The 62,548-nt window shown below is 25.2% G+C and overlaps 2 protein-coding genes and 1 pseudogene across 2 annotated transcripts; all 3 read left to right on the forward strand.

Annotated features, from left to right (window-relative positions):
• The first annotated feature begins 16,021 nt into the window (after positions 1–16,021).
• Positions 16,022–34,715, forward strand: LOC112599489. The gene is given in 18 exon segments (XM_025346409.1): positions 16,022–16,349; positions 16,524–16,601; positions 18,283–18,489; positions 22,789–23,193; positions 23,259–23,397; positions 24,712–24,891; positions 26,063–26,178; positions 27,207–27,249; positions 27,477–27,667; positions 27,739–27,835; positions 28,440–28,569; positions 29,527–29,662; positions 31,859–32,024; positions 33,656–33,768; positions 33,831–34,022; positions 34,316–34,503; positions 34,577–34,598; positions 34,600–34,715. Coding segments are annotated over 16 exon segments (2,334 nt in total). The 5' UTR covers positions 16,022–16,349; positions 16,524–16,601; positions 18,283–18,300; the 3' UTR covers positions 34,627–34,715.
• Positions 34,716–41,389: 6,674 nt separating this feature from the next.
• Positions 41,390–43,543, forward strand: LOC112599502 (annotated as a pseudogene).
• Positions 43,544–60,207: 16,664 nt separating this feature from the next.
• LOC112599460 lies at positions 60,208–60,740 on the forward strand (the record flags this gene model as incomplete). The annotated part of the gene is made up of 2 exons (XM_025346376.1): positions 60,208–60,513; positions 60,600–60,740. Coding segments are annotated over exons 1-2 (326 nt in total), but the record flags the coding sequence as incomplete, so codon positions are not given.
• Between the last annotated feature and the right edge of the window lie 1,808 nt (positions 60,741–62,548).

Below are 62,548 nucleotides of genomic sequence, written 5' to 3' on the forward strand. Positions count from 1 at the left end.
CAACACATATCAATTAGATCGGTTAGATCAGTATCTTATTCACTTTGTGGACGTGTGATTTGTTCCGCCCAGTGCATAAATCAATACACCAGGGTCACAGATGTATAGATGTTTCTGCCTCAGCATCTTAAATAATGTATTATGTGATCAACACGCATTAAAATTAACACATGAGTTAGTTTAGAATTCCAACAGGGCAATCGATAATTTTATACATGTTTTGAGAATGTATATATTTATGTAAAAACTTAGTATACCTACATATTTTGTTAGCATTAAGTAAGTTTTCTATTATTTTATTTTTATTTTTATAAAATTACTTTTTGAAATGAATTAAAAACAACTAAATTATAATTGATAATAGTTTTAAAAATACGAACAAACTGTACTGCTATACCGTATGGTATATAACAAATAAACGTATGTCATCTATAGGTGTACTAGGTACGTTAGTATGTACATAATTTTTTATACAATCATTCTACATGAATGAACTCAAATGCTATTAGAATAATATAATACGAAAAGCAAATAAATTAAAGAGTCTTCATAATAGCAGAAAATTTGTATTAAATTTAATAAGCAAAAAAAAAAAATATTTTTATAAGTTTAAAGATAATATATAATTTTTATTACTCATAATAAAATGTATTTTTATCATGATTTGCGATACAGCAACATTTTATTGTAATTTAGTAAAATAGGAGATTTTTATATTTAATAAGAATCAATGACAGTAGGTTGAATTTATATTTTATATACCTACTTTTATATTAATCTCGTAAATAACAATAGATTACCATTTACTAAGGTTTAAATCTTTAAATTAATTCTGAATTAAACAGAATACTTTGAAGTTTAAACAATTAATATTAACTATATTAATATTTTATCTGTACCTAATATTTCGTTCACATTTACAACAGATTTTAATAATATTAAGGTATTAGGTAAATACAATTCCTTACATATGAATTTTAATTTGAACAATAAAGTAGTATAACTTAATAATTAACCTATTGCAACTATTTAAAAATAAGACTAGAAGATGCGATACTTATCATTTAGAGGATTTAAACGGTTATTAGAAAGCTCCTGACATAGTAATGTTTAATAAAATTTATAAATTAATAAAAAATAATTTAAAGACTTACATTCTACTATCAATATGGATACATTTTTGATTAAAATTTTGTACAAAATATCTACTCACAAATCCGTAGTAATTATATGTATAATATAATATTTTTTATGTTATAAGTATATATAATTTAGAAGTACAATTTTTTTTTTTAATGATATTTCAGTATTTACCTTTGATTATAAAATTATAAGTTGTGGCTCGTTACTTAACTATTTGTTACAAGTAAATCAAAATTCTTGGGATCTATAATTTATGATTAGTTTAAAAATAAAATACTATATCATTAAATACCGGAACACGTATCTTTTGTTGATAAATATGGTTTAATATAAAGATATAATACTTAAATAAAAATTTCTATCAAAATCATAGAGATAAATTCCATGAAAAAAGTATAACTAATAACAATTATTGGATGTTAGACATTCATCTTGTTTCATTTTTATTTTCAAATGTCAGTTACTGTTATTTTGCTTTATTATACTAAACACTAAAGGAATAATAAATCATCGAATTCATACGGTAATTTTCAATGTAGATAAAAAATAAAAACAATTTTTTCAAAATATTTACAACGAAACGTTGAAGACAATTGTGCCATAAATGTGTTTTGATGTTTTAATCGCTGTCTTTGAAGTACTAATGTTTTTTATAGAAATGATTTAACCGTATTGTATTTTAATTATTATATGTGCATGTGCATGTGAAAATGATCTCTGATACAATAAAAAAGGCATGTATTAATATATTAGGTAACTTAAAAATCCTACAATAGTTCTACTTCTACTACTTCTACTAGATGCCGAGAATAAAAAATAAATAGTGTCAATTCTACCATTTAACAGGCTTAGGCATTATTATAATATACACAATTTAAGATTATTAATTAACTACCTATAGTTAATTATGAATGTCGAAAACATTGAGAAGGTACTTATATAATAGTTAAGTTATTAATTATTATTATACCTAAGTATTTAAGCTATTTTTATAATATAATATATAATATAGTAATTATTAGGTACCTAAATAGTAAAATATAAAAAAAAATTCTTGGAGCTGTTGTGTTATATTTTATAATAAGAAATTACTTAATTTTATTTTCATTCTCTATTAGGTACTTACCCAATACCCATATGGGTGAATAAAAATATTTCAAAAAGCATAAATATTATACCTACTGCAGTAATAAGCACTTATATTTTAATGTATCTGCCTAAATAATGAGTGGGTTACTCTTAAGTCATAATTGATAATATAAGTAGTTAGTAATTACCTACACTAAAAATAATTGAATTAAAAAAAAAAAATTAGATAATAGTTAATTAAACATTTATCTGTATTATTAAAAAGTATTTAATTATAATATATAATAATAATAAAAGTAGAAGTATTAGTAAAAGTATAAACGTAGATATAATAATTATTTCGGAAATGTTTAAGTATAAAAAGAGGTATGGGCGTATCGGTGGTTATAAATTTTGAAGTGCCCATTGGCTACAGAACATACTAAATAATATAATACGATTTTGTTCGATTGTAATTAACGAAATATCATTAAATTTTATATGTTGAATTGTAATAAATTTTAATTATTATTGTAATAATTACTGTTGCGCCTTGTGTAACATGTTTGTGAAGTAATAGTTTATATTTTGTTAAAGTAAACACAAAACACTATGGTAATAAATCAGATTACACATATAATTGTAGCCTCCATACAAGACATTTAGGTATTAACATACGCTATAGTTTAACCGAAATGAATAATCAAGTTTCCAATTTTATATAAAAAAAAAAAAAAACAATTTTATACTAATAAGATTATCGTGGGTCAAGAAGATCAGAGGTCAAAAATATAAGATTGTAGGTAAAATTACTAGGTTTCTATATATATATATATATTATTGATACTAATTTTGATTATATGTAAGTGTATCGTTAGTATGCATTTTTTAAAGTTGAAAGTTATATTAAGTCAACCAATATTTGGGTGACATCTAACACACTTAAATTTTTATATTAAAATGTATGTTAAATTGATGTTAAGTTCATTTGGATAACATATTAGTTTTTGTTTTAACCAATATTAATATTTTTATCTTGATGGAAAAATTGATTTATGAAAAAAATTTTTTTATGAATAATAATAGTATTTATCATTTAATGGCTTATAGTAGCAGAGGCCTAAGAACTTATATTATTTAATGGTCTATACAATTAAAACACGTTTAACATTATATGTATTATTGTTATACAATTAAAAAATTAAACCTAAACATAATTAAGTAGTCTTTCTATAATATTTGGTTGGAAATAGTTTGCAATTATATCAATACATTTAATAATTTAAATATATACTAAATATAAACAAAAACAGGTATATAATCTTTTTCATATCACATTTTATTAGATTAATAATTATTATAAATTTGATTATATTCATCAAAGAAAGAAACATTTTTAAATAAATAATCATATTTCATGTTAATGGCATCTAAATGAAAAATATATCCATCACTTTTTTGTCACCGGTTTGACTGATAACAATAATTATTTTGTCCTGCAGTTAATGAAAAAACACACATGGAAGATTTAGACTCCAAAGGTCCAAAGTATAATGTATTTTTTCCCTAAGTAAATGTAAAGTTATGATTAAATATTGTATATACTTTAAAAACATATTTAATATAATAGCATACATTTTTATTTGCTCCAAATTTGAGTTATTTTCCCAAAATTAAGTTCTATACATCCAGTTTCATTTTATGGCTGTACAAATTAATTTGAAACACTAGTTTATGGTTTTTTGGAACCCATACAATTAATTATGATTCAGATTCATCAATTATTTATTTTTATTTTCTTCTATGTTCAATTCTAATTTTTTTCTTTCAGACTTTTATTTCAATATTATCACATATTAACTTTTTTGTTTTGATTATAAACATTTTTATATGATCAATTTATTTATATACTTGTTCTTGATAAAAAAAAATGGGTGACGAGTTTTCCAGTGACTCGACTTTCGGCGTAAACAAACCTGCGTATCTTTTATATGGGCATAATATTTCCGAGTTAAGGTGTACAGTATACTTTTTTTTATTTCTAATCATAACATGTCAAATTTAATGAAATAATATTTTTATGTTTTATTAAGTTGTAAGGTATTATTTATCCATTAACTTTTAACTTAAAGACGTTGAAAAAAAGGGTAACTTTAAACTTAATTTTTTTTATATATGACTTAATTTTCTAAGTTAAAAAAGTTGTTCATTTGTTCAGCCTTGACGGCGTACTGAACATGTGCATGCATAAAAATTTTGTTTTTAAATCGTATATATTATACCAAACGATTATACGGCCCAGATGGGCAGATTTTCCCTCCCGCCATTCGGTACAGTCCGCCCCTGCAGCGCATAACTTGATTTGAATAATTACACATCCTCGATAATATGCAATATCGAATATTTCTCCAACATAGAGAATGTTTAATTTATTTGTCTCTGTGGCTTTGTAAACGTGATTGTATGCATATGGTATGCGTGGCATGACGCGTGTCTTTAAATGTACCTATATAAAGGGGATAGGATGGGATATTTTGTGTACACAATTTTAAATGTAGGCGGATCTTATATATTATATACTATATACATTATAAATATTATTCCTCGTGGTGATATATGAGCACCTAGTATAAAATGTATATATATAATTTATAATACGCTATTACTATTTATTTATATCTCATACTTACCCACAGATGCCAGCAATAATAATAATTAGTTGTATTACTGAATTGATATTAATTATTATAATTTTAAAATAAAAAATCCATGATGTTTTGGGTGTGTTATATAATATAGTCAATATACAGAATAGTTTACCTAGCATAATCATCTTCATATTTTCCTTTAATAATGAATTTATTTGAATTCTGATTAGGTAATGAAAGATTTTAGTATGCTCATAAAGACTATATTTTCAAATATATTGTTTAAGAAATATCTTAATTAAATTTCTTGTGTTCTAACGAAAATCCCCATTTTTTACTATTTATTTATAAATATATGGCCTTTTTTAAATGTTTATGTGCCTATTAATCGAAACGACTTATGTGTCTTTGCGTGTTAATAATAATAGGCTATAATATTTTTGTGTAATATGAATGCTATAAATACTAGTAATTAATCTTATAATATTTTATAATTTTATAAAAAAATTTTGAAGGACTATTATTCTTAGTATATTATAATCTTAATTATACTCAGAAACTACTCGTTCAAATTTTGATTTAAATAAATAGTAAATATCTCATTAAAAGAAAAAAAAAATATTTCTCCAAAAAATACTACTTAGATTGTTTGACAGTATAAAAATTTAAATAATTAAAATTATGGTCTTAAAGTATACTTTAAAATTCTAAAAATATGAATTTGAATACATTTTTGATTAAATGAAAAAATAGGAATGAACATTTTGATAAATCACTTAGAATAAAATTAAATTTGTAGTCATTGTTGTCTGGTACATCATAATATGCATATTATATTATTTTTTAAAATCCATTACATTTGCTTGCTCTTAGTAAGTATGACAATAAAGTTAAATATTCATAAATAAAATAAGTACCTATTATGTTTGTTAATTATTTTAGTATACTAGTTTACTACACAATATAACTAAAAATACATTTATACATAAAAAGTATCTATAATTGAGATCATTGTATTTCTAAGTTATAGGTAATAATATTCTTCTATGTACACATATTTATGATCGAATATTAACATATTATTATGTAGTTTTGTCATAAACCATAATTCGTGTAATTTTATCTTATATAAATACCAAGGGATAACTATAATTATATGAAACCAGTAAATGATGAATCAGAACAAAAAATATTAAGTAATTTTGGTATGGAAAGGCTATAGGTTATATTATGTAAGTTTTCTATTAGCATATTAAATTCCCGTGTTTGGTTTTTGTTTAAATCTCTGCTGACTCATATTGAAAAAGTTTGATTTAGTTTATATTCAAAATGTATATTGGTCACATTTGACCGTCAAAATTAATTCTATGAAACCGCTAAACAAAATATAAGTGATCAACAGAATGGAATGACTATGCAGTTGGAATTATTAGGTTCTGGTCACTGCGTTGTCCGGTGTAATTTCCGGACTAACGATGATGGGCCTTAATTTCAAAATCACCGATGCTGACAAGTTGATAAATGTATTTTGTACGATGTTAGTTTTTACATAATATTATTGTTGTTACTTTATTCTTTTCGCGTTTGAATAATGTTAATAACATAATATATGTATTATGTGCCACGCCACGCCACAATACTATATTATTATAATATAAGTGTAAAAAAAAACGTATACAATAAAATATAAATTATAATAATATAATATATTATATCATTGTTATAACTAATATTATAACGTGCCTACCTACATTTCTGCTAACAATAATGTGTTAATGTGTTCAACAGTTGACATGATAAAGTATCTACGATGTTAAAGATAGATATAGGAATTCATTTTATTTCTGGTACAATGGATATAAAATAATCCTAATGATGACGATAAAGATGTATTATTTGAAAATTGATTTATTATTTATACAGTTTACACTATATGCCTACGTAAATACCTTCAAACGTACAGCCAATAAAAATATTACATCGACGGCCGTATCCGTTGATCACTTATTTGTCTCATACAATGAAGCACGTATATTATAATGTAGAATGTATATATTTAATCATCACTATAGGTCGGTATCGTATATTGTTTTAAATATGGTTTACCGTCATTTTTAACCGGATAAACGGCATTCGCTGCATGTGTTCCGTTGTGTAATAACGAGCAAATCGACAAGTTTTTATTGAATAAAAGACTGTAATGCTAGATAATTATTATTGTAGCGGTATCGGTTCAATAATTAGCCATTTAGCCTTTATATTTATTATCTGTATGACTGTGTGTATATATACATTACATTCATATCTTATAATACATATGTGTATATTTTATTATAAAGTAGTTGTTTATGGTCTTCTTTATTGCCAATGAAATTCACATTAATCTCAGTCTCGATGATCATTTGAAGACTTATGATGTATTAAAATATTTTATTGAAGCGGTACAAGTAACATGTTATATTGTAGCTACTAGTGTGACGGTTTCTCAAAATAGTTTATGTATTGGCATCTAGCTTTAAAACTGACTCCTGCATAATACGTGCGTCGTTTGGTGGATTAAAAATTAATTACAATGACCATTTATGATAGTGATTTTATTTGCTCAAAATAAATGCTTCTAGTCGATAGACGATACAATAAATTGCTGGTTTAATAATTGTTCAAATACAGCGCACAATTAATAAACAATTTTATTAAACTTATGATGAGGTATCTATGTTTGGCTTTATAACGCCCAACCATGCCAGGCATATTCTATTATAATAGTTATACATTGTTATACTATCCCGGATTTGTTCAAACAATTTTTTTTTTTTTTATCTTAGTTGGTACATTAACAGAAAAATTAATATCATGGTTAATGGTTATATTAAAATTATTTATTTACACAACTATAAATTGTTATGTAACAGTGAGAGTTGTGATTTTGTCACAGTTAAACAAACATTACCTATAGGTATACGTATAATATTCATGACGATATTTTTGAAATACATTTATTTTCACAAATCATAAAACTCGCGTTAATCATATACCTATATAATATATGTATAACTTATACTCAGGTACCGTGATGATGTTTTAAAATATATTTTATTAGATTTCGTTACTGTACGAGACACGACTATGTGAATAGGTATACGACAAGCTGCATAATATAGGCTTTTACATGTTATTTTATTAGTTTTATTTTATTGTTTATTAGCTATAGTAGCTGCGGTATCTAGTATACAGTATGTCAGGATACCCATACATGTTCTATTATATTTTATAACGCAGTATTCATAAAAATATTTTAAATATTATATTAGCCGTCGGTGTGAAGGTTATCTTCTGCGAATTCAAATTGCATAACAATTCGTTATATTAATTACGGTGATTATATGCATGATTACACATAGTCGTAAAAAAAAGTAAAAAACACAGAAGTTTTAATTCCATAAATTATAAATGTAAGGTGATTTCGTGTGTGACTAAAAGGATGAATTTACATATTTATAACTCAATTATACCTGTCATAACTATTTAGTGCAAGATACATCTCGTACAGATACGAGATAATTTTCACATCAAATCATCAATACTGCATGGTTATTAATTGTTATGACTAATCATATGTTATTGTCGGATAAAAAAAAAAAACACGAAATCTGATGTTAAACATATTATGAATACATTAAGTATAATTTTGTGATACTTTATACATAAATACAATATAGATACAAGCACATGATATGGAAGATGTCTGCAGACTGCAGTTAATAGCACGTGCTTTGTAGTCTATATAAAATAAGTAAGTCATATAAATGCTATTGCGGTTTAGTGCTTAATAAGCATTTGTTATCAAAACAATCTAAAAAGTCATGATTAAATGAATCCTGCAACGGAAACGACTAAGAATTGCTTTTTGAATATTGTTCAAGCAATTATTCAGTGAATTTAGGCCAGGGGAAAGTAAGTATTGTTGTTAAAATTTTTTTTAAAACAATTTTTTGTAACGATTTAAAAAAATCATAATAGAGTACCTATAATTTTATATTTTTATAAGTTATCTGTAAGTTATCATAGTTGTGAAAATTGATGTTTTTTAAAAACATGATTTAACGTATAATATCTAAATTAGTTATAAATTTAATACAAAAATATAAAAATAAGTATACACAGACAAATAAACAGTTTATGATATGCTTAAATTATAACTTTCTGTTAATACTCAGCAAAACTAAACAATAGGCTATAAATCTTAATTTTGTACAAAAAAAAAAAAAAATAATGAAATAAATATCCATCTAAATTATTTCCAATAATAAACTGATTTATCTAATATATTTATAAATCTATGTTTATTTATAACATAATTATATGTAGTATGTATTTTATGTCAATACTTATTAACTTGAGTTACTACTGGAAATATACTTTTCATCCTATAGATCATAATCTATACTATACACTATGTGTGTACAAAAGTTGAATTCTTAATTTATTATTCATAAAGTATATAGACATTATAGACGTTGCAATTTCAACTTTTTCAAGTAATTAGTACACATAATTATGCTGTTGTATCACTTGTATCAGTAAAGATAATAGATTAAACGAAAATAGTTTGTTTCATAATAATATGCGGTATATGATTTTGTATGATGTAGTTGCAAGTTTTTAATTCACCTGCAATAAATAATTATTATTCATTTACTAACAAATATTTTGTGGTTTTTTTTTCTGTTAGTTATTAGTTATTACTTCATTTTGAGATGTCTAATATAGTAATATATATATTATATGAAAATAACATATTTTATATTTATGTATAGTTCTACACATAATAACTTTAATGTATTTTCAATACTTTTAACAACCAGTGAAAATAATATTTTAATAACAGTAATACTAAATTACTAATTTTTATTTAAACCCAATACTTAAAAACTTTAATCGTTGTCATCGATTATTATCATTTTATACTAATAATAATATCTAAGCGTGTGATTATAATTTAATGATATATTACGATTTGTAAATTTGTAATATTATTTATTTATAATAGGTGCACAAGTATATTTTGAATCGTGTTGTTCGGTTCGAAACTTCCGTGTATGATTTAACATTATTATAATTTTATATATTATTATATACTCATCTATTATTATGGTTGCACATCCAATGTCTTCATATATCATACAAGTAGGTAATAGGTACAAAATATCTACAAAACATGAATTTACCTCATCTAGGGAATACGACGTGTCTTGCAAATCTTTGACACAATAAAACTCCTTGTTTGCTTCATTAGCAGCTGTATAACGTAAGTTTATAGATACTTACAGCACTATACATAATATATCAGTTATATAATACAATAATGACTACATTTATGTGTAGGACGTATAGATACTAAGTAAGTAATACATGTCAATCAGAGCTACTGATATTCTATTTTTTTTTTCAGAATATTTTTCGTTCTATACAGTAATACACGATGTGTTATGTCGTCATGTTTATAATATATACCAATATTTAAATATACCAGTATATGATACCTATATCATTGTGAAATAATATACTATAATAAAATAGGATATGTAATAAACGTTATTAAAATTACATTACATTTTATAGGTAGGTACATCATCCTACAACCTTGTGTAATAAAACAATATTATAATATAACATGTATTATATTATCTCGATTACATAAAATACATCACCTACTTATATTATTTTATATTTTAATTTATTGTGTTAAGATGGTTTTTATAAATTCTTTTATATTTTTAATAAAACTATGAAATGGAAAAATAGTGATTCTTAAGCATGGTTGTTTTTATCTAAATTAAAGGTACCTCTGTAAGTTATTCAGAAAATAAGATTATAAATTAATGAAAAATCATTAAATTTCGTATTTTAAATTTTAACTTAAGATAACTGATTTATTGATTTTTATTCATTAGATGATTTTAAAGTCATAGATTATATGGAATTTATATTATACACATTATGCATAATACTTATATTATTATTGTAGTGCAAAGATTTATTAGCAAAAAATATTTTATTGTTTTATTGTAAAATTTTGTAACTTGCACATGGTTTTTTTTTCTTTTCAATATTTTTTTTAGAAATTAGTTTTGACAAAAATACATAATAAATTAATCTATAATATCTTGGATTTAATAAATTTCAATATTAATTATTTATAAAACATTATATAGACTAATTTGATATGATAGACTACGGTTAGTATCTACTACCTATGTAGCAAACCAAACTTGATTCAGAATTATTATTTTGAATTCGATGATTGGTGAACAATACTCTAAAATTTAAAAATAACAAGTAAATATATATTATAACTGCTGAAAACAATATTAAACTATCTGATGCCGAAGTGGCCAAAGAATGAAGAATACAAAAACCTTGTTTTTACAAGTCGTCTGCTTTTAAAATTTAAACTTCATTTTCTTTTGGCAATCAATTTATAGTAAAAAAAACTATAATATTTATAGTATCATTATATTAACCTTAAATAATTTCATAGAGAATGTCATACACATAATTTATAATTGAGACTTATGAGCAATGAAAAACATAATCATTGGTTAAAAAAGTGTTAGGTTTATAAGACATAAATAATAGTCTTCTTAAAATTAAGTCAAATTGTGGTTCACAAAGAAACATTTTTCTCTAGAGAATGCTGTGATAAACGTAAAATGGGAGAAAGTACTCATTAAATTATGCCAAAACTTTGACGAAAAAATAATAGTTAAGACTTTATGAGTAGCTAACTCAAACTAATAAGAATTATTTAATTATGAAGTAATTCATTTTTAGATAACATTCATAACCTCATAATGGATTGATAATTATTTTTAAAATAATTTAACTTAATCTCTTCATTTAACATTAAAATAAATATTTAATTACAATTGTTGTGTATATGTAGATAATTCTGTATCTGAGTGACTAGGTTTAATGGTAGGTACCTACTTAACAATAGTAGTTAAATTAATAATTATTAAAAATTCAACTAATTTATAGAAGCTATTTACTGAGAAAATCGGATCGCATAACAAAAGAAATACCTATAAATATACAAATAAATAATACATAATATAATGTAAGATAATAAGTAATAATACTGCATGTAAAGAGATGATCTAAATATCTTTTAAATACTAATATACAAATTTAATGAAAATTTCAAGTATTAACAATAATTCATTTTTGAATTTTCATAAAATTGATTTAGTCGAAAACGAGTGTTGAAAAAATGTTTCTATTTCTCCGTATTTTGTTTTTCTAACTTTTCTCAATAATTTTAAAAATACTGATAATTTTCTAATCTACCTCCCCCCCCCAAAAAAAAAAAAAAAAATAAGTAAATAAATAAATAAGTACCAATTAAGTCCTTTTTCTTCCAGAAATCATCCTTTAAGTTAACTGCAGTAATGTTAATCAATATAGATTTAAAAGGTAATGACAGTGACGTATACCAGAAAAAAGTACCATTATTGAGCCAATAAATTAATCACTCCATTCAGGATCTAAAAGTATAAATTAAAAATGTACCTATAGGTAATATTGTATATATATACTGATATACATGGTATAAACCTTCAAGTACGTAATTTACGGTTTATTCTATAATATTATCTTACTTCAGTGTACAATACTCTATTATATGAATACGACCATGGAAAAACTTAATTTATTTCTGAGTTACGATAACTGTACGTATAAGTACCATGTAATAACACGGAGTCATTAAACGATTAAACCATTATAATTAGATTAGAGGATAAATAATCCAACAAAGCACAAAATATGCATGCACTCATAAAAACTTTAAAATACTAATACTCTAAAAAATATAAACTGAAAACTATTGTTCTAGTAACTTAATAAAATAAAAACGACGTTAATTAATAAGACACGGAAAATACCTAAGTAAATAATTTGGTATACTCAAATTCTGATTGAAAAAATACTCTTATAATAAACTCGAATAGATTTTTTGTAGGAATTTGAATTTAAACGCTGTTTTTAAGAAGACAAAATTTAAAATTATTAACACCTTTTAGAATTTTCGAAAAAACTAAAAAAATATATAAATTTATGTAAAAATTTTAATTGTTTGATAACTTTGATTACCAAAAAGACAGTTTTCGCTCAAATCGGTTTTTATCGTTTGCAATGATTTATTATTAAAATCAAATTTAACTCATATATTACTATTTATAGTACTTATTCGGTTACTTAATGACGAGTGTAACACTTTTATCCCTACTTTACCTTTTTATATACAAAATACACACCACAATTGCGTTATAACCTTTAATACAGACATTACCCAATACACTATTTTAAAATACAGTCAGACTTGCTTAACTCGAAGTCAAAGTTAAAAGTTAGAGTTCACCAAGTTCGACTGTATTAATACATGGAATTATAAACATTTGTCATTTTTTTTTTCGTGTACGTATTTTCCTAATAAATATAAAATAAATATTTTTACAATTTTCAAGATCAACATCCTATAAGGCATAAGTTAAATAATAATGGGTGCAATGGCGCCGAACCAATATAGATACATGAACTGAAGCGATCGCTTCATATTATATATGTTAAGATAATATAATATTAACATAGTATAATATGTTAAAATCCTTAATGGTGGGCGGGTGGGTGTGTAAATATTTTAATTTTGCTTCACTTAAATGTATACAACTCTACGCCACTGATTGGGTGTTTAACAGTGCAGGCGCAACTAGCTTAATTTTTTTGAGGGGACTGAAGTCCCACATCTTTTGTGACTGATACAGAATAAAATGATGGTTAGGTTTTTTGAGGGGACTTTACAAATTTTGGGGAACTAAGTCCCCATAGCCTCCCCTATTTGCGCCACTGGTGTTTAAGTATTTATTATTCAGCATTAAAGTAATAAAGTTAAATTATCTTATTTATAGATATCAGTAGCTAATAGGCATATATGTCAAGCCATACTGTCGTGGTCGGATTTTACATTTGAGTTGCATTTAACCGTTGATTGTTCTGACATGAGATGACATTTTAGTACAAAATATTAATTTAGTGTGCCATTGTGAAATTAACAAGTATTAAAAATTGGATTTATTTATTCAAAATAAGTTTAAGATTGAAAAAGGTAAGCTATTTATATTAGTAGATGAGCATAGATATAGGCATATAGGTACTTAAAAACGTAGGCAGTATTCGTTATCGATGTACTAACAAAAAATTGTAAATCAAGCATATAATATGTTGACAATAATATGTCGAAAGTTCTTAGCATACTTAATGAACACGATCATAATATCATTTCGGAAATTATCGTTAGTAAACGAATAGTAATGAATCATAAGAAAATGTGAAAATGACTTATTTACGAGACCGAATAAAATAATTTGACAAGAATTATGTAGCACTGAAAATCATTTACATATATATTTAATTTATTAATTTTTCATTAGACCTATTAATTGGTATACCTAAGTACCTACGTAATTATTGTAATCAAATGTGTTCAACCGACAACCATAGAACTGTGGAAGTGTATAACTGATACAGATACATACTACCGGAAACGATTAACAATGATGTGGGTGTTTATTATTGTGAAAATGGACTTTTTATGATAGAAAAAGTGCCTTATATTTATGTATCTTTAAATTTAAATTTAATATTTAACACATCTATTACCTACATTTATACCAACTCAATGATGAGGTATTGTCGAAACACTCGAAACTAATAATATTAAACATAACAGTATATCCTAACCTTTTTATGATATTTTTATAAATGACTGATGAATCTTAAAATTTATACCTGTTATATTCATAACATTTTTAAATTTTAATATTTAATTAATTTATATTGGTTGGAATTCGTTCCATCTTAAAATATTATTAAATTAAATTACACAATAAACAATAAAAAAGAATTGATGTTATTTAAACATAGATAAGCACATTTGATTTATTTTTAAATTGCGAATTTTTTTATTGATAATTTTTTATGAAAGTTTGCTTGAAACTACAAAAGTACCAAAATTACGACGCGCATGCTTTTATGACCCATCTTTACTCTTTACTAGTTAGTGGTTAGTCTCAAATAGTAACCTTAGAGTTAAGTTATAGAAAATTAATTTGTACTTTGTAGGTGTTTATATATATATAATTGTTATATTTAAAGGAAATAACCTTAACCAGGTTATACAGATCATATCCCGACTCCAAGAACTTTTCACACAGATGTATTATGTAAAATTAATACATATATTTAGGTATATGACTTTTCACCGATTTCCTTATTATCTATATCGCCCACATTGTCTTAAATCGTGATAGCATCTAAAGCTATTGATGAAAAATTCTTGGTTAACACGTTAACGAACACCGATTTCCCAAGCATCCGAGTTCCGTAAAATATAAATTCATGATTAATCTACTTCTACTTACCTATCGAAATTAATGAGACAATAAGTAGATAGGTAGCAAATTAACAAATGCTATCTCACGATTATCACGGGCTAGTTAAACTAAAAGATGTGGCATTGTATAAAAAACTGTCAACTAATATAATTGGTATCTTTCTTAACTATAATTGTATTGCATCTCTTTTCACTCTTATTTAAATGTTGGTTTTTTTATCGCTCAAAAGCGATAGGTTAAGTTAGTTTCACTTTTTTCTTTTTTTTTTCGGCCAAAAAACTCGTGTTTTGTGAAGGCAGGAATTCCGATTGTCGACGTCTCAACTTCCGACAATGCCGCATCCATAATCCATATTAAATATAATAATATGTCAATGGTTATCAATGGTTATTACGGATATTATATGACATACCTAAGATAACCGCAATCCACACGTAGTCACTAATCACGGTATTCACTGTTAAAACAATTTCATACCGATTATTATTGTATTTATTACTTTTTATGTCGTGATTTCAAATAATAATTAATAAGAATATTAATTATTATTATTTATTAATCAAATCTCTAGCCGTGATTAATGTCCATGTTTGTGTATTGATTACAGCCAGAACAGTTGTCGCAAACGCGTGATAATAGAACCGCGGGAAAATAAACACTGATAACAGCGATTTCCAGTGCAGTGTAATAACATCATATATAGTCACGTTCATATGATTGCATCTCATTCCAGTGACTCTGTGACCAGTCCATATTACATACATCTTCACATGGACACGCATAACGTGGTTTGACGTTCCAAGCCTTATTGCGTTTGATTATCATTTTATCGGTATTCATTCTAGTAATTTGTCAGTTTGTCACTATCATACGACACGTTGCTAAATAGTGAAATATTTGCCAATTGTTGAACCGATTTCAAACGTTTAACAGCTGTGAGAAATTTTAATATTTCAACACTCTTGTCAGTTATCCCCGCGAAGATCATATTACGTGCTTTGTGGCTAACAGCCTGTAAATATGAACTTGTAACTATGTAAGTATTGTCGTTCGTGTGTTGGCGAATCATGTAAATCTACGACGCTCTATGTGCGTCGCTGTATTTAACAGAATTTAGCACTTTGTCAAATGTTCTGGACTATAATAATTATTACAATAAAAATAAAATAGAATCACTAATATCACGTCTAATGGTTTTAATATTTTTTAGATACTGTGTTGGAATGTTCAAATAGATCCTACATTATTTGTTAGTTCATTGATTTATTCTACATTATTCAGTTTTGAGGTTTGTACAATTAAAAAAAATATCTTAAAATTTTATAATTATTCTTTTATTATTACGTCTATTATTTAAAATCAATTAATATAAATTAATACTTTGACTTTTTTTATATTTTTTATAATTAACTAAAGATTATTTATTTTTATTTACTATATTGGGTACATTGGGGTTAGTACGATTACCAATTTCTACATAATGCTTATTTTGATGATCCGAATAAGTTCAGTGCAACAATTAGTATCACACTAACATCATTGACATCTTTTAATAACTGATATTTTTAATATTTATTTATGATTACATTTAATCTATCAACATTATTTTTATTTAGATTTGTTACTATTAAACATTTTATATTTAGAGCGTGAATTTATATGCATTAAAAACCAACCAAATATGCGCTAAAAAATAAAAATATGCATAAAAAAATTATTTTTTTTAACAATAGTAATTTAATGTTTGTGTTCAATCACTGACATAATTAATATTTTCTTATTTTGATAAGATTAATCTAAATATTTTATTTCGCCGATTATTGATCTAAGGTCATATTTGGAAAAACTGTTTATACTTATTAAGTTATTTTGATATTAATCGAAACTATTCAAATAAAATATTTATTTTTTTATATTATAATAAACTGCAATAGTATATATTTGAAAAATGTCTTAAAAAACTTAAAAATATGCACAAAAGATGAAATATGCAATAAAAATCGTAAAATAAGTCTTTAAAATAGAAAAATGTCAAAATATGCACTAAAAGAGTTTCATTTTTTAAATCATGTCAGAAATAAATTTTGTGCTCACTTAACATATCATATGATCAATCAGAATAAATATGCAAATGCATACAAATCCGCACTTTACTTAGATACTTTTTGTTATCACTCTGCTACTATATTGTGCAACACATTGGTCTCTTCACTTATTTTTATCTGAAATTTGTCGTATTTTGTTTTCAAAATTTTTAAATAAAAGTTAATAATAATGTATTACAGTGAATAAACTCTTAAGAATTCATCTTTATCAATAATAAAAATTATTTGTAAATCATACTAAAAAGATTTAATATAATATTAATAGCATTATGAAATATTTTAAGAAAAAAATTATTAATAACTTATATAAACTTAAATTTTTAAACAATTAAGGAATTCTTTCTAGCATTTTTATTAAAATTTCAAAATGTTCACTACTGACATATAACTGATCTTTAAAAGTTATTAATATTTAATAATATTAAACTTAAAAAAAGGAATAAAATATTTGATTGATATAAAAAATAAATTTTGTAAGAACACGTCTTAAGTTCCTAGTATATATTGAAGCTATCTGGTAATGATTGATATCTAAATTTGATAGCTGTTACTCCTAAACATTAAAGTAACGCTACTAAATATTTTAAATACCCAACTATAACTTGAATACTTTAAATATTATTAAACTAATGTTTTATTAGCACTGTTAAATGTATCAATCAAAGTTTATTTACAACTTACTTGATAATTATATATTTTTTTAATTTTAAATTCACAAAGTATGATTAGTTAAAAATTATTTTATCTATTTTGCTTTTATTAACTGTTATAAATTTATGAAATTTAAAAATATGAAATATTCTTTTTATGCAATACCAAAATTAGAAACATTATGGTAATAATAATATATGTATATTTTTATAGGTATTTCATTTATTCACCATGGAACAACCAGATTTAAATTATTTAAAGATGGTTATACGAAGTATTTTAACTAGCTCTCCAAATAGAATGACAATCTCACAAATATTAAATGAATACAATAATTATGAAGGTTGTAATTTACCATTTAAACATCTAGGGTTCAATACTATTTACGAGTTACTAGAAAATATGACTGATGTTTTAAAAGTAAGTTGAAAACTTTTCTTCAGTAAACTTAACTAGTGCTGAGTATTTTAACATGATTGATGAATTAAATAAATTACATTTTCTATTAAAAATTTGCAATATATTTTTAAGATGATCATCAAAGTCTATTTTAGGGAATTGCTTTCAATAAGTACAGGACAGCATTTTAAGTTTTGCATAAAAAAAAGTAATAGTTATTTTACTTGTTTATTTTTTTAAGGGAATTGTTGACATTACACAAAGTAGTTGTATTTAGACCTAATTATTATCTGGTAAAAATATGAACTGATTAGATTTTAATTTTAATTAATTACAAGTTTGATATTTAATAATCCAAGTGGTTTTTATGTTAATTTTTTAATAAAACAATTTTTCAGTAAAAACTGTTTGTATTAGCAGTTCAAACTTTGTGCTATAAGTTTTAACATTAGAGTCAACTACCAATTATTTTTAAACTTCGAGGTATCATTGTCTGTTTAATTTTTTAAATTTAAATTTTAAAACTAGATATGAAAATTTTTAAATTGTGTTATTTTATGTACTTGTATCTTGCTTGAAATTAAAATATAAAAATAACAGATATACAAAAAAAAATTTAGTGTTTTTAGCTTTAAAAGTTTATTAGGAAGTTAATCATCTTTAATGTTAAAACTAACACATTATTGATACTGCTATGTCTTACAGTTTTATTTGGCAATATTTTAGGTATTATTATATTTTGGCAGTATTTGGTAATACAGGGTGATTCTTTCATCAAATCATACTCATTATATAAATTTTAACATTTTTGAAAATATTTCTTCTTGCATAATTTTCAGTATACTTAAAACTCAAAAACTGTGTATTTACCAAAATATTTATTAGAAAAAGATTCTGCTTCAAAATATGAATTAAAAAATGTATACTTTCATTCAAAAAATTAAAAACTTGAAAAGTGTTGTTTTATTATGATTAAAAATAATTATGTATAAAAATATTTTCAAAATTATTAGATTTCAAAATATTGAGTGTTATTTGATAAAAGAATTATCCAGTTTATAGTTAAAATTTTAAACTATGTACAATATATGGTTTTTAAACTTTAAAGTGTTTTAAAATAGTAGCCATTATATTTATTGATTTGTGATTGCTCATGCTTTAGTGCAAAGATTATAAGTAAACCATTCATTCATACAGCTAATCTAATTTTTATATTAGACTTGCTTACTGAACTATTTCATTTATTCGCCATACCCTTTTAAGCCACTAAAAAATAAGTATTGCAATTTTAAAATTTACCTGTGTTTTTTCTAAAAATCAATTTACATAATTTCTCTTGAATCAATAACTTATAATAAAGGTTTGGAAGTTATTGCATTTGTAATTTTTTGGGGGGGCTTTTAGATTTATTGCTAAATAACCTTGAAATTAATTTCATGACAATACAAAATAATGTTTAAAGTTATGATATATATTTTTGCATATTTAGTGATTATTTAGTTTTAAGAACATACAGTACTCCCTCGTTAACACGAACTTGACGGGACCGCAAAATAACCGGTCCGTGTTAAAAAAATTTGTGTAAACCGATACGTTTAATACAAATTTGTTTGCGTTAAATGATTTATACTTAAAAAAAACGAATTTGAATTATCAGAGTAGTTTAAATCAAATACCTTATTAAAGTACAATAGTACTCAAAATGTACAATAATATAATAGTTAAAATTATTACATTATTTTTTGTATGATTTAATCCAACACTAATATTAATAAAATTAGTTCATACTGTAGTAACAACAAAAATTACAACAAGAAATATAAACATAAAATTTTGTTAAATTGTAAAAACACAAATTCAGAAACACACTTTCCAATCATTCATATATGTTTTACATTTTTTAATTTTATTTAATTTTATTACTTTTATCTATTTAAATTATCAATTACATACTAAATTGTATCATGCATACAAGTTATATATAAAAATTATTATTGTACATTGAATTTAAACTAAAAAAAATTGAAATAATTTCGTTTCATAAACTGACTAAATCGATTAAATTAAAACTTACGTTATAGAATAGTGGATGGTTTAAATAAGTTGGTGATGGGTTTTTGTGTGAGTATTACTTAATAGTTTTCCAAGCACTGTTTTCTGATGCTGTTCAATTGGTCATCGAATTTGCAGTTCACCTCTGCAATGGTTTGGGAAAATTTGGCGAGCTTATCAAAGGCTGCCAACATATCAGCTCGAGAAGGTTTATCTGTTGGAGGTTCAGTAGGTTCAAGTTCTTGAGCTAAGATTTCAGGGTTTTCATCTTCTTCAGCATTATCATTGCAAACCTTGGCATTATCATCCAATAGTATAAAACTTGAAAAAGAAATAGCATTTTCATTAAAAACTGGAACAACAGCTAATAATATATTTCAATCTTCATCAATATTCTTGTTGATTATTTCAGTGGTTATGGAATTTTTCTGTTCGTGCTAATCAAAAAAATGACATGGTTTGGAAATTTTGTTCAAGTTTCATGTTGACCAAAAAATTCATGTAAACCGTGAAAATAAAAAAAAACCTATCTTCAAGTATATGTATTTTTCGGGACTGAAAAATTGGTTCGTGTTATCCAATTATTTGTGTTAACCGAGTTCGTGTTAACGAGAGAGTACTGTAGTCTTCAGTTTTACCATTATTTAAAACATATCTGATAATTAATGATATGTTTTTAATATAATTTAAAAATTTGACAATAATAAAAAAAAAAAACTTTATAATGTATATTTATTTGAAGGTTTTGATTAGATATTATTGTTTCGTGTTTTTTTTTCAAATCCTTAGTTAACATACAATTTACCTTTTTTATCAATAAATATTTAGTACATATTATAAAATATAAAAATATTTATAAGAATTGTGAGTTAAAAAAAAAATAAGTGCATGTTTTTAACGTTTATTTATATTATAAGTACATAAGTGCATGCATATTTAGTTCTTTTTAAAAGCACTAAATTCCAAGCCCTATTTATAATTGCTCATCTTTGCTCTTTTTATTATTCATATATTATGTTAAACTTTTATTCAACTTTTGTACATTTTCGTTATTTGCCAATAATATGAAAATGTATTTAAAGTTAATAACTCTGTAAATGACTATGAAAAATTACAATCTGATCTTGTATGATTTTAAAATTGGTGTATAACAAACAAATTAAAAATTAATATTGATAAATGTTCCATAATATTGTTTACTAGACATAAAAATTCTAATTTACAAATATTCCTTAGATAGACACTCAATCAAGTTAGTTTATTTTATTAAAGATCTTGGCAACATATTTTCTAATGACCTCTCATTTAACAAACATATATCATATATCTATTCAAAAGCTATACGTATGCTAAAATTTGTTAGACAGCAGTGCTGTCATTTCAACAATATTATTTGTTTGAAGGCCTTTTACTGTTCACTTGTTTGTTCAGGCATTGAATATAGATCCATAATTTGAAGCCTCTACCAAAATAGTCTAATTCAACGTTTGAATAATGTCCAATATTACTTCTTAAGACATTTGTCACTTAAGTTTAAATTAAACGTTTCAGTTGATTGCTTAGGACGTGAACTAAGTTTACATTCTCCTACGTCAATACATAAATTCAGTGGTATGTCACTCATTTATAAATTATTAAGTAATAAGTTAAGCTCACCTGAAATACTTGAAAAAGTAAGCTGGCAAGTTCCTGCCTTTAATGCCCAATCGACTACTAGTTTTTATATACCATCCCACTCACAATCTTACAGTTTTAACAAGTTTTTAAGTTGTATGTTATGAAATTGCAACAGTGTTGTTTTTGACTATAATTTTGAGAATGAATTTAAACTATGCTGTTTGTGTGTAGGTTTTGGATAAATAACTGATATGTATTAGTATTTATATACGAGTATAATGTAATGGTATAATTGATATATTGTATAAATAATGAAATTAAAATTTAATATTTTTTGTCATAATTCCATGTATTCTATAATTATTACTATTAATCTTCTATATTATACAGTATCACTTATTTACACTCTTTGCCTAAAAGGGCTTTAATAAATATAAATAAACAAATAAATAATTGTCTTGTGAAAATGGGAAAGAGATATAGAAATTTCAGGGCACTAAATTATTAAACATGGTGCTAATGATTATTATAAATTATTATGCATTCAATATAGCTTTCAATCTTACTAATACATGGTTTCATGTATATGGTTATTCATTATTGAATTAAATTAAATGTATGTTATTTATAGTTGATATTATTTTATTTTAGATACCGCCAAACCCGAATTTTAACTCTTTCATTACACTTATTGTTGATAAAAAGACGTCACACCTTAGAGAACTTGTCGTCAATCAAAAAACTAAAAAGCAGCGTCCTAAAAGAAATATTTTTACTACAAGAACTAATAATAATCACTTGCTGAAGTCTGCCAATTTTAAATCCCGTGTTAACAATCACAATAATTATAGAAATGAGTATACCAGTTCTAGATATGAATATAATACTCCTAGATATGAATCTAGCTCCTCTAGATATGAATCAAGCACTCCAAGGAATGATAACAGTGCTCGTGGATATGATCATGTCAGAATCAAATCTTTTAACTCAAAATCCAATGGTATTGTAACACCAAACCTCAAGAATTGTATAGAAAATTTATTTAGTACTACAGAAGTAAGTTTTGTTTATAACATTAATAATAATTATTTTTTTTTTATAAAATATTGTCTAATTTATAGGTAATAAGTATTAAAACGTTAAAATTTTTTTTAATAAACCATCCAGACTATAAACAATTGGGTACAATTAATATTGAAGAATCTATAAACATGCTAAAGTATTTTATCTATATCGATAGAGGAGGAGTTCACCTTAAAGGTAATAATTTAAAAAGTATATTTGTTATAATGTTTATAAATTATAAATTTGTTATAGCTTGCATGTATTGTTAAAATTTTTGTGTGAATGAAGTAACTATAAAAATAATATAGAATTTATGCAGGGATGGGCAAGATACTCAAAAATCAGTATCGCGATACTAGATACAAGTTACAATTGTATCTAAGATACTTATTTTAGATTCTTGCAACAAATATACTGCCCAACCCTGAATATATGATAATTTATTTATAAGTTTATCACAATCATAATGAAATATCGCGATTGTGTTTTGTATAACTTTTAATTTGGGATTTTTTCAGACTTATTTACATATTTTTTGTAACATTGTCTTCAATGATTAGATATTAATTATTACCATTTAAAATAATAATAATAATTATTATTATTATTTGTAGTTAATCGATCAATCCATACATTTGCTTTTGTAAATTATTTACCCAACAACTTTTCATTTATTATTAACCCTAAAACAACTCCACTCTTTATTATTTTTTTTTTTTAAAGTTACCTTATTACTTATTAGACATCACAATTAAAACAATAAACTAATTAAAAAAATTAATTTTGTGTAATTAGTAGAACTTAAAGCATTTCCATATTTGATGGAAGTCTATGAAAAATTGGTAAAATAAGTCATAAATTTGTTATTCTAAAAGAAATTTAATAGTTTTTAATTTTTCATGAATTATTTTATTTATCAATTAATTTTTGAATCAATCAGTATCACATAATTCACATAACCATATCTATCATTTTTAATCAAATTCTGTTATATTTTTTAAATATCCCATAACTTTAATAACCATGTCTGTATTTTTGATCATTTATAAAATTACAATAATTTAAATAAAAACTCATATATATATAATGCAGTATTAACTTTGTTTTATTTTCCATTAATTCATAAATCTTCTTGGGTTTAGTGCTTCCTATTCATTAATTTAGTTAGTACACGAAGTTAAGGATACTATTTTTCATACTTATTCAAAAAGCTTATAGTGGACTCATGCATTCTTAAATATTTCACATGTATTTGGTGTGTGTGGTAAAAAGCCTATTGTATAAAATTAAAATACATTTTTTTATAAGTTTCTTTCATCACTTAAATTAGTTTTTATCTACCAGTTTTTTATTTACTGTTGCACATGCTTAGATTACATATTATAGACATATTCATTGTAATAAACTTATACATTTTAATGTAATAGAGAGTTTAAAAAAATTATGTTTTGAAAATCAGGAAATAATTATTTAAAATGTTTTTACAATTTATTTTATACTTAATTTAAGATTCTTCATTTGAAATATTTCCATCTAAGACATCTGGTACAAGAAAATACTCAAAGCCAATATCTGGAAGTTATCTGAATAATATTGTTGATGAAAATGAGGAATTGTCATTTTGTGAACAAAATAATGATAACTTTGATGAAATAGATGATTCGTGTTTTGAAAATCTAATTATATCTGGTAGGTTTACCATTTATTTAGTATATTTGTTAAATTAATTAATATATCATAAATTTAATGACTACTAGTAATAAAATGTTAGTATAGCTATACTTTTTATTTTAATATAGTATTTAATTAATAAAGTACTGAAAAATGTATGATATTGTTGGTAAATTTATCAAAATTTATATTACTTTATGTCATATTTTAGATTTTTACTATAATATTATAATTGTTGTCATAAAAATAAGTAAAAAAAAATATTTTTCGAGTTATTTATGCCATTTAAAATTTTCAACATTTTTAGTTTTATTAAATTTTAATTTTAATAAAATGATTACAATTTTAGTTATTTTATATTAATTTAAAAACGTATATCATAGATATTTTGGAATTTTTTGTCATCACATAAAATTTTTAAAATACAACTCTATCAACATTATTATCTATTTATGAATGGTTCTTTTCATATATCACTGTTGACATATTAATTAATAACAATCAGTGACAAAATGTGAAACTCGGTGGTCTTGTGAAAAGTGGAGGCGCTTTTAATCACTGAAATTAAATTATTAAATAGTGATACTAGAAAGAGTGCTAGAACATAATAATGCCAAACCTTGATTCTTTATGACTAATCAAATTCAAAATATTAAAAATTTTGGAATTAGAGATGGTGATATACATGGTTGATGTGTTAGAGTTTAAGGTAAAAAGTATATGATGAGGTTTCTTCGTCAAAACCAGGCTTTATGTATAAATCTTAACTAATGGGTCTTGGAAGCTTAATCCAGATTCTAGTATTTTATTTATGTCTTGTCAGCTAAAAGCTGCCAATGCCCTTAGCTTATTTACAATTTTAGATTGTGCACCAATTGGGGAACTGAAAAATTTGCTCATATACTTAAGGTGAATATCCAAGAAAATAGATTTGTTATTACCATTGAGTGACCAGAAACTTATGTTAAAATTTGTTATTCAATAAATCACGATAGAAATGGGATAGTATTATTACATAGATCCTTCATTTTTATTAGTTAAAAATAGAAATAACGCAGAGAATTGATTATAAGGGAAAAATATAATATTCAATTACATTTTAATTTAAGAATTCTTTAAATAAATTAAATTATGTTCAATTATAATTATGATTTTTAATCTTATGTTAATTGTTATCTATATATTCTAGATTTAAATGATTCAGAGTCAAAGAATAATGACATAGTTCCAACTCAAAAAAATGTTGAAAATAAATTGGTGTCGTCAAAAGTTCAACCATTTACTTCTAAATCTTTTCATCATAAAGTAAACATTATTATTATTTAATCATTGCTTGTACTTAAATTTTATTGGATAGTTTAAATGTTTAATGTTATTTATAATTTAAATTTTTTAGTAGGTTCATTTATGTATGAGTAATAATTAAATTTTTGAAATTAAACTTCTTAACAGAGTGTACAGAGAAAAAACGGATAATAATGTGTTATAGTTGGACATTACATTAGCTAGTTGTACAAGCATGGTTTTTTGTTTCTACGATTATAATTTATACCCTTTTTCGTCAAAGCCAAAATCGATTGAGCCAACAGTTTTTATCAATGCCCTCAAAATTTATATGCAAATACTTCTTATGCAGCAATCGACTAAACGTTTTGATTTGACTTTATAGAGAGAAAGAAGTTTCATTTCATGCCGCGTACTTGAAATACTCATTCTTTTTAAAAAAAATTTTATGTTCTCTTAACATTCTTTCTGATTTTTAATATAATTTATTTCACAATCATTTTTTTAAAAAGTTCTATAGTTACTTATATTAAAGTAATATTTTTAATTTATGAATTAATAGTAAATAGATAAATTTTGTACTTGTTTTTTAAAGAATAAATTATGTTAAGTTTAATTGTATTATTTGGTGGTAACTTGTTAAGATAGTTTTTAAAAATAAAAACCACTACTAGTTTTACAAACACAAATAATGTTATTTACCATACTTTAACACTATTGAATGTTTGAACTAATGCTGTTTATTGACAAGTAATTGTCTCAACAGTATAATAAGTTATGTTTATTTAAATTAAAATATTTCGGTTTGAATTCTTTTTTGCAAATTAATTATCAAATATAATTTAAGATGTGATTTTTACAGTTGTAGTTAAATTATAAATTCTTATTCTTGATAAATGTTGTTTTGGATAATAAATTAATTTAAATAATATAGGTAATAATTTTATTCTAAGAAGTATATCAATGTTTTTTGATAAATGTAATTTATAAACTTATAAGTTATACAGAAACCTTTTATTAATAGTTATATATTTCTTATAATTTTATAGATTGTGCCCAAAATAGAATGCGAAGCAAATAGTGATAAGTTAAGTAAGTGCCTAACAATTAATACATAATTATTTTATTATTTACAGTTTTTAAAAATCCAACAGTAGTTACTATTTAACTTATTAAATATGTTCATGACAAAAAAAAAAGTTAGATGATGATTTTTATTATTCTACTATAAACAATATTATGTGTATCTTAATTCATAAATTATTTTATAAAAGCAGTTATATTAATATCACACTTTGGGATTATTACTGTATATCTAGATTATACCAAATCACAAAAGGATGATTATAAAAGTGCCATTGTTGCTATTATAGCAAGATCTCATGAACCAATTACTGTCAAAAAAGTGTTAGCCATATTTGAAGACGAACAAGGTTACACCTTTCCATTTCAAAAATTTTCATGTGGAACATGTATGGATTTTTTTCGTCTGTATCCAGACATGTTTAAAGTAATTATTTTTTTTAATTTGAGAATATTACTTTATAGCATTTCATATAAATCAAATCACATTTTTTGTAGCTAGAAGATCAATGTTCCACCAACAGTATTGTGAGTTTAGAAAAACAAATTATATTGAAACCAAAAATAACTATTAGACGACAACTTAATAAAACATGTAAGTTAAAAAAAAAACAATTGTTTTTTAGTTGAACGGCATTGCATTGGATTTTATTTGTTAAGTTTTTAACAATACAATTAATGGTTATTAAATGACAATAAGTTATTAGAATTTTTGGTGTTTACTAGAAGAGTTTAATATTTTTTTAAGATTTATTAAAATAATTTTAAATGTTATTTTGTTATTAAAATATTATGTATTTATGCCTTATGTGATTTTCATGTAAACGAACAAAGTATTATAAACGCAAAACATTGAAATTATGTATGGTGTAGAACAGCGGTTCCCAAACTATGCTCCGCAGAGCCCTTGGGGCTCCGCAATGGTTTCCTAAGGGCTCCGTTCATTATTGTCTGTATGTACACAGTTCATGTTAATTATGCTTCATAGAACACAGGCAAATGCAAATGAACGTTAAATATTTCTTGTGGCTCCACGAGAAACTTCTCCTTAAAAAAAGGCTCTGAGGCTGAAAAAGTTTGGGAACCGCTGGTGTAGAATATCTATTATGTCTTAAAACCTACTTTATTTTTAAATACATTTCTCATACTATTAATTTTATGTTAAATATTTAATGTTAATTTATTATTTATATTTTAAGCCATATTTAACAATGCAGCTATTACCAGCAAAATTTTAAATCAGAGTAAGATTGTGTCTGAACTTTTATCAAACAAAGATGACCATCAAAAAAATAAAGAACCTATTATTGATGAATCATGCCAAGCACAGTTAGTATAATATAATTTAAAATCCCTTAAGATTGATACTGTATTTTTAATATACTGTTGTGATAAAATTTGGAATTAATTTAGAGTTGAGTGTTGACCTAATACTCTATTAATTTAGTTTAATAATATAACAGTATAACAATATACTTTATGGGAACTGAAGTAGTTCTAATGTTTAAGAATTGCTTTATTATTGCTTTATCAAAGAGAGTATATTATTATAACTTGTTTAAAATGTTAAAAACTTGCTGAATATTTCTAAAAAACAAATTAAATTTAATATTAAAAATTAAATTTTATACTATAACAGCTTATGTATAATTTTACTTGAAATTTTTTTTAATGCAATTGTAATTTTTAAAAAAAAATTTAACTATTTTTAAAAGTTTAGTTGCTTACTACAACTTGAAAATTTTTTTAAATATCAAATTTATTTATTTACTATAATAGGTGATGTGTTTAATGTAAGTCATTCATTGCTTAAAAAAACTATAAATGTTTCTAAATATATTTATATTACATAATTTCAAGACATTAAAAACAACATTTTTCTAAAAAAAAAAAAAATTATACTATGTCTTATCGCGATTTTTATTCCTTATTTTAAATTAGAACATTTTTGGAGTACTTCAGTTTTTATACTTCTTATATTTTTAATTTTGAATAATGCATGTTTTAAAAAATTATAATAATAAAAAATAAAGAAAATTATGATTTTTATTTCAAATTGCTGTTTTGTAGTAATGGCTTAAAATTATTTAAAATTTAATATATTTTCAAAAACGGTCAGTTTTTTCTGAAATAATGAATGCTTTATGTTAAATAAATCATCTTGTACTTTATATACATTTTTATGGTTATAATGTTGCAATAAAATGTCTTTATTAGAGCTAAGTCTAACTCTATTTCCTCAAATTACAATTTTGATTATTTTGGTGTTTTTTTTTTGCATTTCAGTAGTATAAAGTCAATAGATTTGTTTGAAATGTATGACGCTGATACAATATTGGATACGATGAAAGTAAAAATGCGTAGTATTTTGAGTAAACACAAAGATGGTATATTATGTAATGATTTTATGGATATTTATGGTGTAAGTATTTGATTAAACCAATTAAATTGTCTATTTTTTATTAATTTGTTTGTCATACAAATAACAATAGCATCGGATAAAAATACCTTAGTATTAGTTAAAAGATAAATTAAATTAATTTAATTAACATTAATAAACATTTTAATATTAAAATAATGTGTAACACTAAATATCAATATCTAAAGAGTCTAGCAAGGTCATTGTCTCTGGAGTTACCCTGATGAAGTTTTCTAGATCGTTATTATATTGCCTTATAATTAGCAGTCTAATATTAGGTGTTGGATTAACTGTACACTATCGCCCAGTACCACATGCTCTCTTTAAATTTTCAACTTTTTACATGAGTTTATTAACCTAACCTTCCTTGTCTATTTTTATCACCACTAAGCACCATCGTTAATTGTTTGAAACAGCATTACATTATTTACAAAATATAAAAAAATACATGCATGGGTCCTCTAACTTTTTTGATTTATGCCTCAGGTTCACATTTCATATTTTAAAGTTGGTATCTTCTTTCTTAAACTGTCTGACTTCTTTTTTCTTGCTTTGGATTTTTCCAACCAGGATTCTCTTACTAGGATTTTCATTTAAATCGCACTAACATGGCTTAGACATGTAGAGCAATGTTTCTCAAAGTGTATTCCGCAAAACTTTAGGGTTTTGTAGAACAATTCAAGGGTTTCATCAGATGTTTATGATTACTGAGAAAATTACTTTTTATTATATTTGGAAAAAATATTATTAAAACATTTTTTTTTGATTTTCTAGAGTATTGGTTTTTCTTTTTCTTTTTTAGAAAAATTGGAGTTGAGTTGAAATTAAAAACATAGAGGTTCTGCATAACACAAACTATTTCTTAAGGGTGCTGTGGTTGTAAAAGTTTAGGAAATGCTGGTATAGAGGTTACTGCTGTATCTTTTCCCTTTTATATTCGTGTCAATTCTTTCTTTTGAATCTCTAAAAAACCTTATTTTTATACTCTAAATAATGGTATATTTATAATAAGTAAGTATGTGTACTAAACATAATTTGAGTTAGGATAGAACCTTGAGTTGTTCATTTCTCTAAGTACTGCTTTTCTGGTTTCCAAGAAATACTCAAAAATACTTATTTTTAAAGCTAGTTCTAATGTATCATATTAAATGTGGGCTTAAGATAATGTTTGATAATTATTAATTTTCATACCAAATTGCTTTTCCATACCATTACATATGTTAAACTAGAAAAAGGTCAATGAAGGTAGCACAAAATTGTGATAGGGGCTATTTTTTTTTTAGAATTAGTCTCTTCATTGACTTTGATAGCATACTTGCTAAAGTTAGTTGATAACTAGTTGGATTATAAGTAGCTTTTCTTGGTTTTAAAAGTTTTATTATAATATATCATTTTCAATATCTAAAGATTTTTCTACTTTCAAAAATTGCACGTAAGATATTTACTTACCAAAGATGAGCTTTTGGGTCTGATTTATGTAAGTATTTCAACTGTATTTTATTTATCTTTAGGGCTTTACCATTTTCTATTCTTTGATTGCATTAGAAAGATTATCTACACTAAGCCAATCAGTCAGGATAGTATTAACTTGGCAAGTTTTATTTATTTATTGAAAGTTTTTTTTGATATGCATAATACTGTATGCATTTTATTGATTATTTTCTTGAAGTTTTCCATTAAAACTGAAAAAATAGCTATAGCTAATAGCTTGCAGTTATATCTTGACTAGAAGAATTTACCTTTTAGTTTATTTAGTAATTTTTACACTTTTATTCATGTCTAAATACTAGATTATATCAATCCACTTTTGTATTTTGGTAGCATCTAAGTATGATAGTAGAGCTTTACCTGTTTTTTTTTTAAATTAAATAATAAATGTTCAAAATATTTTCATTTTAATGATGCTTGCTAAAAAATACTTCTAGCTAAACAATTCAACTTGTATAATAAATTTGTTATTATAATAGCTCAAACTTATTTATTTTATAATTTAATTGATAATATTTTACTTATTAATAAATAGTTCTATTTAAATATGTCATATAAACTTCTTTGATAGCTTAAACTTATATTTTTAAATAGGTATCTAAATTTTTATTTAATAATAATAATTTATTTTTTGCTTTAAAAATAATTTAATTAGATTAAATGATTGATTGATTGATTCAACTATCTATCTATTGGTTAATTATTTTATAGAAAGAATACAACAGTCATTTTAATTTTTCTGAATATGGATTTAAAAGTATGAGAGATATGGCATACAAGTTACCATCTGTATTTTATGTTAAAGTAACTGATGATGATCATGAATGTATTCTATTTGAAGCTGATAGACGAAGTGAATTTGAAAATATCATAGACGGTTAGTATGGTGAATTTGTTAATGTCATATAATTAAAATATATTAACTCAAACATATAAAAAATATAAAATTAAAAAAAAAAAATACTGGTAACGAATAATAAATTAGTATTAGGATGTATTTTATTCCAATGTATTTATGTAATAAATATTAATATCTATTTTAAACTAAAAAACTTATGGTCAAATAAAAATAAAAATTTCAAACTAAAACCTGATAAATTATTAAAAAACAAAAACAAAAAAATTGTTTTCTCATTATTATTTATTACCTTACTAAAACATATTATAATAATATAATTTAGTATAACAGAAATTAAATTTTAATTTAAAAGTAGGCAAATATTAAAATTATAAAATACATGTGATTAGTACTCATTTTGAAATTATTTTAATTTCAAAGCATATATATCAATAAAATTATAATCAGTAGATTAATAAATCATCAAGTCTCAATTCTTCTGTTATTGATTTATGCTTTGATTTTATTAATTTTAATTACCAGAAGCCAGTTTTGACTGTAAAAGTAGTTGATTAAGTAATGTGCAAATAGCTTTATAAATCTTATAAAGATTAGAAAAATTCTGATTAAAATCTAAGTGCATCATTTAGTAAGTCATTTTAACTTACAAATTGCAATTTAAATTTTCTACTTCTATCTTAATTTCAGAATCATTTTCAGTTTCAGAAATATTTTAATCAACAAAATGTGTTACGTTTTATGAATTTAATTTTTCAAAACTATTTTTGAAAATATATTTGGCATTTAGACATTCTTTATTAATTCTACATTTTTGTACCAGTATCAAAGAAGTTATCTTCATTAAATTTATCAGATGAAAAAATGTATCATCTCTTTAAAATATTTTCAGATAGATAGTATATTTTATTAATCATTTTTATAGTTTTATCTAAAGTTACATTATAAATTGCATCAACAAAAATACCTTCTGGTCAATATGAACTTTTAGCTTTATATTCTTTTTTGATCATTTTTTTTCTTTTTTTTTTCTTTTAATTAATTTATTTTTGATTCTATTTTTATTGTTGAAATTAAATTTTATAGTAAATTATTTTACTTAAATATCAAATCATTCGAGGTTATATTTAAGGTTTGCAAATTATGATTCTATAAATTATATTTTTAGAGTTTACTTAGAGATATCTGTTATCCTTAAAGTTGTCTAATAATTAGTTGGTTAATGGATTGACATGGTGATCTAAGACGTTTTATATTTGTGTCTGCTATTGTAGACAGCATTATAGTGAATTGAATTGGTTTTTTTAAACCAATAGGCTTCAATGATTCAAAGAGCAATGTTTTGACAGTGTTGTATTACATCAATATAAGACTTATTGGCAAACCCTACAATAACTTAAAATTATTTTGTAATAGGTAAATACAGTAGGTATTTGTTTTTGATGACTATCTCTGAGTTTGGTCTAACTAATCAGTAAAGTTTTCAAATTTGTTCTTAATGTTTATGCATAAAAATTATTTCATTGGAATAATCTACGTATCATTTCCTATCTAAAAAGTATATTCAAACTGACTCTGATATAAGATATATAATAAAAATAAGTATGTTTATAATTTTTTAATTTTTAATTAAAAACAAAATATATTTTCAGATCCATCGCTGTATTATAAAAATATTCCGAAGACTATATTGTATAATCTTTCAAACTTCTTTGATAAATATCGGACTGGTGTCAAATTCAATAAATTGATGTCTTTGTACTGTGTAATATATTAAATTTAATAATTTTTCTTAACAATCAAGATTTTAGTTATATTTTTTTGCAGGCAGAATATGGCCGAGCTTATGAACCACAAAAGTATGGATATTCTTCTGAAAAACACATGTTTGAATCTTTAGACAAAATGGTTGTATTCAAAAATGATGAGCTGTTTACAGTAGATCCTTTTGCATATACAAAATGTTTTAAAAGTAAAGATCAAATAGATAACTGTGATAAAAATACTATTTTATTACCGGTATGTTTAAAAATAGTTTGTATTTTTTAATAAAAGACATATTGTATTGTGTTATATTTTACTAAAAATATAAATCATATGATTTTTCAATAATTTTAATGTTTTGTTGAACAATTTTGAAAACTGTTGAAAATAAAAATTCAATTTTTATTTTGTACGATACTTTAACTGCCTTGAAATTTTTTTTTAATTGAAATATATTAGGTAAATTGATTTTAAATATATTTTATCTATATTGTAATTAAAAAAAAAATAATTTGTCATTTTACTGGATTGTTTTGTGTCATACACAGGATCATGATTTTCTTTTACACTACTCTGGCAAAGATATTTGCAATGGAAAGTTTAAGTATTCTAAAGTTGAGTTGAATGATCAAAAGTATATAAAAGTCATAGTTGCTGAAATTTACAACCCAGGTTCATTTTACATTCAATTAGCAGCAGAAGTTAATAATCTGAATAGTTTCATGGATAGATTGCAGTTGGTTTATAATTTCATTGATTTATAGTTATATTTTTGTTTTGGTAATTTTGTAACTTCTATATCATTATAGACTGTATTACAAAGATAATGAAGAAAAGTACAAAGTTATACCAAAACTAATTATTCCAGAATTGGCATGTATCTCATGTTTTGAAGATTCTAATCTATGGCACAGAGCTACAGTTTTAAAAATAATCGATGAAGAAAATGTGCAAGTAACTAAGATTTTTGAATTTATATAGCTTATAACAATCTAAAAATTAATAAAAATTTGTTTTAGTTTGTAAGTTAATATTTATATAAAATGTTTATTTAATTAACTTAAACACAAGTTATTAAGCAATGTGTGTTGAAGTTACCATATTTGTTTGTAAAAATAGAAAGTATCAAATAGTCTGATATATAGTAAAATTAAATCTAAATGTATACTGAAAAGTTAAAAACTAAATTATATTTATATTAATATGCTTACTTAATTTTTTTTCAAAACATTATTATTTTGTTTCTAAACTTAACTTGAAAAACACGTCTTTGGTGATTAATTTATCTTAAACATTTTTTAGTAATAGTTTCAATAGTTTACTGTGCCTTTTTATCAAATTATTTGTTTTTATTTGAAATTAAAAATTAAACTAAATTTCTAGTATTTTTTTTTTTAGGAGGATAGAGCATAATATTCTGTCACTTTGTGTAGTTAGTAAATTATTTTAAATACTGTTAACTCTGTAAAAAACTTGAAAAATAAAATATAATAATAATATAATATGCGTAAATATAATATTTTGAATAATACATAACTAGTAATATATAATTAGTAACTAAATTCAACTATTTAAAATTATATTTTTTTGGAAAGCAAATTGGTCTTTAACTTTTTCAGAGTATTAATAATAATTTTTGAACACTTATTTAAGCTTAGTTTTATTTGTTCTGTAGAATTTTTTTAAGATGTTTGTTTAGAAGTTATTGTAAAACTTGCAGTGTTGGTAATATTTATAGTAAAAAGTAAATAGGTATTGAGAAAAGCTAGACGGTTGATATCAATAGAGCTAATGCATTAATCATGTCAATATGGTCTATACATATTTTTATCGATATTTTGTGTGTAAACATTATAAATTTTTCAAATATAGTTGTTTATCTATTTATAGTCATAAATTTTTTTTAATAGATTTTATAATTAAAGTTAAAACAGATTTGTGATTTTGTATGTATTTTATTTTTTTAAATTAAATAAAAATTATTTATTATTATAACTTAGTGTATTATAAATAACATATTTTAATTCATAGATTTTATAATAATCATATATTTATATACACGTCACATGTTTACAACTACCTAAACATAAATCTTTATTTATATTACAAAAATATTGACCTAATTTTCATTTTTTTTTTTTTTTTTTTTTTTATAGTTATTATATGTTGATTATGGATCAATTGAAATAGTACCAAAAACAAATGTAAGACTTTTGGCATCACAATTTGGGGTATTCCCTACTCAAGCAATACATTGTGGTTTGTACGAATTTGATGAATTAAATTATCCACGAGAAATAAGTGAATCTTTTGCTGAAATGACTGAGGACCATGAGCTAGAAGCACAGTTTCATCCCCCAAAGTCTAAAGTAATTTTCTAAATAATCATAGTTAAATGTAATTATTATTAAATTTCATTTTTTGTCAGGATGATTCTCAAAAACTGAGTGTAACATTATTTTTGAATACTAAACATGAAAAAATTAATATAAACAAAAAATGGTAAGTTATAAATATTTATATGAATTTTAATTATTTTAATATTGAACAAAATTATTCTTTTAAATGTACAATATTATTTGTGATCTGAAATTTGATGACTCCAATTATTTAAATGAGTTGTGGATTATAAATATAAGTTTATCCTATTTGTGACCATCACAAAAAAACAATTTTCATAATTTGTAATACATTACATTGTTTTATTTATTTTCAATGTTATTTTCAGTTCAAAAGAAATGAAAAATCATTTAAATAAAAATCAAGAATCTGTTAGAAGGATGATTTATAAAGTAATGCAAGAAAAAATTTAACTTTAAATTTAAAAAAAAAAAAAAAGAAACGTAAAGCAACAAGAAAACTGAATGTTTTTTATTTACTGTAAATATTTTTTTTTTTTTTTTACTAAATTGTTTGAAATATAGTTATACTATATTATTTGATGTATTTATATGCAACTTGATGCATGATGTTAGTACAAAAAATATAAAAATGAAAAATATCTCATTGTTGTTATACAGAACTGATTAGTTGAGAGTATTATTATGTATATATTTATTTGTATCTATTTTACAAAATGATAGTTACAACATTTTCTGACTTTGTGATAACAATTGATTTAATATTATTTTTGTTCTTGCTTTTTTATCTTTTTTACTGTTGATTTTGCAATTAAAAAATTGTAGTTGGATAAATGATTTTTGGACTATACTGTCATTGTCAAGTGATTTATTAAAAAGGAAAATTTAGAGCTTATGAATAAATATTTTACTAATAATTTTATTATTATTATTATTAATAATATATAATAAAAATACATAAATAATTAAGGGATAATGTTAAATGTTGTTATAGTTCTTATCATTATTTTTTTATTGGAATGTTAATCTCTTAATCATACTTATGTCATAATGGATGGAATATCAATTCCCAATTATGAGTATATATAACTGTGTAAAAAAAAAGATGAGCTGTTGAGTATACCTGTGAGATAATAATTGTTGTACAAAGCTTAAAAATTGTTTGTGTATGTTTAAGCTAATTTAAATTGTATTATTAATTAAAATAAAACAGTTCATAATAGTTAAGTCTTTGAATATTAATGAGGAACTGGAGAATTATAAGCTGGATGTTAAGTCATATCAATATTTAATATTTATATATGTTGAATCTAATTTAAATTAATTTAGTAAAAATATAAATTAAATTAAATATTGGTTTTGACTTTTCTCATAAATTGTATTCATGCCATAAATTATATTATTTAGATGATAAACTTGTAAACACTGTTATTCATCTGACATTATGCAACTATAAAAAATAGACCAAATGCTAAATTTATATTATGTTTAAATTTTATTACTGTTGATTTAGTGCCATGTATGTATGAGTATTATGATTAATAGTAAATATAATAATTAGTAGATAAATACTTACTTCTTATCCAAAAGTATCTTTATAATTATAGATTTGTCTTGATTGTATTAAAAATTTCACTAGTGATAAATATAAAAACATATAAATATATTAACTAGTATTTTCTATTATGAATATAGGCTATGTTTAAAAAATGATTCATTATGCAATTTTTATTTTATAACATATAAAAAATATATTTTTTTTATTAAATCCATACATAGAATTTATAGAACTCAAATTTTGAATTGAAGCTACTAAGCTATGATATTTTTTAGTTTATATAATTTTAAGCCAACAATCAACTATAGAACGACCACATGGCCATAATAATTTATATTTAATTTAAGCTTCAAAGTTCAAATATGTTATTTTTAGTACTTTATAACTTCTTTGAATTCCACATAAAAAAAAAAAAAAGAAATAGATCTTTAAGCACTATAAAGATACGATATCATAAATAAATGCTAAATAAATTTTATTAAAGTACATTTACTTTGTTTTAATAGTTTATTTAATTGGAGAGAAATTATTTTGATTAGAAATGTCCATTATAATATTTTAAATAATGAACTTATAATACATTTTAACACTAATTTTCTTATTTTTATTCAATTAGTAGGTATGTTTCTCTGTTTTTTTATTTATTCTTTGTTTGTACATTTTAGTTGATATACTTATGTTTATATTATTTTTATTTATCTATATTAATTTTTATTTTTTATATATGTACCAATATATTATTGCGTGCGAAAACAGTTTTAACTAACAGTTACAATCACAATTTATTATTTATTAATTACAATTACATAGAATAAAATATATTACATTTAAGATAAGAAACAGAGAACACAACGAACACACGAGACTGTGAAACACAAAGCAACAACTCAATGAAACGATAGTCGATAATAAAATTTACAAAATGAAACAATGAATGTGAATACTATTTTTTTTAAATTTTTTTTTTTTCATTACATACAAATTTTGTAATAAGGATGCTTAAAGATTTAAATTTACGTTTACATGGTTAATACGATGCAGTAATCACCCAGTGGCAACACTTACTGGTTAGAGAGAAATAGGGCTATATTTTCAAGTCACGGTTCTAATTTCATTTTAACCTTCTAGGTGGATTCGGAGTTAAAAGCAAGAATTAGTGGGCTAGGGTGGTTAGTAAAACGGTTTCGGAATAGTTTGTAGGAATTTTTGGCTTCCTCTTGAACGGTACGAATTTTAAAGTCTGAATGTATGGTATTATTTAAAACACACGGAAGATCACTAGTAATCATTCGTAATGAAGTCAATTGGAATGTTTGGGTTTTATAAATGTTAGACTTTCTTGCTGCTCCTCACAGTTGGATTTTGTAAGACCAAATTGGCTTATGGAGGGTTTTGTAAAGTAGCATTTTTGAATTTAATTTAATCTTTGCTTGTCTTCCTGTAAGTGGTAAGAGTACTCTTCGTCTAGCATTTAGTATGAGACGTTTCTGCTTACTGTGTTCAGCCCAAGTAAGCCTTTTGTCTAATATCAGACCCAAGTACCTATTTGGCATTTGAGGGAGAAGGGATGACTTATTGTTTAGGTAGACTGGAGGTACTGTGTGTTTTTTTTTTTTTTGAGTGTTAAGGTGATGTGGGATGATTTTTCAATGTTTATTAATTGTATTCTCCATTTAAAAAACCAACCTGTTAGTAGATTTAAGTGATTTTGTAAGTGTTGGCTGACGAGTAGTGAATTTTTTTCTGAAATGTTTATGACTTTGTCGTCGGCAAAGTCGGTTATAGAAGTATGAGGAGTAGTAGGTTGATCGGCTGTGTATATGTTAAACAGGATGAGTAAAAAGATGGCACCTTAAGGCACATCAGCTAAGATCGGAACCAAATTTGAAATTTCAGATCCAACTTTTGTAGCAAAGAATCTATTTTTAAAATATAACTTAAAAATTAGTAGTATGGTGGGGGGTAGAATTATTTTTAGCTTGTGTTGTAAGAGACCCGGGTAACAAACCCTGTCAAAGGCTTATGCTACATCTAGTAGAATAGTAGAATAGTAGAATAATATGATCTATTTTCCAAGGAGTAGGTGATTGAATCAGTTGGGCGGTATATTTGATGAATAGTGGAATGTTTATTCTGAAAGCCAAATTCTTTTTAAAATCATTTTTTCGCAGTTTCACAAAAAAAAAGGTAGCAAGCTTATTTGGCGATAAGATGACAGAGCATCGGAAGGTTTGCCAGGTTTAAGAATTAGGATCATAAGTGATATTTTCTATGATGAGGAAGAAAAACCTTAAGATAGTGTTTAAAATAACGAGCAATTTCAGCTGTGATGAGATCTGTCCCAGGTGATTTTTTTAGTGGGAAGGTATCAATAAAATTCAAGACCATGCCTGGTTAGGTTAAGGTAAAAGAGTTATCAATTGTTTGTGGCTTGTGCGTAAGAACAAGGGGTAATGGAGAGGAGTTAACAGCAAGCGTTGGTTGCTAGGTTATTTTACTTTTAATGTTAACTTATTTATTTATTTATTTATTTACAGAGTTTTTAAGTGAGTTTCATGTCTTTTATAAGATGTTTGAAGTTGATGGATTTCCTTGTAGATCTGGTAGCCTTTGAAGTTGGCCAAATGATCGCCTTTGTACAGATTGCATGTGACAGGTGTGTCCTAGCTTTCACGTAGCTGGTCGAAGAATAGTGTTCTCCACAGCAGACGCATCTCAGTGCTTCCTGGAGAGGCCGCGCTCTTAAGAGTTGAGAAATTCTACAGTGTCTTTTCTTTTTTGTGGTTCTTCAATTTTAACTCTTATGTGGAGTAGTGATGTTAAGTTGAAAATGTATTTATTTATTTTTTGTGATCTTGTGGGTAACATTTACTACTTGAAGCATAGTGTATCTTTCCTCTTCAATGGCAATTATTTCTATGTCAACCGTTGATGTTAATGGGTGTAAATTACGAATGACGATACGAAAGGATTTTTCTTTACGTAGTTGATACATGTGGTATTAAGCTTATTCTTTCTTTAAAAAGTAGACAATGACATGATAATGATCTGGTTTAGTTGTCTGTATTTTTAAATCGTTAGAGTAGATGGTTTACAGAAAAAGTTTTCTGGACCAACTAGCCTTACGAGCTCGTCGCGGAAACCAATAATGTCGAGCACGCCACGGACAATTATTAGAGGAGGAAATATGAATATGAAATAAAATAATAAATACGTGAAGTCGTAAAATAGCAATAATGAAATGTTTCGCAATTTTCTCCCTCATAAGCCACCAAGCTCTTGTATTGCGTACACGAAATGGAGAGAGGACCGGTTGACACGACAACCTGAGATGTGGCCGTAGTGATTTTGGATTTCATTATAATTTCTCATTAAATTATTTAATTTTTTAATTTTATTTATATTAGTGAGGTTCTGTGGTACAATTGATTTGAGAGTGAGGGCTTGTATTTAATTTTCAAATGGATGTTTTGGTATGATATAATTATCAAAAACTTTTATACTGTTGAAGCAGCTTTCCTTCTAGTGCCACAGAAGAAACTGGCGATTTATATCGCGTCTGTATTTCCAATATTTATAAATACTCGTAGTATTTCTCCCATACACGCAACGCTACTATTGTTGTGGCGACTGCGTCGTCAAGAATCGCACGCAACTGAACATATTCAGTTTTATTACAACGGTCGTCTGCGATTTTGGTAAATATGGCTAAAAAAGACGATCCTGACTACAACAAAACTTGTTGAAGAAATAGAAAAATACCTTTGTTTGTACAATTATAAATTACCCGACTATTCTAGACGAGATATAAATAATTTGGCATAGGAAAGTGTGGCAAAATCATTAAAGGATAAAGGTATATTTATTATTAATCATTGAATAATAATAATATATAATAGCAAATATTTTATTAGTATATTTTACAATTTTATTTTTCGTTTTGAAAAGTACATATTTGTAATTTTAATTTAAATTTGAATTCACTTTATTTCAATGTAAAGCTTAATGCTTAACACTACAGCTTAAATACTTATAACAAAAAATAAATAAATATTATATAAGATAATTAATACTATTGTTTTATGATGTACAATAATTCTATTGCTAAGGAAATGCAGATTGTTGTTGTACAAAGTAGTTGGATAGGTAATCTCTAAACCCGGATACTGAATTTCTAGTTGGTAAATTGTTATTTTCGTTTTCTAATTCAATTCTAATATTTATATTTATTTCAATTTCCTTATAATTATGGTACTGCGGTTGATAAGCTCTACCTTCTCTGATCAGAATAAAATTATGTAATTGATGCATAGGTACATTGAGTAATATTGTTTATTGTTTCTTTATTTACACATAAAATTGGTGTACTTGGTACCTTAAATTTACTAGCCATCATTCCAAAAACACATTCGATTGTTTATCTTTCTCTATCTAATCTATAATTAAAAATTCTCTTTTTGTTATCAAGTACTCTTCTTGAATGGTCTTATCAAACAGGACTTGAGAGGAAATGCTTCATCCGTGACAAAATAGTTAGGAAACATTTGTATATCCCCTTCGTCATGAGGAAATTTGATACCTGTTGGTATCTCAAGACTATTTTTATCTAACTATCGGCCTATACGATATGCTCTAAAAACTTCAGAGTCAGGTTTCTCCCTGCTTGACCAAGTACCAGTGAATGGTACACGATTTATAGTCAAAATTCGATGAACCAGATTTCTGAATCTTTTATATTTTAATGTGCTTCCCGTCTATAGCACCTATGGATAATTGAAAAAAAAAATAGTTAATTGTCAATAATATAGTACATTATAATACAACCATATTTTTATGTACCTAAACAGTTTAGAAGGTTCCACAGATTTTGAAATCTATCAGCTATTGTTTTCCAATTTTCACTGGAATATTATTGTTCTTTTAAACATTACCATATATGTATTGTTGTGTTAGCAATGATTTTACTGATAGTATTTTTACCTCGAAAAATAAAATGCCAAGTCATTAAAATTGCAATTTGTAGCCAAATACCTAAAATCATTTTTTTAAATATATTGTAATTTGTATAAATACTTTTATTATTTATCATTCAATAAATTCCATGAAATTTTAGAATCTTAATTATAATATTAATATTAATAATGAAATAAATTCGTTGTAGCAGAAAACTGCAAAGAACAATTGAGGAACCTTCGTACAGTGTTTGTAAGGAAACAAAGACAATCACCAAGTGGTTTCGGAAGAAAGGATTCTAAAATATACTATATATAACTGAATATATACATATATTTTACCTCATATTAAAGGAGTCAGAAGTAAAGATAGTTCTGGAAATCTTTCTTCCTCTCAGAATGTTGTGGACGACGAATTTAACGAAACTGATAAAGTCAAAAACACCAAAGAAAATAGCTGCAGAAAGCTTAAACATGACCAAAATCAGTAATGACTAATGAACAAGTATTTTCTCCAAAATTTAAGAAAAAAAAGATGAACATTTCAGATATGGTAGATCAATGTTTCATTAATTATATTGACACGAAAAAACGAAATACCAAAAAGAAGAGGTTCATAAAAAAAGTTTCTGTTTAGTATGTTACCTGAAAACCCCTCAAATGAAGAAATTCAAGCACCAAAGTAGCTGACCATTTCCAACTTATTCAACCTATTTCTAACCATTCCATGCATTCACAAAACTATCTGACTATCCACGAAGTGTATCACCATACTGTTCTGACTCTAGTTCAATTTTAACTTTACTTATGTTCATACAAAATTCAGATGACTTTGAATAAGTACAGCAAAACAATTCTAAAACTTGTGTACCATTCAACATGCAAGAATATCATTCAAGGAAATAATACCGCGTTTCTGTTTTTTTTTTTTTTTTTAATAAACATATTCATACACTTTTTTGTAACACTTAAAAATCTTAATTTTTTTTAATACTTAACGATTTTATGTCAACAATTATTATTTTTCAATTTTCCTGAAAGTTTATACAAAATATTAAATGCCTACAATATTTATTTATTACAATATACAGTTTCAGGTTTCTCTGTTATTATAATCTAAGGTTCGTCAATGATTTGAATGAAACTCAATCATTTTTATAATTTCAAACAATTTAAATACAAAAAAGGTAGATATTACAATATGAAATGGTAAACAGAATGTTTTTAGGTAATATTTTAATAATACAAATACTAACATTTTATTTATTTTATTAATATGAGTTATGTGCGTATTGTGTGGTTTTTGTATTTTTAACGCATTTTTCCTCATTTTGTAACGCATTAACATTTTAATGCAACGATTTTTACTTTTTAGTATATATTTTAATGTCCATGAATCATGAACTTGCCCGAGTAGCAAATTCAGTTCACATTGCGTGCTCAGCTATCAGCAAATGATTGTTAAAAGCACGGTGCAAATTCTCTTCACTGCACAGTGCAGAAGGTCGGTTTGAATACCGAACTTTAATACAGAGAACACCGTTCATCGTCCGTGTAAGCGTAGGTATAGACACGATGCTACTGTAAACATTTTAACCATGCTTAGATGGTGCAGTAGGCGGTTCAATAACAGATCACAGTGATCTTATCAGAACGTGTATCGTTAGTGAAGAAGCAAATATATTAACTGTGCCACGATGTAAAATATTACACTGCTATAATTATTCAACGGTTTGGAACATAACCGTGCTAGGTTATTATTAACCCGTTGTTACATTATTTATTTTAAATGATGTGATAGTAGACACTACACTTGAGGTTAATGGTATGTTTTCTTGAAAAGTTTCATTTTTTCATCAGATTTGGAATATGTTATTATGTCATCATATGGATTATCTACATCATTATATTGGATGGTTTTGGCAGTTGAACGATTGGAGTCAAATTTGTATACACTTTATCATCTTGTATCATTTTTTTGACAATTATTTTTTTTTATGGAACAACCAGTTAACTGTCTGCTTCCTATATTATCACTATCTTCTGAACCTGATCAAGCTTTTGCAACTCTTATTGCTTGTATTTCATAGGCTAAAATTAATATGAGTAACTTAATATCAATAAATTAAAATAAATAATAATTACAAATAACAAAAATGAAGTAACTCATTAAAAGGCCCTCCCTGCAACTTTTCGTATGTCGTAAAATATAGGTACCAACTTTATCATTTGAAACATAACTTTCAATATTTATTTTTGTTATTTGTGTAAGATTAAAGTATATTTTTGTATTATTATACTTGGTTACCACGACTGAAGCGACCCAAGTCTAGAGGCTGAATGTATACCTAATAATTTCAAAAAACATGGAGTATAAAAATATGCTACCTATGAGTTTTTCATCTGCCAATGACTACTAAAGAACAATCAGATTTTAAAGCTGCAATATTCTCAATCAGAATTATGTCACCATTTTCTACTATGAAATAATTATCAGCATTGTTCAATTTTACTATAAACTTCTCATTTTTCCAACCGGTGTATTCTGGTTTACAAGTTTCTTGAAGTTATAGTTTTATATTTATTTTTTGTATGAACATTTATAGAACTATATTTTGAATTTAAACTATTCTTAGACAGTAATAAAATTCTAGATTCAGCATACCTACGGGTCAATTGTTGAAGTAGTTAGGCTAGGTTAAATGAAGCGTTACATAAATATTATAAGACATAAAGATATTTCCATAAATTTCAACAAATTGTGACACAAAATAAGTTAACAATTTTTTTGCGTATTAAATAAATTCTTGAGATAAATTATCTGTTGATATAATTTTTATTGCAACACACAAAACCATAAAATGGTTGTCAACTTTTTTCACTAAAATATTATGAAAAACTACCATACCGGTGTATAAAAGGTATTGTCTAAATTCTGTTGCTTACCAACGAGTAGCATCCTGGAATAGATGTTTTCAGCTATTTTCATTAGGATTTCTTTGGAAATCTTGAGGGGCATATTGTCTAACCTTTTTCAATTTTGTATCAATAACATATATTAAAGCTTTTGGAAGATTTTGATTATGTGGTTTAATTCCACCAGTCTAAAACATTAGAAGTTTTTTAGTTACCCCAATGCACATATAATGCATATAATCAAATGGTATCCCGAAAACTAAATCAAAATTTGGAATGAAAGAGTTGTTTTATCCAATGAAAGTTTAAATCTGAATAAGATATAAGTAATTCATGAGTTTGTTATGTTAAACATAAATTAAGAAAATATACTCGATTATTTCCATACTGACCAACAGTATAGCAACGATTACAAAAATGTTTACCTGTATATCCCTTTACATTTAGAGTAAAAGACTGCCATTGTGTCATATACTAGAGCTTTCAGTTGAACTTAAATATTAATTTTATTATAAACAATGTCAGTCTTATAAAAAAAAACTTAATTAATTTACTAAATCTGACAAAAATCCATTACTATTTTGTGGCTTAAGTTGCCCATAATATACTCCAATTATAAACACATCTCGACTATTCCCTAAATTAGAAAAATAACCCAGACAAGGCCACAACTGACTAGGAGGATTTTTAGATAAAAGGAGACCATCAATTTCTACCACCAACAATAAAATAAATGGAAGTGCTAAATTACCATATAAAAAACAAATATTCTATTTCAACTTTTAGTTCAAAATGATGATATATACCACCACCAATTTCTTTCACTAAAGTTGTGGTAGATGTTTTGAGTAATGTACGTAAATCTTTAAGCAAACCTTTAAATTGAGGAAATAGAGATATACTTTTCAGAAAATCATCTAAAGCCAAATGAGTTATATTATGGCGAACAGCTCTCCTCGCTATGACCAATTTGAGTCCAACATCACTACCACTTTCAGCAAATTCAGAAGTAAAATCATATTCATCAGAAGAAATAATTTCAATAAAACTGTCATTATTATCAGTATTAATAATATTATTTTCAATTACAAAAACAAATGAAATTGGGTACGATTTATAGCCTTCAGTATTATATCATATATTAGATATAAAAGTATGATTCAACAGGATTTTTATTGTTATACATTTGTATTTATGTATGAATACATTAATGTTTTATGAAACGTTACTATTATGTGTTTTGTCAATTAGGTATATTGATCAAGTGAGTGCAATACTGTTAAATTTTTTGCATAAATTTGATGTGAATACAAAATATTTTTATATACACAGTGTATTATGAAATATAAATAAAATACAATTAATGTAGATGAATACATCAGAAACACACTAAAAGACAATATATATGAAATTTAAGTTTTCATAACACATAAATTGTAAAAATTGTATTGGTTAAACAACGTTTAATGCAGTATTCGTTACTACTCTAAAACGGTTTAAGTACTTGAGATTCAGCAATCGTTTCCCACTAAAACGGTAGTCGATAGGTAACCTATAAGGATAGATAAATAGATTCCCCAAAATTAGGCACACAAGGTAGTATCGAGAACGAATCCCACTACGGCGGTTAATTGGACGGCGCTGTTACCCACGGTCATATTTTTTGCATTTTTTAAAAAAAAATTTCAATTAATTCAATTATTAAATATTATTGTTAATTAATTGCTATTTTCGTTATCACAATAAGTGCATATTTCTTTTCGATAACTAACTTACCTATAAAATAGGTATCAAAAAGATGTAATTTACATTTTTTTTTTTTATACCTATTGATTTTTAACTGACTATTTACCAAGACTTGCTAATGTATGGCATGTATTTTCTATAATACATTTAAAATTTCCCCTTAACGCCCACATTGTCCAAAATCCGATACAGTCAGATTGTGTACCTACCTGTGAATTTTAAATGTTTAACTGGATTTTCACTGATAATAACTAATCACTTGAAAAATATTTGATTCTACCTAAACTTTTTTTGTGTACCCAATAGCACAACACTTTTAAAGTTAGAAGGTATAACAATCTACCGTAGGTAGATTTTCCAGCCGGGTATTGACATACTTACACCAAGTAGTAACTGATAGCTAAACCCTCAATTACCGTTTTCGTAGTATTTATTTTCGGATTTTCCATACATGAAAGCACTGGTCAAACGATAAGACACGGTGTAACATATATGTGACACTTATGATAACTAACCATTAGATATTCGAATTCGTTATTCATAGACTTTTATATACGCGTTCAGTACGACACCGCAAAAATGTAGAGCCACCAAATCGGTGGTACCATCGTCTCAAACATCGTTATCACCAGTTTCGTCACGAGACTTAACTATTGACTACAATACTTTTTTAACTACTATTTTTCTCGATTTCTGTCTCCGACCTAGGGTATTCACTTACAGCGAGTTTCAATCGACCACCTAGAAGGCGCTAAAGGTGGCTGGCTCCTACAAACTCGGAATTGAGTTTCACCGGCTCCTATATACAAATAAAACCACCCACCCTCTAAATTATATGAAGCGATTGCTTCAGTTCATGTATAAATTCGGCGCCACAGACTAAGAGAGCACAATCTGATTACTGCAGTTATGGTATATCTTATAGGAGAAGGGATATTGACAAATATATTATTTATCGTAATTAAGAACAGGGTAATACACTGACACTAATGAGTGATGATTGAGCCCTGAGAAACTCTATTTTTGGTGGTATGAGTAGTGATAATGTTTCACTAAAACATATTTATTCAAATATGTATCACTTACAATTTTACTGTCGCTGACAATTTAGAAGACCTTAAACATTGCAATCGCAATTCGCAAAACATTTTAGCGTTTCTAACTACTAACTTGTAGCAACGCTTGTTAATATTTAACCACGCTAAATCTTAAAAATCAGTCAGCGTTTCGTAAACAACCAAACAATACGTACACCGACATTTCACAGTCACCAGATATCATCCCCTCTGCCTATAGCAGTCGCTAGAGTCCTGGTGTATATTGATTATATCATAATGCAGGGTGATTTACAAAGTATACTTGCCTCCTTATTTCTTTAATAAAACAGCGTCTCGAAATCTGGGTTTTAGAATTTTTAAATGTACATAATATATAATTTGAAAGAACGTCTTGTGGCAATACAAACAATTGTTTTTAAACTGAGATTATCCTTTTTTACTGAAAATGATTTTAATGATTATAATAAAATATTCTAAATCAAAATTAGTTTCTGATTTATTAAATCTAGTGTAGGCACTAGTGTACTACACTACTACAGATACAAACCCTACGGCAAGGTTAAAGTTTTACATATAATTAAAATAGATGTGTCGTCAACATTTAATATTTGTAAAGTCATATTTTTTTTATAGACAATCATTAAAATGTATGAAATGCTATTAGATTAATTCCATTACTATAGCTCACATACTATAATTTGTAAATCAATAAAAAAGCAAAAAATCCCAATCTTTAGATTTTACCAAATTTCTTATCGAACAAGTATATATAAAAATAACATTAACCTAAATGGTTTAAAAAATTTAAAATATTCGTAAACATAATTTTCGAGTATTTACGAAAATTGTATTTTGAATAACTGCGTTATTAATGAAAAAAGGGTGAGCATGTTTAGTGAATCACTCAATACTATTTTAACAATAATTCAAGTATAAATGTTCACCCATGCGTGAGTGTGATCAACAATGGACTCCGGTCGTTCGACTTCGGTTGTATTCGTCTCCTCCCTCTCCAGTTACCGATGTTGTTTCGATCGTCTGCCGCCGCATCACTTATCGTCCTCAGTAGTCGTCACTAGTCATTTTCAGTACTCCGTATACCCACGCTTACTTCCACTTCCATAGTACCGACTGCCATATTGCGTTTACTGTTCACACTTCATTCACCCACCTCCGAACGTAATTCGATCAAATTTTATTGTTGTAAACTCTGTTATTTAAATATCAGTTCAGTAGTTCGTTATAGTATCACAACCATGTCTAGCCACCGTAATATAAAAATTGAATGCATCAAAAAATCAGTCATTCCCACATCATCCGCCTCTGACTCGTCACCACCCGTCAGTGGCCCGCTATCCACGTCGGTTAGCTCTGTCTCGTCCATATTATCAGCCAACATCATTAATTCGAACAGTCCCGATCTATCATTGGTCCAAAAACCTAGTTCGAATTTGGTCCAGGAGTCGAAATCCGCAAATATTCAGTGTTTAGATCTTCAAGATATTCAACAATTGGACTCGCTGAGAGAAGTTTATTGCCGACTGAAACACCAATTGAGGACATCAAACCAATGATGCGGAGACGATTGCTATATCTACATACCGGTAGATGTACCGAGAGGCTAACCCAAGATGAAGTAAGTCGGTTTATCATTTGTTTTTAATTTTTATCGACGTTCATGACTCATAAAGTAATATTGTTGGGAGCAGCATACAGGGGTTTTTTTTTTTAGTAATCTAATAATTATTTTTACAAAATTATATGGTAGAAGATATTTTTTTAATTTTTAATTTTTATTTTGAACCGACGTCGGCACGAGGACTGCAAGCGCATTACTTCCGCGAATGGTGAAGGTATTTATAATGATAATAGAGATGGGGAAAATTTTGAAGAAACATGTTTTCGTGATGGATTCCTTAACTCGGGTAAACAAACACATAATCTCACATTAATGTGTGGGTTCGTTACGATGTTTATCGGAAGTTAGGTTCATACTTCTGATCACTGGCCAACAAGGACACAACTACACAAGTAGCTAGTGACAGAAAATCCGAACAGTTGCAACATAGACGACTCTGTTATGATTATCAGTTCTCATAGATTTTATTATCAGTTATCATTTTTAATAAAAAAAAAAAAATTGATACATAGATTCATTTCTACTGATTGTTTATGTAAAGTTTTACATTTTGTAATGAACTAAAATCTAATAAAGATAAATAATGAATAGCTTAACTAATCATGAAATTAAATGCAATTTAGATAAATTAATATTTACTGATAAAATATAAAATGCATTTAAAAACTTAAGAACTCAAATATTGAAAAATAACCCTCTTTTAAAAGAAGATAAAATAGCATCCATCATTAGAGAGAAAAATAAAGAGTTGTATATATTTAAGTTTGACCTATGTTCAATATCATATAAATAAAATTATAAAATTACACAAGTTTCAATTAAGAGAATAAAAATATTAATCCCATGTATTTCTTGTTTATTTACTCTTACATACAAAAATAAGGACAAACATAATTTAAAGGACCACAATACTACACAAAATACAATTAACTTGGTATTGTAGAATTTTGATGATTTTAAATGTTGGAAACGTAAATTCAAGTTTCTCCTTAATCATATGTTTTGTTAGAAACTATGGTTTCTCTGATTCTGAAAATTAAATTTATTATCAAAAAATAAATTATTAAAAAATTGTTTTTACAGCCAACTATGTATTCATGTCATTTCCCTGATATTCATACTTTTAAGGCATGGCACATCCAGATCGTCCAATCGTTCAATACATCAAGTATAACCGAGGTATAATTTAACAAATTTTATCATGTACATGCTATTAAATAAAATATTATTTTTAATTTTTTTCTTTCATTATTGTTTTATTAATTATTACTATTATTGTTTATAATAATTTTAATAATATTTAAATATTTCATTACAGTAATTAATATATGTGGACTCTATAACAAAGACAGTGATCCTCCAAGTAAATTATTAAAATTTATACATTCTATGGGTGTTAACCATTGTGAGGCCAGCTGGATTTGTTGTAACCGAGATATGAATTCCTTTGAAAAACGTAAAAGAACATATGCCAATTGTAATGCGATGTCAACAAAAAATATGAATGCATTGAGTGAAGCTGGATTTTATTATATAGGTATAAGTTATGTTAGAAATATTTTTAATAAATTCTTTAATTAAAAAAACATGAGACATGCAAATGTTGTATCAATTTTATTAATAATTTAAAAACTAAAATGTACCTTCAATATTTTTAATTTTATTTGATTAGCTGTAAAATTAAGAGTGACTTGACTTTCACTAAACTTAGAATTAAAAACATTAAAAATGTATACAATTCAATTAATTTTTAAGAGAATTATTACTCAAAATTTATGAGCATTAAAAAATTTTAATATTTTTTCATACTTGCAACATACTTGGAAACTAAAATATCATAAAAATCCAAAAAAGATCAGAGCTTATAATCTCATATAATCAAATTTGATAATAAGTTGAAAAAGTCAATTTACTTTAATCTATAAGATAACATCATAATATTAGAACTGTTAAACATATATTTTGAATTTTGATATATGTTAGCAAAACCTAGACAACAGAAATATGTGTACATCATATAGTCTTTATTCAATCTTATTGTTTTTTTTTTTTTTTTAATCATTTTTCAAATTTAGGTGATAGCAACAAAGAAGAAACCAAGTGTTTTTGCTGTGGGAAAAAATTATTACTATGGGGAAGTACAATCAAACCCTGGACTACACATGCAATAATCTCAAAAGATTGCCATTACATGGCCTTATGCAAGGGAAAATATTATGTTGATAAAGTGTCTAATAATTACAAGAATATTCAGTATAACAGCGAAACAGTAACTATTTTTTTTTTAGAATAAATATTTATTAAATAACTTTTAAAATTATTTAACAACTTTCTTGTTATATTTAAGAATTTACCGATTTGTATTGAAAAACTAAACAACGTCAAGGATGATGAAGAACCATTCAATGAAATCAATACTACACTTCATTATTCAGATAGGTTTGTCAGATAGTATTATTATATAATACTGGAGCTATACTTTGCTCACCTTCAATTGAAAAAGATATGATACTTTAATATTTAATATTTTAATTTTTAGTGAAGACGAATCTTATTCCGGACTTAAATTGCTTATGAAGATGAGTGGACAACCATTGACTGAGCGTTTGTTTACTCAAACACAAATGATGAACAAAAACGAGGAAGTTTTATCATGCAAAATTTGTTTTAAAGAAATAATGAATGTACTTTTCATCCCCTTGTGGACATATGTTACATGTATTCAATGTTCTCTGATTCTTATACATTGTCCTCTATGCATTCGAGTTTTTAATGATAATACTTACTTTTTGAGGGTGTTTATAGTTATAATAGATGAAGATAACAAATATAAGGAAAGAGAAAACAAAGACTTGACAATTATTTGTAGAAATTCTGTTGAAAAATCCAAAGTAAAACCATTGTTATGTAAAATATGTCAAACAAATGCAATGGCAGCATATATTCGTGAAGACACTTTTGTATTCTTGTGCTTAATGTACACTCACAATTCACAATACTTTTCTAAATGCTTCATTGATATAATTGGTATCAATATTAATTCTCCCTCCTATCACTATTATCATCCTTTACTTGGATACTTTTCAAATACTTTAAAAAAAACATGAAATTGCAGGGAAATTTGAGCTCTATATTATGATTTTATATAATATACTAAATATGTATTTTATTTAATATTTTAACATTAAAATTAAAAAAGAAAATTTTAATATTAAAATGATAATCTAAAAAATAAAACAAATATTTATAATTAAAATATATCATCATCATCCACACTTCTGGCTTAATAAATTGTCATAATTCATATTTAATGGCTCTTAAATCTGGTCTATCAAATTTCTAAAGAAACAAAATCTTTAGTAATATTTGATGAGTTTTCAACGTCTGTGGTTTTAAAACTGTTGTTTTTCTTTGCAATTTCACCTTTAACTTAAGCACATATCAACTCAATTGGATTATATTGGTAATGAAAAGTAAGTAACTGTATGACTTTATGCTCCATTTCTAAAATATTCTTTTCGAGTTCATATGATTTTTTTTAATATTCAAAGTTTAACCAGGTCTCTCAACTTACTGAGTCTTTTATTCACCTACGTTTTGTCAAGATATACGATCGGACGTACGTAGGTCGTGCATTTTTCTCAAAAATTTGTATATATTAAATTAAAATTTAATGTATAGCATTAGCATATATAAAAAATGATCCTAGGCGAAGACGATATATTAGCCTATATATTTTCATGTCATGTTTTTTGGTAAGATAATTTATTTTTCTATTAGTAATATAGTAGGATTAACTAATTTTGTAACAAAAAATATTGCTTATGTAAATATAACTGTGTATATAAATTATTCTTTGATGTTTTATTATAACATAATATAAAAGGTTCTAAACCATCAAAATGACAAAATATGGAACATTTAATTTGATTACGGCATAATATTTAAAAACTACTCATTTATACACAATACAATTTGAGAATCGATAGATATCTAACACATTTTCTTCAAATTGTGAATAAAATACATTTTGACTGATGAATTATATATCAAGACATTTATTTGGCCATCGCATTAGGTAAGAGTGCAGCATTTAGTAACATAGTACATAGATAATACGCGGCAGTGATAAATAAGAAATTAGATGAAATAATCATGAAATACCTAGGTACTTCGAGTGTAATAATTAATAATAATATTAATAATGTAATGTAATAATAGTGATAATATGAGCGATATGTAATAACACTAATAACGTGTAAGACTCAAACAACAAAAATTAACAATTTTTACTTAGATTTAAAAAAATTTTCATTTCGTAAATTAGTATTCGTTAAAAAAAAAAATACGCAGGTATTGATCGCCGAATTGGCAAATCAGTGTTACCACGAAACGCCTGATGGTATAGTCGTGGGCGCATCTAAAGCCGATGAATAATCATTTTTTTTAGCGTGGTGGAGATAGAATGAGACGATCGTTTGTACGTTGTTTATACTTTATAGGCGTAGCTCATTTCGTGTCAATACCTCTGTCGATACGTTTTACGGTTGCTCTGTAGCCATCTTGAAAAATAAAACCGCAGTTGTTCGCGTCTACATTACCGCCATCACCCATCATACTTAATCGTCATCGACGTGCTTTTGTCGTTAACTTAATTTTCGTCGTCAACGTATATTTCTCGTCGTTGCCGTGTACCCGTGTGTTATCGGTGACGCTTGTCCGCACACAGAATCGTTTCCGGCGTACTTTCTGCCGCCTCCGTGCCTCGTTGTCGTTGACGCACGCAAATAGCCTGCCGTGTTACTCGTTACCGACGTATTTTGCCGCAGACGTGCCATTTGTTTCCGATAAACTTCCACCGTCGTGTAACCGTGAGTTTTCGTTCGGTCGTCTGCATTATCGCCATATTGCCACCCCCGTTGTCATTGTTGTTTCGTGTGTATATTGTCCATCGACTGGCTGTATCCGATCCACTGTAGTTACTGGACTACCACCATCACTTTCGGTAGTATAATTTAAATGTAATTATATTATGTTTATGTTAATTTTAGTTCTTGTATGCTTAAAATTGGAAAAACGTATCCACCAAACAATTATGTGTGTGAGTGTATGTGTGTGTGTGTGTGGGGTGTGGTGTATATAAGTGTGTGTGTGTGTGTGTGTGTCTGTGTTTGTGGGCGCGTGTGTGTGTGTATGTCTGTGTTTGTATGTGTGTGTGTGTGTGTGTGTGTTCTCTTTATAAAGTATTAAAATAAGCATTCAATAAGAATTAAGAGCTTCTAAATTTATTGAACACTTGCTATGTATGATAATTCTTTAGCAATGTACACTTAATATTGGTTTTACCTCTCTTATTTTAAATTATTTAATTGACAACTTCTGCATCCCTTCACCAGCAAAAGGCTCCATTGTTCTTACCTTACAACGGCAGCCTATATGCTAACATAAATCATTAAATAGTAATTTCTTACTAGATAGATATAATTTTTTTTTTATTTATTCATAATAAAGCATTATAATAATAAATGTATACAAAAATTGCTTAAAGAGTCGATTACCCACCATTTTAAGCAATACTGATGTTGATGGCACTTATATACATCATATGATAAATAACGAATATTAAGAACATTTTTAATTTATGAAAAATATTTTACAAGATATCTGGTGAGTATAATAAATAATGTGTGGGTAGTTTAATTAAGATGGTATTTAACTATTTGGTGTTAATATTCCAGCTCTATTTCGTTTTTTTTTTATAATTAAGGTCTGGAGTATAACTCTTATATTTATGTATATTTTTTTTAAGATTTACTATAAAAATATTCAGTACTTAAAGATAAGATTTAAACAATTTACTCCTTGTATCATTTAATGTATGTATTGAATTAACAACAAATAATTAAATTAGCTGTAAGCCAACATAATTTAACTATATAATTTATATTCCAATATTCTTGTTTTACAAAAATAAAACTCATTAAAATTTGGTATTGCATGCATTTCAATTATCTTTTGGATCAAACACATTGTCTTTTTTTAAACAATTGTCTTAATATTTTCATTATTAGCAAATAAAACTATGTTCTAGTCTTGATTGACACCCGATTAAAAATAAAATTGAGGTATTATACAAAGGCATTTACACTCATTCAGATCTGTATAATATATTTTAGAAATTATGTATTAAACAACATAGGCAACATAATTAGTTTCAGTTGATAATATTACTTGGTTGTTAATTTGATGGTTAATTAATTTATTATTTACAAAATATATACATCTATAGACTTAATATTGAAAAAAATTATATTTTTGCTTATATTTTTTTCATTAAATTTTAATATCATAATTTTTTTTTTCTAAATTTTATTCAACTATACAATCTATCACTTAAATCTTGAACCTCAAATATCTTAAGTTGAGTAAAGTCAATAGTATCTTAAAAATACAGAATTACCTTTTTGTATTTTTCACAAACAATTTCGATAGTATTTTCATTATGGATGAAATAAATATAATAAACAATTTGTTTTTGCTTTGTAATTATAAAACTGTGTTTATAATTTTTAATATTTATTTTAATTCCATTAAATATTATAGTACGATGAGTTCCAGCGATGTTGTTTAACAAGGGCCAATATCATACATATTTATGAGTATTGGTAAAACTGTTATTTGTTGATTTGCTATTATTTAATGAGCATATTTTTCATGACATCATGACATCTATTGATTAATTATTATAAAAGTTTTTCATGTTTTCATAAAAGAGAAGTTTAATTTCTTTATATGATTTTCAAATTTAAATGCACAGCAATTATCAAGGGATCACACTAAATGTAGTCATCACATAAATATAAAAGGCCATGTATATTGTGAGGTACATAATGTACACCATAAATATTTGGAAAATTTTAATAAAAAAAATCTAATAATATTTAGTATAATCTATTAAAAATCCAAGGTCAAGACAGGACTTAAAAGAATTGCCATGGCAATATCTAATGACATGGCATTATTGTAACACTGTTTACCGATAATATTTTTTAGTATAAGTTGTCCACTGTATAAGAAAAATAGGCAAAGCTCAGTTGATTTCCATTGACATAAATTTTGTATATTTCTGTTTTTTCTCACAAAATCTTATGTAGTTCATGAATTTAATGATAGTAACAATGAAAATAGTTAGTTTATTTTTTATATAGTGTTATCAAACATTTAATGGACCTTTTTGAACCCAGAGAAATAATATTTTTTTCATGACACCCAAACATACAACATGCACGTAGTCCTCTAGAAATAAGGTTCATAAATAATTATAAATAACACAAGGAATAGTGAGATAGACTTCGTCTAAATTCTAAAACATTAATATAAAAAATAAAGTGTATTACAAAATTTACCTTGATATTATTTAAAACTATACCATTTAAAGTTAATTGTTTAACTCCTTTGACAAAATCTAATAAAAGTTCATCACTATCATCATATCTACCTAAAATATAATAACTATTAATTTAATATATTAAATTATCGAAATAGGTAGGTAGAATAGAGGTATTTCATATAATATTTTATAGAGGTACATTAATTTTTTTAATATCCATACTTATTATTCTTAATTTGATACTTATTTTAGTATTTCTAAGTTACCGAAATTACTTTAAATCTTAATATTTGAGTTTGATTGCTGATCTGAGATATTATGACTACCTGCCTAATAACAGAATTTATTCTTTACAATTACTATCTTGAATTGTATCACATATACCGTCTATATAGTATATTATCTACTACCTATTCAATATTCTAAGTATGATATATATGTTTAAATTATTTAGTATGTACTTAATATTATAGATAGTACTTCTATAGTCAATACAATTATTGTAACTAATTTTCTTGAATGAACTTTTCTTTCAGATTATTTATTAACATTTTGCCAACAACTTGTTTTGCGAACAATCAGACACTTGTATCTCGTTTTTTAAGGTAAAAAATGTTTTTTTTTTTTTTTAATATTTTTTTTTCTACTTTTTATTTAATATTTATTTATTATACATAGATTTTCACTTTGAGATCTACAATTAGAATTACGAGTAAATTCAATTGAAAGTAATTTCCACACTAAACCTGGTAAAGAATATAAATTAACTATTGAAATCGACATTCAATCAACTTTTCAACAGTCTGTGCATTCTACACTAAAGTTAACCAAAATGTCTGATAACGTATTCGTCAAGCCCATGGATGTTGTTAAAGTAAAATTGGAAAAATTTGACAATAGTGTAGATCCTACATTACAAACAGTTGAACGAGTATCTGTTATCAAGGAAATTAAACCCAGCTATGTTGAGATTAAGTTGGAAAATTCTAACTATAATGACGAAGCCACTCCTAGCACATCATATAGTACATCATCTAGCACATCAAGTAAGTTAAAAAATATAAACATTGTTATTAAAATTAAAGATTTTTCGGAATATTTGTTTGGTATAGATATTTCAATCGTTGGTAGTTATTATATATCATACTAGTTAAATATTTATTTATTATTGTCTATTATTATTAAAACAAAAATTATGCCATTATTAAATTTATGCAAAAACATTAATTGTAACTAGCCTGGTGAGTCATAAAAAAATGGTATTGAAGAGTTGTAGTTTTTAAAATTACTGAGTAGGTTCAAATTTCTGAATTTTTAAATGTCGATTTAATTTATTGAGCAGTGTCTACCAATTGAAAATCTGAAAATGCTGCAAAGTTGAAAAGATTATCTCCCTTAACAACTTTTCAGTTTGAATCATCTGTTATCCATGTACTTTCATCTGTTTTTAATAGCTATCAATGTAGTATTTTTCTAAGATAAGTTTTTCAAAAAGATCGTGTATAGTTTTATGTTTTACATACCTATTGCTTATTTAATTTTTGTTTGTCTGTTTTGAGATTGTAATCTATTATAACTTAATGTACTTTAAGTGACTTTTTAATGTAAACAAAAAGCTGACATAAATCCAATATCGCTTGCTGAATTTATATTTGTCTTAGTGTATTAACATTAAGAATATGTCCCTAATTAGAAAGTGAATCATTAAAGTAAGTTATCATAAGATTTGTTTTTTTCTTTTAAATACATTTATAAATATTATTTTATAACATATTTCTACTAATGATAATTGTAGTATAATCTGTAACAAATAATTACCATTTCAATAAAAAAAAATGAAAAAATATTTCTTAAGTAAAAACAAAACTTATGTGAAAGCCATCTTATAACAATATTAAAAAAATAATCTATAAATTTCATATGATTCAAGAAATCTATTGATGTAATTTTTATTAAAAACTGTACAGTAATTTTTGAGTACATGATAGAACAAACAAAGAGATAACCGTTTACATATTATATTAATAAAATATACGATATACATAATAATAGATTATTATTTTTGCATCTAACATATTAAATATATTATAAAAATAAAAAGCATGGGTATCAAATTTGTTACAATCAAATAAAAGATAAAATGTGTTGTCTTGCCGACTTACTAACTCAAACATGAATAACTAAACGTTTAGAAGAACCAGTTTTATTTTGTTGTTTTTAATATTAGAAAGAATTAACCTATAATAAAATTTTAAATTAAGAAAATTATTTAAGGTACTTAACAATAACATTAATAAATATAATTATTAATTTATAAAATGCTCATAATATACATCAAAATTAAAATAGCAAAAAAAAATATCTAAGACTTACTTTTAGTAAACTGTTTTTAGTAAAACAATCCTAAAATCAAGATATTATAATATACATAATCTGATTACCGGGGAATAATGTTAAGCCAACACAATATTCTTATGGTAAGCATTTATATGTTATTTATTACTGACTGTTATTCATCGGTGTAAGGTGTCCACGGTTCTATTTTTTTAATATTAAAATTTAAAAAATAGCCAAAGAAAAATAAAAAGTATATTATTACGTAACCGAATATCCAGATATCTTCAGAACAGATAGAATTGTATAATTTAGTATTTGATTTTTTCGAAGTACTAGGTGACATGAAAGTCGTAAAGGTTTTCAATTTGATAATTTAATAGAACATTTTGTTATTTCATGTTTTAACTCATTCAATACTTAATATAAATTTTTAAGTTACTTGCACATTTTAAATATACTTTGTTTATTTTTTTCGTTTGTAAATAGAACCTCAACCCAAGAAGAGAAGGGGTGGAAGGAAGAAGAAAGTGGTGAAGAAAGTGGTAAAGAAAGTGAAGAAGGAACCAACTGAACAACCGGAAAAAAAACTGTTAAATCCTAAATCGATGGTGAGATATGACAGCGCAGTTTGTAATGGTTATCAGTCAATATGGGTGTGCAAAAATTGTCTAACAACTGTGCTGTCGGAAAATGATGTTAACCCCCATATTACAAGATGTAAGAAACGGATGACTTTCAATATACGCGGAGTTACGAAAAATCGAGTTCCAGTTAATTGTTTTCGACAAACGTAAATTATTTAAATTGCAATAATTTAATGGTTCTTATTCATTTGAAAGTCGTAATGTTTTGTTTTTTTTCATATTTTTTGTTTAGTGCTAGTCCGGAGCCTTATATTTGTAAATGCTGTAGTTTGGTATTCAGACGGAAAGTTACACTAGATCGACACCTGATAAATAAAAAAAATAAAGCTACCACGTCTGACGAAGAAGAAGATAATCGTAAAACAAAAAGAAAGTACAGGAAGAAGAAAAAATAATTTTTTTTTTGTTCTGGTAATAATAATAATATAAAACTAAATGTAAATGCCTTAATTATTTATATTCAGATCGTATAATAATTTATCCTTACAAAAGAATAAAACGGTTCTTAAGTAGATATTTCTCTTTTCATTAGTTTCAAATAAACTAATTCTTTTTGTGTTTAATAATTCTTTATTTATATTTAGATTACATACCTATGTAAGGCGAGGGTATTTTTATAACATTTGTCTTTATTTTTTTCTAAAAGTCGACTAACGTCGGATTGTCAATACATGTACCTATCTAAAATTGCGGACGAAAAATCAATTTTAAAAAAGTTGGACAAAAAGTCTGGATTCAGTTTTTACAGTCGGGCAAAAAGTCTATGCACATTTTTAGTGTTTGACCAAATTACTGAAAATACAAAATAGGTATTTATTCTATATAATAAATATTTATTTTAAAAATTTAAAAATGGTTTGTACATACCTATATTATATTATTTTTTTTTCTATTTTCTTATTCTATTATTTCATATAATAACTATATATAACTATAAATAAAAATATAACGGAAATCCATTATAGTTAGGTACCTATAAATCGCGATGATGTTTATCGCGGCTGTAATATATCTTCATGTTATCTACCAAAATATTATGGGTACTTACAAACGTTAATCAATATTATTATCACAATTATTATATAGATCTAGATACGTCATTATATAGGTATAATGTTTATTTTCTCTTATAGATATAATCGATTTCATGAGGGACGTGAATTATAAACTGAGGTTGTCACTTACACGGTGTATCGCGAGACGTTTAATTGAAATGGAGTTTATTGTAATTAAAAAAATTGCTCATAATGGAAATTTATATAAAGTTCATCATAAGCTCGTTTCTAGTATTAAGAAAAAAATGTCCTGATATTTTAGTAACTTCCAATGGTAAACTAAAAAAAATTATACTATTTAAAAAATAGCATTTTATTTTTTTAATAAACACGTTTAAATAAAATTTAATTAGATTTTAAAAATCTAAAAATTGAGCCTGAATATTCGCATGGAGGTGATAAGAATATATAGAAATAGTAGGGAAAGCTAAATCTTGAATATTAAAACGTACAGTTACAACTTTGTCATTGTCTAAGAAAACGTAATTTATGTTAATATTTTTAATTATATGTATAGACCTATTAAAATTAATAATAAATTATATTAAGTATAGATGAAAATTTAATAGAATATTTTGTAATTTAGGACTTTTTGTCCAACTTTTTTTAAAACGGATTTTTTGAACGATTACCACACACACGATACATATATGAGTTGGCAAGAAATTGTCATTTATGACTAGTAATTGACATTAATTCCTAATAAAAGAAGACAATGATGCTAAATTTAATATTCAATAATATTAAAATATTAAATAAATTAATAATTATTTGTTATTATTTATTACATCAAGGTAAACTAATATGGTACTTAGAGTTACATAATTTTGTAGAAAGCATGACATTATGACAAGCACATCTATTAATTTTACATTGTGTATTACAGTTGTATCTTGTAAAACCTTATGATCCCGAAATGCTGTTCAAAGCAGTTGATTGATAAAAATAACATAATACTTACCAATGTTCCTATAATCTTTTGTATACTTCTTTTTGCTGGCCTTGGATAGCGTTATTTTAGACTACTTTATTTCTTCAATTCGTTCACAATATTCGTTATGATTGGAAAAAAATTTAATTAGATTTTAAAAATATAAACAAAACGCGGAAGTTAACAATGCAACTA

This window comes from Melanaphis sacchari, unplaced genomic scaffold (genome assembly GCF_002803265.2).
Source record: "Melanaphis sacchari strain LSU unplaced genomic scaffold, SCAv2.0 Contig51_pilon_pilon, whole genome shotgun sequence".
Taxonomy (NCBI): Eukaryota; Metazoa; Arthropoda; class Insecta; order Hemiptera; family Aphididae; genus Melanaphis; species Melanaphis sacchari.